Below are 69,608 nucleotides of genomic sequence, written 5' to 3'. Positions count from 1 at the left end.
GACTCGCAGGATACTATCGGAGATTCATTGATAATTTTTCCAAAATTGCAAAGCCAATGACGGAGTTATTGAAGAAGGATACCAAATTTAAATGAACAGAAGAATGTGAAGCAAGTTTTCAGGAGTTAAAGAAACGTTTGACCACAGCCCCAGTGCTGATTCTGCCGGATATACGTAAGGAGTTCCAAGTGTATTGTGATGCCTCTCGCCTAGGACTTGGAAGTGTGCTTATGCAGGACGGAAGAGTTGTTTCGTATGCCTTGCGACAACTGAAACCGCACGAGTTGAATTATGCCACACATGATTTGGAGTTGGCTGCCGTAGTGCATGCGTTGAAGACCTGGAGGCATTACCTTATTGGAAACCGTTGTGATGTGTATACGGATCATAAGAGTTTGAAGTACATTTTCACACAGGAGCTGAACCTTAGACAGAGGAGATGGTTGGAGATTATAAAGGATTATGACATGAAGCTTCACTATCATCCAGGCAAGGCCAGCCGACGCTTTGAGCCGGAAGAGTTATGCTAATACCCTAGTGAGCACGGGATTGCCGAAGGAGTTAGCAGAGGATCTCAGGGAACTTCGATTGGAGATTGTTCCTAGAGGTTTTGTTGCAACCATGGAGGTTCAGTCTACATTGTTAGGAAATATTCAAGAAGCTCATAAGGAGGACAAAGAGATTGCCGAGATAAAAGAGAGAATGAGCGAAGGAAAGGCCAAAGGTTTTCGTGAGGATGAGCATGACACATTATGGTTTGAGGACCGTGTTTATGTGCCCAATAACACAGAGATTAGGAAGTTAATACTTCAGGAGGCTCATGACTCACCATACTCGATACACCCCGGAAACACCAAGATGTATTTGGATTTGAAGGAACGTTTCTGGTGGACTGGTATGAAGAAGGATATTGCCGAGTATGTAGCCGTATGTGATGTATGTCAAAGAGTGAAGGCTGAGCATCAAAAGCCAGCAGGATTGTTACAGCCTATGCCGATACCCGAATGGAAGTGGGATAAACTTGGCATGGATTTTATCACCGGATTACCCAGAACCAAATCAGGATATGATTCTATATGGTAGTAGTTGATCGCTTGACCAAAGTAGCTCACTTTATCCCAGTGAAAACCACCTATACAAGTGCGAAGTTGGCCAAGATATATATGACCAGGATCGTATGTCTGCATGGAGTTCCGAGGACCATCATATCAGATAGAGGGACACAGTTTACTTCAAAGTTTTGGCATCAGTTGCACCAAACTTTGGGAACAAGGCTGGAATTCAGTACAACTTTTCACCCGCAGACAGATGGACAGACCGAGAGAGTCAACTAGATTCTAGAGGATATGTTGAGGGCCTGTGCGCTAGATTATGGATCTAGTTGGGATGACAATTTGCCCTACACGGAGTTCTCATACAACAACAGCTACCAAGCCAGTTTGAAGATGGCATCGTTCGAAGCCCTGTACGGACGAAGGTGCAGAACACCGTTGATGTGGGATGAAGTCGGAGACTGACAATTGTTTGGACCAGATTTGATCAAAGAGTCTGAAGAGAAGGTTAAGTTGATTCGAGATAGACTGAAGAAAGCTCAGTCTAGACAGAAGAGTTATGCAGATTCGAAACGCAAGGAATTAACCTATAAAATTGGAGGCAGAGCATATCTGCGAGTGTCACCCCTGCGAGAAGTGAAACCTTTTGGAGTTAAGGGAAAGTTAGCCCCAAGATTTGTAGGGCCGTATCAAATTTTGGAACATATGGGAGAAGTTGCCTACAAGTTGGAGTTACCTGAAGGACTGTCAGGAGTTCATGATGTATTTCATGTTTCACAGCTGAAGAAGTGTCATGCCGAGATGGCCGATATACCGTTAAGAGATACGGTACCCTTAGATGCGATTCAGTTGGACAGTGATTTGACCTATAAGGAGAAGCCAGTCAGGATTCTCGAATTTTCCAGCCGAGTCACCCGTAGCAAGGTTATCAAGTTTTGCAAAGTTCAGTGGAGCCACCATACCGAGGATGAAGCCACCTGGGAACAAGAGGGTGATCTTCGCAAAGACCACCCACACCTATTCTCTAGCCAACCCGAATCTCGAGGGCGAGATTCATCTTAAGGGGGTAGGTTTGTAACATCCCAAATTTTCAATTTGGAATGTTATACATAGATCATTCATGCATATCATATTTTATTGCACTTTGTTTCACGAATCCTCGAAATCCTAAGCAACTCAATGACCCTCGGAGAGAGTTGGGGATTTCCTTGTTTTCATATTTGAGTTTTATCAAATATTGAAACGAGGATTTTTTGTTTTAATTATTTTTCTCTCTGAAAATATTTCATATTAAAATACATGAGAGGAGATAATATGACTTCTCCAAAATAAATGAAATATTGGAGGAAAAGATTAAAATCAAATATTTGATTTTTATCCGGAGTTTATTGCTATTTTATTTGAATTAGAAAAATTGCATGTTTTTCAAAGTTGCATTTTAGGGCCAAGAAAATGTTCATCTTGTTCTAAATATTTTATTTAGGCGGCGAAAATTTGTTTTGGCATTTTTAGAATTTTATTTTATTTTCTAGGATTTTTTTTAGTTTCGGCGGAATTATTTAAAAAACGCGCAGTGGCTAACTGGGCCGAAGCCCAGCCGCCGGCCCACTCCTCGCGTCGCCGTCTCCTAGTGGGAGACCGCCACCGCGCCGCCCGAACCAGAGTCCGGCCAGGACTCCACTCCCCCGCGTCGTGCCCCCTCCCCAAGCCACGCCGCCCCCGCCTCCTTATAAGCCGCCACCCCTGCCCCTAGAGCCGCCATCCCGCCGCCCGCAACCGCGCCGCCGCCTGATGACCCACAAGTATAGGGGATCTATCGTAGTCCTTTCGATAAGTAAGAGTGTCGAACCCAACGAGGAGCAGAAGAAAATGATAAACGGTTTTCAGCAAGGTATTCTCTTCAAGTACTGAAATAAGTGGTAACAGATAGTTTTGTGATGAGATAATTTGTAACGAGCAACAAGTAAAAAAAGTAAATAAAGTGCAGCAAGGTGGCCCAATCCTTTTTGTAGGAAAGTACAATCCTGGACAAACTCTTATATAAGGAAAAGCGCTCCCAAGGACACATGGGAATATCGTCAAGCTAGTTTTCATCACGTTCATATGATTCGCGTTCGATACTTCGATAATTTGATATATGGGTGGACCGGTGCTTGGGTGCTGTTCTTACTTGAGCAAGCATCCCACTTATGATTAACCTCTATTGCAAGCATCCGCAACTACAACAAAAGTATTAAGGTAAACCTAACCATAGCATTAAACATATGGATCCAAATCAGCCCCTTATGAAGCAACACATAAACTAGGGTTTAAGCTTCTGTCACTCTAGCAACCCATCATCTACTTATTGCTTCCCAATGTCTTCCTCTAGGCCCAAATAATGGTGAAGTATTATGTAGTCGACGTTCACATAACACCACTAGAGGCTAGACAACATACATCTCATCAAAATATCGAATGAATACCAAATTCACATGACTACTAATAGCAAGACTTCTCCCTTGTCCTCAGGAACAAACGTAACTACTCACAAAGCATAAACATGTTCATAATCAAAGGGGTATTAATATGCATAAAGGATCTGAACATATGCTCTTCCACCAATTAAACCAACTAGCATCAACTACAAGGAGTAATTAACACTATTAGCAACCTACTAGCACCAATACCGGACTTGAAGACAAGAATCGGATACAGGAGATGAACTAGGGTTTTGAGATGAGATGGTGCTGATGAATATGTTGATGGAGATTTCCCTCTCCCGATGAGAGGAGCGTTGGTGATGACGATGGCGATGATTTCCCCCTCCGGGAGGGAAGTTTCCCCGGCAGAACAGCTTTGCCAGAGCTCTAGATTGGATCCGCCAAGGTTCCGCCTCGTGGCGGCGGAGTTTCGTCCCAAAAGGTTGCTTCTTATTTTTTTCTAGACGAAAGACTTCATATAGGAGAAGATGGTCATCGGAGAGCCACCAGGGGGCCCATGAGGTAGGGGGTGCTCCCTAGGGGGGCGCGTCCCCACCCTCGTGAGAAGGGTGTGGGCCCCCTGGTCTTCATCTTTGGCGAGGATTTTTCATTATTTATTATAAGGTGTTCCGTGGAGTTTCAGGACTTTTGGAGTTGTGCAGAATAGGTCTCTAATATTTGCTCCTTTTCCAGCCCAGAATTCCAGCTGTCGGCATTCTCCCTCCTTATGTAAACCTTGTAAAATAAGAGAGAATAGCCATAAGTATTGTGACATAATGTGAAATAACAGCCCATAATGCAATAAATATTGATATAAAAACATGATGCAAAATGGACGTATCAACTCCCCCAATCTTAGACCTCGCTTGTCCTCAAGTGAAAAGTTGAAATCAAAAAATATTTCCACATGTTTAGAGATGAAGGTGTCGATAAAAAATAAAATACGGACATGAGGGCGTCATGATCATTCTTAGAATAGCAACTTATATAATTCTTGTCATATGATCTCTAATGCTAGAGTAATAATTCAATCACAATATCAAGTATGAATCGTAAACTTCATTGAAAACTAACAAACTACAATCTCGGTCATTGAAGCAATTGCAATTTATCATAACATGGGAAAGAGGTAATGTATAAGAGCTTTTCAGCAAGTCCACATACTCAACTATCATATAATCTTTCATAATTGCTGACACTCACGCAATACTTATGGGTGTGGAGTTTTAATCGGACACAGAGAAAGATAGGGGCTTATAGTCTTGCCTCCCAACGTTTTACCTCAAGGGTAATGTCAACAGTAATAGTTCATGAAAACTCACATCCAATTAGCCATATATACCAGGATCTTTCCAACATACTGTGCTTGCCAAAGGATAAAGTGTAAAAAGGAAGGGTGAAAATCACCATGACTCTTGCATAAGGTAGAAGATAATGATAAAAGATAGGCCCTTCGCAGAGGGAAGCAGAGGTTGCCATGCGCTTTTATGGTTGGATGCACGAAATCTTAATGCGAAAGAACGTCACTTTATATTACCCCTTGTGATATGAACCTTTATTATGCAGTCGCTCGCTTTTATTACTTCCACATCACAAGATCGTATAAAGCTTATTTCTCCCACACCAATCAATCATACATATTTAGAGAGAAATTTTTATTGCTTTGCACCGATGACAACTTACTTGAAGGATCTTATTCAATCCATAGGTAGATATGGTGGACTCTCATGGCAAAACTGGTTTAAGGGTATTTGGAAGCACAAGTAGTATCTCTACTTGGTGCAATGAATTTGGCTAGCATGAGGGGGAAAGGCAAGCTCATCATGTTGGAAGATCCAAGACAATATAATTTATCTCAGATGTAAGAAAACATAACCCATTACATTGTCTTCCTTGTCCAATGTCAACTCTTTAGCATGTCATATTTTAATGAGTGCTCACAATCATAAAAGATGTCCAAGATAGTATATCTATATGTGAAGACCTCTCTTTATTTATTACTTCCTATTAATTGCAACGATGACCAAAACTATGCTTGTCAACTCTCAACAACTTTTATTCATCATACTTTTTCTATGTGAGCTCATTACTCTCCATGAGATCCATAGGATCTCTTTGTTTCTTTTTATTTCTTTCTCTTTTCTTTTATTCACTTAGGATCATGGAAAAACAATCAAGCCCTTGACTCAACACTAATCTTTATTATATAGCTCACGGACTCGATTACATAGAAGGATAATAAAGCAAAACTCACAACTAGATCATGCCACAAACTTTATTCTACTAGATCAAAATACTACTAGTAGGATCGAACTAAGGAAAACGGTAAAGATAGGAGTTGTGATTGTGATACGATACCAGGGCACCTCCCCCAAGCTTGGCGGTTGCCAAGGGGAGTGCCCATACCTATGTTATTATATCTCCTTGGTTGGTGAAGAAGGTGGAGGTGTTGTTGATGATGGATAGTCGCACATCGAGCGTAGGAGGTCTTCTAACTTGCGGATAATGCCCTTGAGTGCGATGATATGCTCCTTCAACAAAATATTTTCACGTGTGAGATACTTATTTTGTATACGAGCCAACTCAATCATCTTGAAAGCTTCAATTTCTGTAGGGGTAAGAAGATTATGATCCAGTTGAAGGGTGTCTTCTGTTGCTGGAACTTGGTCCTCCACGGCCTTCTTGATCCCTTCATCCTTATTGATCTCCATAGGTTCTTCTCTCTTCAGCTCGATCTTCATTAGCCAAGCATCATTGCCCTCATGGTTGGAGGAGGAGGGAGACGACATAGTGCCTGGCCTTGAAAACCCTGACAAAAAATAGCTCGAAACAAAGACAGGAGATTTTTGCGTGATACGGGAGTCAAAACCCCCAGGAGATTATATAATGAATTTTTACCGACCAAAATACGTATCGTGTAAGAAAACGGAATCCGGAAGGCACACGAGGAGCTCACGAGGTAGGGGGCGCGCCCAGGGGGGTAGGACGCGCCCTCCACCCTCGTGAGGCCCTCGTGTCCTTCCCGGACTGCTACTTAATTTTCTATTTTTCTAAATATTCCAAAATGGAGAAATATTGCCTTAAAAATTGTTTTGGAGTCGGTTTACATACCGTACCACATACATATTCCTTTTCGGAGTCTGAAACATTCTGGAAAGTGTCCCTTATGTATTCCTCCGGGGTTACGGTTTCAATAATATTGGTTTCAACATTTATGGGATTACCTGAGATATAATGTTTGATTCTTTGACCGTTTACCACCTTCGGATTTGTGCCTTCGAAGTTGTTGATTTTTATGGCACCGGAACGATAGACCTCCTCGATAACATAGGGGCCTTCCCATTTAGAGAGAAGTTTCCCTGCAAAAAATCTTAAACGAGAGTTGTATAGCAATACATAATCACCTACATTAAACTCACGCTTTTGTATCCTTTTGTCATACCATCTTTTAACCTTTTCTTTAAACAACTTTGCATTTTCATAAGCTTGGGTTCTCCATTCATCAAGTGAGCTCATATCAAATAACCTCTTTTCACCGGCAAGTTTGAAATCATAGTTGAGCTCTTTAATAGCCCAATATGCCTTATGTTCTAGTTCGAGAGGTAAGTGACATGCTTTTCCATATACCATTTTATACGGAGACATACCCATATGATTTTTATATGCAGTTCTATAGGCCCATAATGCATCATCAAGTTTCTTGGACCAATTCTTTCTAGACCTATTGACAGTCTTTTGCAAAATTAATTTGAGTTCTCTATTACTCAATTCTACTTGACCACTAGACTGTGGGTGATACGGAGATGCAATTATATGATTGACATCATATTTAGCAAGCATTTTATGGAAAGCACCATGAATAAAATGTGAACCACCATCAGTCATTAAATATGTAGTGACTCCAAAACTCGGAAAAATAACTTCTTTAAGCATTTTAATAGAAGTGTTATGATCAGCACTACTAGTTGGAATAGCTTCTACCCACTTAGTAACGTAATCAACAGCAACTAAAATATGTGTATATCCATTAGAGGCAGGAAAAGGTCCCATATAATCAAAGCCCCAAACATCAAACGGTTCAATAACAAGTGAATAATTCATGGGCATTTCTTGACGTCTACTAATATTACCAATTCTTTGACATTCATCACAAGAAAGGACAAACTTACGGGCATCCTTGAAGAGAGTAGGCCAATAAAAACCGGATTGCAATACCTTATGTGCAGTTCTATCTCCCGCGTGGTGTCCTCCATAAGTTTTGGAGTGGCACTTGCGTAGGATCTATTCCTGTTCATGCTCAGGTACACAACGTCTAATAACACCATCTACTCCTTCTTTATAAAGATGTGGGTCATCCCAAAAGTAATGTCTCAAATCATAGAAGAATTTTTTCTTTTGTTGGTATGTGAAGCTAGGTGGTATAAATTTAGCAACTATGTAATTAGCATAATCAGCATACCAAGGGGTACTACAAGAAGTACTTATGACATTTAATTGTTCATCAGGAAAGCTATCATCAATAGGTAGTGGGTCATCAAGAACATTCTCTAACCTAGATAAGTTGTCTGCAACGGGGTTCTCAGCTCCTTTTCTATCAACAATATGCAAATCAAATTCTTGTAGCAAGAGAACCCATCTAATAAGTCTAGGTTTAGCATCTTTCTTCTCCATAAGATATTTAATAGCAGCATGATCAGTGTGGATAGTTACTTTAGAATCAACAATATAAGGTCTGAACTTATCACAGGCAAATACAACTGCTAAAAGTTCTTTTTCAGTAGTAGCATAATTTCTTTGAGCATTGTCTAGAGTCTTACTACCATAATGGATAACATTTAATTTCTTATCAACTCTTTGCCCTAGAACAACACCTACAGTATAATCGCTGGCATCACACATAATTTCAAAGGGTAAATTCCAATCAGGTGGCTGAACAATAGGTGCAGAGACTAATGCTTTATTAAGTGTTTCAAATGCTTCTACACAATCATCATCAAAGACAAATGGTATATCTTTTTGTAATAAATTAGTCAGAGGCCGAGAAATTTTCGAGAAGTCCTTGATGAACCTCCTATAAAATCCGGCGTGACCAAGGAAACTTCTTATACCTTTGGTGTCCTTGGGACATGGCATCTTTTCAATAGCATCAACCTTGGCTTTATCAACTTCAATACCTCTTTCAGAAACTTTATGCCCCAAGACAATACCTTCATTAACCATAAAGTGGCACTTTTCCCAATTCAAGACAAGATTAGTTTCTTCACATCTCTGCAAAACTCGATCAAGATTGCTCAAGCAATCATCAAAAGAAGATCCATAGACGGAAAAGTCGTCCATGAAAACCTCACAAATCTTTTCACAAAAGTCAGAGAATATAGCCATCATGCATCTTTGAAAGGTAGCAGGTGCATTACATAAACCAAAAGGCATACGTCTATAAGCAAAAGTACCAAAAGGGCATGTAAAAGTAGTCTTTGATTGATCTTTAGCCGACACAGGTATTTGAGAGAAACCAGAATAACCATCTAGAAAGCAGTAATGTGTATGTTTGCATAATCTTTCTAGCATTTGATCAACAAAAGGTAAGGGGTAATGATCTTTCTTAGTAGCCTTATTTAATTTGCGGAAATCAATTACCATCCTATAACCTGTAATAATTCTTTGTGGAATCAATTCATCTTTATCATTAGGAACAACAGTAATACCTCCCTTCTTAGGGACACAATGAACAGGACTTACCCACTGACTATCAGCAACGGGATAAATTATACCTGCTTCTAGAAGCTTTAGTATTCCTTTTCTTACCACTTCTTTCATTTTAGGATTCAGACGTCGTTGAGGATCACGAACTGGTTTGGCATCTGCTTCCAAATTTATTTTATGTTGACATAGAGTGGGACTAATGCCTTTAAGATCATCAAGAGTATATCCAATAGCAGCATGGTGCTTCTTCAGAGTTTTCAATAATCTTTCTTCTTCATGCTCTGAAAGGTTAGCACTAATAATAACAGGATATATCTTCTTTTCATCAAGATAAGCATATTTGAGATTATCAGGCAACGGTTTAAGCTCAAACACGGGATCACCCTTAGGTGGAGGAGGATCCCCTAGGATTTCAACAGGCAAATTGTGTTTTAGCATATGTTCTTGTTTAAAGAATACTTCATCTATTTCCCTTATTTCATTCATAAACATATCATTCTCATGGTCTAGAAAATATTGTTCTAAAGGATCATTAGGAGGTACGGCAATAGAAGCAAGACCAATAATTTCATCCTTACTAGGCAATTCTTCTTCACGGTGTTGTTTACTAAATTTAGAGAAATTAAACTCATGAGTCATATCATCCAAGCCAATAGTAACAACATTCTTTTCGCAGTCTATCCTAGCATTAACTGTATTCAAGAAGGGTCTACCAAATATAATGGGACAAAGCTATCTTGTGGAGAACTAAGAACAATAAAATCAGCATGATATTTAGTTTTCCCGCACGGGACTTCAACATCTCTAATAATTCCCATTGCTGAAATAGTATCTCTATTAGCAAGTTTAATTGTGACATCAATATCTTCTAACTCAGCAGGTGCAATTTCATGCTTGATTTCTTTATACAAGTCGTAAGGTATAACACTAGCACTAGCACCCATATCACATAAGCCATGATAACAATGATCTCCTATTTTAACAGAAATAGCAGGCACGCCTACCACAGGTCTATGTTTATCTTTAGCACAAGGTTTAGCAATTCTGGCAGTTTCACCGCATAACTGAATAACATGCCCATCAATATTATCAGACAAGAGCTCCTTAACAATAGCAATATTGGGTTCAACTTTAACTTGTTCAGGAGGTGTATATGTTTTAATATTGCTTTTACGAACCATAGTTGAAGCTTTAGCATGATCCTTTATCCTAACAGGGAAAGGTGGTTTCTCAACATAACAAGTAGGAACAATAGGATCATTATAAGTGACAGTCTTTTCTTCAACTTTAATAGGTGCAGCTACTTTTACTTCTATGGGAGGATGATATTTAAACCACTTCTCCTTAGGGAGATCAACATAAGTAGCAAAAGATTCACAGAAAGAAGCTACTATCTCAAAATCAAGTCCATATTTAGTGCTAAACTTACGGAAAATATCGGTATCCATAAAAGATTTAACACAATCAAACTTAGGTGTCATACCTGACTCCTTACCATTGTCGAGGTCCCAATCTTCAGAGTTGCGTTTAATTGTATCCAATAAATCCCATTTGAATTCAATAGTCTTCATCATAAAAGAGCCAGCACAAGAAGTATCAAGCATGGTGCGATTATTATCAGAAAGCCGAGCATAATTTTTTTGAAGAATTGTTTCTCTTGGAAGCTCATGATTGGGGCATGAATATAACATTGATTTAAGCCTCCCCCAAGCTTGAGCGATGCTTTCTCCTTCGCGAGGCCAAAAATTATATATATAATTGCGATCACGATGAACAAGATGCATAGGGTAATACTTTTGATGAAATTCCAATTTCAATCTTCTATAGTTCCATGATCCCATATCATTACATAGCCTATACCATGTCAATGTGTCTCCCTTCAAAGATAAAGGGAAGACCTTCTTCTTAGCAACATCATCGGGAATACCTACAAGCTTAAATAATCCACAAACTTCATCCACATATATTAGGTGTTCATCAGGATGCTTTGTTCCATCTCCTGTAAAAGGATTAGCTACCAGTTTTTCTATTATACTCGAAGGATACTCATAAGGAATTTCATTTTCAATAGGTTCAGTAGGTTGAGGAGCAACTCTTTGCTCTACTGGTCGGGGTGAAGATACCCCGAACAAGCCCCTCAGAGGATTACTTTCCATAGTAACAAGTGACAGTAAATTTCAGCACACTATATAAATTTTTCCTTACCAAATTTCACCTACCAAAGGCGCTTCACTCCCCGGCAACGGCGCCAGAAAAGAGTCTTGATGACCCACAAGTATAGGGGATCTATCATAGTCCTTTCGATAAGTAAGAGTGTCGAACCCAACGAGGAGCAGAAGGAAATGATAAACGGTTTTCAGCAAGGTATTCTCTGCAAGTATTGAAATAAGTGGTAACAGATAGTTTTGTGATGAGATAATTTGTAACGAGCAACAAGTAACAAAAGTAAATAAAGTGCAGCAAGGTGGCCCAATCCTTTTTGTAGCAAAGTACAAGCCTGGACAAACTCTTATATAAGGAAAAGCGCTCCCGAGGACACATGGGAATATCGTCAAGCTGGTTTTCATCACGTTCATATGATTCGCGTTCGGTACTTTGATAATTTGATATGTGGGTGGACCGGTTCTTGGGTGTTGTTCTTACTTGAACAAGCATCCCACTTATGATTAACCTCTATTGCAAGCATCCGCAACTACAACAAAAGTATTAAGGTAAACCTAACCATAGCATTAAACATATGGATCCAAATCAGCCCCTTATGAAGCAACGCATAAACTAGGGTTTAAGCTTCTGTCACTCTAGCAACCCATCATCTACTTATTACTTCCCAATGCCTTCCTCTAGGCCCAAATAATGGTGAAGTGTTATGTAGTCGACGTTCACATAACACCACTAGAGGCTAGACAACATACATCTCATCAAAATATCGAACGAATACCAAATTCACATGACTACTAATAGCAAGACTTCTCCCTTGTCCTCAGGAACAAATGTAACTACTCACAAAGCATAAACATGTTCATAATCAGAGGGGTATTAATATGCATAAAGGATCTAAACATATGATCTTCCACCAATTAAACCAACTAGCATCAACTACAAGGAGTAATTAACACTACTAGCAACCTACTAGCACCAATCCCGGACTTGAAGACAAGAATCAGATACAAGAGATGAACTAGGGTTTTGAGATGAGATGGTGCTAATGAAGATGTGGATGGAGATTGCCCTCTCCCGATGATAGGAGCGTTGGTGATGACGATGGCGATGATTTCCCCCTCCGGGAGGGAAGTTTCCCCGGCAGAACAGCTCTGTCGGAGCTCTAGATTGGATCCGCCAAGGTTCCGCCTCGTGGCAGCGGAGTTTCGTCCCGAAAGGTTGCTTCTTATTTTTTTCTAGACGAAAGACTTCATATAGGAGAAGATGGTCGTTGGAGAGCCACCAGGGGGCCCATGAGGTAGGGGGCGCGCCCTAGGGGGGGCGCCCCCCACCCTCGTGAGAAGGGTGTGGGCCCCCTGGTCTTCATCTTTGGCGAGGATTTTTCATTATTTATTATAAGGTGTTCCGTGGAGTTTCAGGACTTTTGGAGTTGTGCAGAATAGGTCTCTAATATTTGCTCCTTTTCTAGCCCAGAATTCCAGCTCTCGGCATTCTCCCTCCTCATGTAAACCTTGTAAAATAAGAGAGAATAGCCATAAGTATTGTGACATAATGTGAATTAACAGCCCATAATGCAATAAATATTGATATAAATGCATGATGCAAAATGGACGTATCACCGCCGCTCGCTTGCCACGCCGACCGTTTGCCGCGCCGCCGCCGCCCCGCCACCCGTTTGCCGCACCGCCGCCGCCCCTTACCGGAGCTGCCGCCGCCGCCCTTTGCCCGCACCACCGCCGCCCCGCACTGCCCCGCCCTCGCCAGAGCCGACCCCGCCGCGCCAGACTTCGCCGGAGGTAGAACCGTTCGGTTTTTTTAGAAACCCTAGTTTTTTTATATATGGGTTCACCGGTTTTTCGCGGTTTAGTTGCTTTGGGGACGTTCGTCCGTACGTTCGTTTTAACGAATGGAGTTTACTCATTAGTAACAGACAACGAACGCTCGTTCGTTAGCTTGTTCGTCAGTTTTCTTTTTCTCAGATTTTCCGTGATTATTTTCAGTCGTGATTTCTGATCCGATTTTCGTTTTAGTTTATCTTTTCGCTCGTTTGTCGGAATCAGGCGATTCAAGCGCCTAGATCTTCGTCTCGAAACCCTCTTTCCGTTTAACCAACTTGAACAATCTTTTGCTACTGTAAAATTTGACCCTAGTCCAGATTAGTAAACGGATCTTGTTTCTTTCACAGTTTGAGTTTCGTTGCTCCGTTTGATTTGATTCTTTTTGCAAACCAGAGTTCTTAAGTTGAGCTTTCTGGTTAGATCTTCTTGTTTGAGTTTTACCCGTGTTTCTTTGCTTGATTGCTTATGTATGCTATTGTTTGTTTGCGATAGAACACCCGGAGTGCGAAGCGTGCTACTACGGATCCCTAGGTTTTGCGGATCATCACCAAGGCAAGTAACACTTTGATCATACCCCTTTATCACCCAGTTTTTATGCATTAGTACCAATCCTCAAACATTGCATGGTTAGGATGTGATTAATGTTGGGGATCGTTGCAGAAATTAAAAAAATTCTACGCATCACCAAGATCAATCTATGGAGTAACTAGCAACGAGAGGGGAGTGCATCTTCATACCCTTGAAGATCGCGAATCGGAAGCGTTGCAAGAACGCGGTTGGAGGAGTCGTACACGTAGTGATTCAGATCGCGGCTGAATCCGATCTGATCATTGAACAACGGTGCCTCCGCGTTCAACACACGTGCAGCCTGGTGACGTCTCCCGCGCCTTGATCCAGCAAGGAGGAGGGAGAGGTTGAGGAAGAAGGCTCCAACAGCAGCATGACGGCATCGTGGTGATGGAGTGGCAGTTCTCCGGCAGGGCTTCGCCAAGCTCACGCGGAGGAGGAGAGGTGTTGGGGAGGGGAGGGGGTGCGCCTTGCATGTGGTGTTGTAGCCCTCCCCTCGCCCCTCTATTTATAGGGAGAAGGGGGAAGGGGGCCGGCCCCTCTAGATGAGATCTAGAGGGGGGGCGGCAGCCAAAGGGGAGGGGGCTTGCCCCCCAAGCAAGGGGGTGCCCCCCTTTAGGGTTCCCCCCAAACCCTAGGCGCATGGGCCCTAGGGGGGATGGCGCCCAGCCCACTAGGGGCTGGTTCCCTTCCACCTACAGCCCATAAGGCCCTCTGGGGCAGGTGGACCCTCCCGGTGGACCCCCGGAACCCCTCCGGTGGTCCCGGTACAATACCGGTATACCCCCGAATATTTCCGGTGACCGTATGATGACTTCCCATATATAAATCTTCACCTCCAGACTATTCCAGAACTCCTCGTGACATCCAGGATCTCATCCAGGACTCCGAACAATATTCGGTAATCACATACAAATCTTCCTAATAACCCTAGCGTCATTGAACCTTAAGTGTGTAGACCCTATGGGTTCGGGAACCATGCAGACATGACCGAGACAACTCTCCGGCCAATAACCAACAGCGGGATCTGGATAACCATGTTGGCTCCCACATGTTCCACGATGATCTCATCGTATGAACCACGATGTCGAGGATTCAAGCAATCCCGTATACAATTCCCTTTGTCAATCGGTACGTTACTTGCCCGAGATTCGATCGTCGGTATCCCAATACCTCGTTCAATCTCGTTACCGGCAAGTCACTTTACTCGTTGCGTAACACATCATCCCATGACCAACTCTTAGTCACATTGAGCTCATTACGATGATGTCTTACCGAGTGGGCCCAAAGATACCTCTCCATCATACGGAGTGACAAATCCCAGTCTCGATTCGTGCCAACCCAACAGACACTTTCAGAGATACCCATAGTGCACCTTTATAGTCACCCAGTTACGTTGTGACGTTTGGCACACCCAAAGTATTCCTACAGTATCCGGGAGTTGCACAATCTCATGGTCTAAGGAAAAGATACTTGACATTAGAAAAGCTTTAGCAAACGAACTACATGATCTTGCGCTATGCTTAGGATTGGGTCTTGTCCATCTCATCATTCTCCTAGTGATCTGATCCCGTTATCAATGACATCCAATGTCCATGGTCAGGAAACCGTAACCATCTGTTGATCAACGAGCTAGTCAACTAGAGGCTCACTAGGGACATGTTGTGGTCTATGTATTCACACATGTATTACGATTTCCGGATAACACAATTATAGCATGAACAATAGACAATTATCATGAACAAGGAAATATAATAATAACCATTTTATTATTGCCTCTAGGGCATATTTCCAACAGTCTCCCACTTGCACTAGAGTCAATAATCTAGTTACATTGTGATGAATCAAACACCCATAGAGTTCTGCTGTTGATCATGTTTTGCTCGAGGAAGTGGTTTAGTCAACGGATCTGCGACATTCGGGTCCATATGCACTTTACAAATATATATGTCTCCATTTTGAACATTTTCACGAATGGAGTTGAAGCGACGCTTGATATGCCTGGTCTTCCTGTGAATCCTGGGCTCCTTGGCAAGGGAAATAGCTCCAGTGTTGTCACAGAAGAGAGTCATCGGGCCCGACGCTTTGGGAATAACTCCTAGGTCGGTAATGAACTCCTTCATCCAGACTGCTTCTTGTGCTGCCTCCGAGGCTGCCATGTACTCCGCTTCACATGTAGATCTCGCCACGACGCTTTGCTTGCAAATACACCAGCTGACTGCCCCACCATTCAAAATATACACGTATCCGGTTTGTGACTTAGAGTCATCCAGATCTGTGTCAAAGCTAGCATCGACGTAACCCTTTACGACGAGCTCTTCGTCACCTCCATAAACAAGAAACATATCCTTAGTCCTTTTCGGGTACTTCAGGATATTCTTGACCACTGTCCAGTGTTCCATGTCGGGATTACTTTGGTACCTTCCTACCAAACTCACGGCAAGGTTTACATCAGGTCTGGTACACAGCATAGCATACATAATAGACCCTATGGCCGAGGCATAGGGGACGACACTCATCTTTTCTCTATCTTTTGCCGTGGTCGGGCATTGAGCCGTGCTCAATCTCATACCTTGCAATACAGGCAAGAACCCCTTCTTGGACTGATCCATATTGAACTTCTTCAATATCTTGTCAAGGTACGTACTTTGTGAAAGACCAATGAGGCGTCTCGATCTATCTCTATAGATCTTGATGCCTAATATATAAGCAGCTTCTCCAAGGTCCTTCATTGAAAAACACTTGTTCAAGTAGGCCTTTATGCTTTCCAAGAATTCTATATCATTTCCCATCAATAGTATGTCATCCACATATAATATGAGAAATGCTACAGAGCTCCCCCTCACTTTCTTGTAAACACAGGCTTCTCCATAAGTCTGCGTAAACCCAAATGCTTTGATCATCTCATCAAATCGAATGTTCCAACTCCGAGAGGCTTGCACCAGCCCATAGATTGAGCGTTGGAGCTTGCACACCTTGTCAGCATTCTTAGGATCGACAAAACCTTCCGGCTGCATCATATACAATTCTTCCTTAAGGAAACCATTAAGGAATGCCGTTTTGACGTCCATTTGCCATATCTCATAATCATAGAATGCGGCAATTGCTAACATGATTCAGAAGGACTTCAGCTTCGCTACGGGTGAGAAAGTCTCATCGTAGTCAACCCCTTGAACTTGTCGATAACCCTTAGCGACAAGACGGGCCTTATAGATGGTCACATTACCATCCGCGTCTGTCTTCTTCTTAAAGATCCATTTATTTTCTGTGGCTCGCCGATCATCGGGCAAGTTAGTCAAAGTCCATACTTCATTTTCATACATGGATCCTATCTCAGATTTCATGGCTTCCAGCCATTTGTCGGAATCTGGGCCCGCCATCGCTTCTTCATAGTTCGAAGGTTCACCATTGTCTAACAACATGATTTCTAGGACAGGGTTGCCGTACCACTCTGGTGCGGAACGTGTCCTTGTGGACCTACGAAGTTCAGTAGCAACTTGTTCTGAAGTTTCATGATCATCATCATTAACTTCCTCTCTAGTCGGTGCAGGAACCTCAGGAACATTTTCTTGAGTTGTGCCACTCTCCGGTTCAAGAGGCAATACTTCATCAAGTTCTACTTTCCTCCCACTTGCTTCTTTCGAGAGAAACTCTTTATCTAGAAAGGATCCATTCTTGGCAACAAAGATCTTGCCTTCGGATCTGAGGTAGAATGTATACCCAATAGTTTCTTTAGGGTATCCTATGAAGACGCATTTTTCCGATTTGGGTTCGGGCTTTTCAGGTTGAAGTTTCTTGACATAAGCATCGCATCCCCAAACTTTCAGAAATGAAAGCTTAGGTTTCTTACCAAACCACAATTCATACGGTGTCGTCTCAACGGATTTCGACGGAGCCCTATTTAAAGTGAATGCAGCAGTCTCTATAGCATAACCCCAAAATGATAGCGTAGATCGGTAATAGACATCATAGATCGTACCATATCCAATAGAGTGCGATTACGACGTTCGGACACACCATTACGCTGAGGTGTTCCAGGTGGCGTGAGTTGTGAAACAATTCCACATTTTCTTAAGTGTGTGCCAAATTCGTGACTCAAATATCCCCCCCATGATCTGATCGTAAGAACTTGATTTTCCTGTCACGTTGATTCTCAACCTCACTTTGAAATTCCTTGAACTTTTCAAAGGTCTCAGACTTGTGTTTCATTAAGTAGACATACCCATATCTACTCAAGTCATCAGTGAGGGTGAGAACATAACGATAGCCACCGCGAGCCTCAACACTCATTGGACCGCACACATCAGTATGTATGATTTCCAATAAGTTGGTTGCTCGCTCCATTTTTCCGGAGAACGGAGTCTTGGTCATTTTGCCCATGAGGCATGGTTCGCATGTGTCAAATGATTCATAATCAAGAGACTCCAAAAGTCCATCTGCATGGAGTTTCTTCATGTGTTTGACACCAATGTGACCAAGGCAGTAGTGCCACAAGTATGTGGGACTATCATTATCAACCTTACATCTTTTGGCATTCACACTATGAATATGTGTAACATCACGTTCGATATTAAATAAGAATAAACCATTGACCAGCGGGGCATGACCATAAAACATGTCTCTCATATAAATAGAACAACCATTATTCTCAGATTTAAATGAGTAGCCATCTCGCATTAAACGAGATCCAGATACAATGTTCATGTTCAAAGCTGGTACTAAATAACAATTATTGAGGTTTAAAACTAATCTCGCAGGTAAATGTAGAGGTAGCGTGCCGACGGCGATCACATCAACCTTGGAACCATTCCCGACGCGCATCGTCACCTCGTCCTTCGCCAGTCTCCGTTTATTCCGTAGTTCTTGTTTTGAGTTACAAATATGAGCAACTGCACCGGTATCAAATACCAGGAGCTACTATGAGGGCTGGTTAGGTACACATCAATAACATGTATATCACATATACCTTTGGCATTGCCGGCCTTCTTATTCGCTAAGTACTTGGGGCAGTTCCGCTTCCAGTGACCGTTTCCCTTGCAATAAAAGCACTCAGTCTCAGGCTTGGGTCCATTCTTTGGCTTCTTCCCGGCAGCTTGCTTACCGGGCGCGGCAACTCCCTTGCCGTCCTTCTTGAAGTTCTTTTTACCCTTGCCTTTCTTGAACTTAGTGGTTTTATTCACCATCAACACTTGATGTTCCTTTTTGATTTCCACCTCCGATGATTTCAGCATTGAATATACCTCAGGAATGGTCTTTTCCATCCCCTGCATATTGAAGTTCATCACAAAGCTCTTGTAGCTAGGTGGGAGCGACTGAAGGATTCTGTCAACGACCGCATCATCCGGGAGATTAACTCCCAGATGAGACAAGCGGTTGTGCAACCCAGACATTATGAGTATGTGCTCGCTGACGAAACTATTCTCCTCCATCTTACAACTGTAGAACTTGTCGGAGACTTCATATCTCTCGACCCGGGCATGAGCTTGGAAAACCATTTTCAGCTCTCGGAACATCTCATATGCTCCGTGTTGCTCAAAACGCTTTTGGAGCCCCAGTTCTAAGCTGTAAAGCATGCCGCACTGAACCAGGGAGTAATCATCACTACGCGTCTGCCAAGCGTTCATAACGTCTTGTTCTGCTGGGAAAACGGGTGCTTCACCTAGCGGTGCATCAAGGACATATGCTTTCCTGGCAGCTATGAGGATAATCCTCAGGTTACGGACCCAGTCCGTGTAGTTGTTGTCATCGTCTTTCAGCTTGGTTTTCTCTAGGAACACGTTGAAGTTGAGGGCAACATTAGCGTGGGTCATTTTATCTACAAGACATATTGCAAAGAATTTTAGACTATGTTCATGATAATTAAGTTCATCTAATCAAATTATTTAATGAACTCCCACTCAGATAGTCATCCCTCTAGTCATCTAAGTGATACATGACCCGATTTAACTAGGCCGTGTCCGATCATCACGTGAGACGGACTAGTCATCATCGGTGAACATCTTCATGTTGATCGTATCTTCTATACGACTCATGTTCGACCTTTCGGTCTTCCGTGTTCCGAGGCCATGTCTGTACATGCTAGGCTCGTCAAGTCAACCTAAGTGTATTGCGTGTGTAAATCTAGCTTACACCCGTTGTATGCGAACATTAGAACCTATCACACCTGATCATCACGTGGTGCTTCGGAACAACGGACCTTAGCAACGGTGCATAGTTAGGGGGAACACTTTCTTGAAATTATTGCGAGGGATCATCTTATTTATGCTACCGTCGTTCTAAGCAAATAAGATGTAAAACATGATAAACATCACATGCAATCAAATAGTGACATGATATGGCCAATATCATTTTGCTCCTTTTGATCTCCATCTTCGGGGCGCCATGATCATCATTATCACCGGCATGACACCATGACCTCCATCATCATGATCTCCATCATCGTGTCTTCATGAAGTTGTCTCGCCAACTATTACTTCTACTACTATGGCTAACGGTTAGCAATAAAGTAAAGTAATTACATGGCGTTTATGTTGACACGCGGGTCATAAATAAATTAAGACAACTCCTATGGCTCCTGTCGGTTGTCATACTCATCGACATGCAAGTCGTGATTCCTATTACAAGAACATGATCAATCTCATACATCACATATATCATTCATCACAACATTTTGGCCATATCACATCACACGGCATATGCTGCAACAACAATTAGAGGGCTGCAAAAACAAGTTAGACGTCCTCTAATTGTTGTTGCAAGTTCTTACGTGGCTGCTATAGGTTTCTAGCAAGAACGTTTCTTACCAACGCCAAAACCACAACGTGATATGCCAATTTCTATTTACCCTTCATAAGGACCCTTTTCATCGAATCTGATCCGACTAAAGTGGGAGAGACAGACACCCGCTAGCCACCTTATGCAACTAGTGCATGTCAGTCGATGGAACCAGTCGCACGTAAGCGTACGTGTAAGGTCGGTCCGGGCCGCTTCATCCCACGATGCCGTCGAATCAAGATAAGAGTAGTAACGGCAAGTAAATTGACAAAATCTACGCCCACAACAACTTGTGTTCTACTCGTGCATAGAAACTACGCATAGACCTAGCTCATGATGCCACTGTTGGGGATCGTTGCAGAAATTAAAAAAATTCTACGCATCACCAAGATCAATCTATGGAGTAACTAGCAACGAGAGGGGAGTGCATCTTCATACCCTTGAAGATCGCGAGTCGGAAGCGTTGCAAGAACGCGGTTGGAGGAGTCGTACACGTAGCGATTCAGATCGTGGCCGAATCCGATCTGAGCACCGAACAACGGTGCCTCCACGTTCAACACACGTGCAACCTGGTGACGTCTCCCACGCCTTGATCCAGCAAGGAGGAGGGAGAGGCTGAGGAAGAAGGCTCCAATAGCAGCACGACGGCGTGGTGGTGATGGAGTGGCAGTTCTCCGGCAGGGCTTCGCCAAGCTCACCGGAAGGAGGAGATGTGTTGGGGAGGGGAGCGGCTGCGCCTTGGATGTGGTGTTGCAGCCCTCCCCTCGCCCCTATATTTATAGGGAGAAGGGGTAAGGGGGCCGGCCCCTCTAGATGAGATCTAGAGGGGGGCGGCGGCCAAGGGGGAGGGGGCTTGCCCCCCAAGCAAGGGGGGCACCCCCCCCCCTTTAGGGTTCCCCCCAAACCCTAGGCGCATGAGCCCTAGGGGGGATGGCGCCCAGCCCACTAGGGGCTGGTTCCCTTCCACCTACAGCCCATAAGGCCCTCCGGGGCAGGTGGACCCTCCCGGTGGACCCCGGAACCCCTCCGGTGGTCCCGGTACAATACCGGTATACCTCTGAATATTTCCGGTGACCGTATGATGACTTCCCATATATAAATCTTCACCTCCGGACTATTCCGGAACTCCTCGTGACGTCCAGGACTCCGAACAACATTCGGTAGTCACATACAAATCTTCCTAATAACCCTAGCGTCATCGAACCTTAAGTGTGTAGACCCTACGGGTTCGGGAACCATGCAGACATGACCGAGACAACTCTCCGGCCAATAACCAACAGCGGGATCTGGATGCCCATGTTGGCTCCCACATGTTCCATGATGATCTCATCGGATGAACCACGATGTCGAGGATTCAAGCAATCCCGTATACAATTCCCTTTGTCAATCGGTACGTTACTTGCCCGAGATTCGATCGTCGGTATCCCAATACCTCGTTCAATCTCGTTACCGGCAAGTAACTTTACTCGTTGCATAACACATCATCCTGTGACCAACCCTTAGTCGCATTGAGCTCATTATGATGATGTCTTACCGAGTGGGCCCAGAGATACCTCTCCGTCATACGGAGTGACAAATCCCAGTCTCGATTCATGCCAACCCAATAGACACTTTCAGAGATACCCATAGTGCACCTTTATAGTCACCCAGTTACGTTGTGACGTTTGGCACACCCAAAGTATTCCTACAGTATCCGGGAGTTGCACAATCTCATGGTCTAAGGAAAAGATACTTGACATTAGAAAAGCTTTAGCAAACGAACTACACGATCTTGCGCTATGCTTAGGATTGGGTCTTGTCCATCACATCATTCTCCTAATGATCTGATCCCGTTATCAATGACATCCAATGCCCATGGTCAGGAAACCGTAACCATCTGTTGATCAACGAGCTAGTCAACTAGAGGCTCACTAGGGACATGTTGTGGTCTATGTATTCACACATGTATTACGATTTCCGGATAACACAATTATAGCATGAACAATAGAAAATTATCATGAACAAGGAAATAAGATAATAACCATTTTATTATTGCCTCTAGGGCATATTTCCAACAATTAATATGTGGGTTGGGAAGTAGTTGATGAGGTAGAACCTATTGCCCTGTTATATTCAAACCCGTGGGAGTTACTTCTACGTATTGCTTATATTGCTATGCTATGCTCGTAGACGTGGTTGGGTGAGTGAAATCCATGACAGATGTGAGATTGTTAATTAATGGTTCAACTTAAGGTGGCAACTTGAATGCACATCTGGGTGGATTGTTTGTTGGGCACCTGGAGAATCCAGTGTTGTCCTAGGATATCCCGGAGTACCCGTGTGATAATCCTATGGTCCGCCACCTAGGCTCAAAGGGAACTGAGATATTTTCATGCTAGAAACTTCCGTGTGCAGCCACAAGCTATTATGGGCTCTAGCATAGTGGAGTAAGTTGCGTGAAGCTCCCGAAGAGGTGGATCAGCAGGTAGTGGGATGTAGGTTTGGTATGGTCTGCCCAGAGTAAGGAGTTAATGCTTCTGAAAAACTGTGTCTCGGTCATCCGTTTCTCAAACACCATGTAGTGCGAGAAATCCAACGGATGAGATCGAGTCTTGTGGGGAAAAGTGCGCAAACCTCTGCAGAGTGTATAAACTAATCATGGTTAGCCGTGTCCCCGGTTATGGACATCTTGAGTATCTAGTACTTGGAGTATCATAAGTATCTCATCACTCTAAACTAATATTGTTGGGTTGTTAATTACTTTAATTGGGATTGAGTTGGAGGAACCTTCTCAATGATGTTTCAACTACCATGATAGTTAAATAAAATCTATTCCTTTGTTGTAGGGAAAAAATGGCTTTTCGCAAAAACTATAACCATAGAGCTTTCCACCAGCTAAAATGCATGTAGTGATAGCATTATTCTGTTCTTGCTCTACTGTGTTATCTTGCCAGCATATTCCATGTGCTGAGCTGTTTTCGGGTTGCAACGTATTATGTTGCAGACTTTTCAGACGAGGAGTAAGGTTCGTTAGGTCATTGCCGTGCAGCTCAGCTATGCCGTTGGAGTTGATGGACTCACTTTATCTTCCAAGCCTTTCGCTGTTCTCGTATTAGATGGCCTTAAGCCATATTTATTGTAATAAGTTCTCTTTTGAGACATTCGATGTAATAAGTGTGTGATTGCTACTCTGTTATAAATCCTCGAGTATTGTGTGTGTCAGCATTACTGATCCAGGGATGACACTAAAGCACAGAGACTTGACCGTTTGAGGTCGGGTCGCTACAGGTAGGGCGCCCCCCCCACCCTCGTGGTGGCCTCGGAACTCTTCTGGCCCATCTCCGGTACTCCGTGGGCTTCTTCTGGTCCAAAAATGATCTCCATGAAATTTCAGGTCAATTGGACTCCATTTGGTTTTCCTTTTCTGCGATACTCAAAAACAACGAAAAAAACAGAAACTGGCACTAGGCTCTAGGTTAATAGGTTAGTCCCAAAAATCATATAAAATAGCATATAAATGCATATAAAACATCCAAGGTTGATAATATAATAGCATGGAACAATCAAAAATTATAGATACGTTGGAGACGTATCAGCCGCCGCCTCCAAAAATCTAGGGTTCTCTGCCTCCCGCCGGCGCCGGCGCCGGCACCGGTGTGTCCCGTCTCCGGTGGCCTTAGGGCCATGGAGACGGAGTGGATCTTGGCCCTTGCCGGTGATGAGGAGTAGAAGAGACTTTCGGGGTCAAAGTTGTTCCGAAACAGATACGAGTATATATTGATTAATAAGCTTGCCGCCTACGACTCCTCATCACCAAGCTTCTGTGAGCACAAGCTGGACGAGATTGTGACTAACTTGGACGCTACCCTGCTCGCTCACGCACAAACCAAAGTGCTCATGGTACGGTATTTAATGAATTATTTCACTATAAATAATTCATGACTAGAACAGTAATTAGCATGCATAGCTCTAGCATACTAGATGATCTAAACAACAACAAAGCACATGCAACAACTATCATAATTAGAGATGAGATCTATTATGGTGCATGTACTGATCGTTCATAGATGAAGTAGCCGTGACTGTTGCAGAGGCGACGGTGTTGTTTGCGATGACATTGGTGACAACCCGTCGGAGCAGGTGTTCATGACGGCACCATGCGCCAACACATGATCTTGATGGAATATGACCCATGTTGATTAATTTGAGTAGTCACACCGAGCGCTTCCAAAACAACCTTATTCATCCTTTCCCGTTGCAGGATCACAAGGGCAAGAGATTTCGGAGACCTTCTCTCCCGTTCGCCGGTGCACGCCGGTGTTCGGCATGGAGTAGACTATGGTGGAGGTGCAAGTAGAGAGACGAGGCAAGACCCTACTCGATTTCGATGTATCTTTGGCCGAAGCCCGTAAGCAGTATATATAGGAAGATCAGAGGCGGTATCGTGTCATGATCGCGATCTTCAACTGACTTGATTTCTAAGTCAAACTTACCAGACAAGGAAACAAGCAACTTTGTGTGTCAAGACATCCAAAAATTGAATGGCAAAAGGAAGTTGCGTCCCCTACAAGGTTTCGGACCGGATTTAGGTGGACCATTACGCGCATGTCGCACACCCGTGCCACCCAGGCCTAAGCCCAGCCAGGTCAGTCAAGCGAGCGTGTGTGGTCTTCTTTCTCTCCTCGGCACATCACTTGTGTAGTGGAGAGTGTTGGGAAATGCAGTAGAAAACAAAAAAAATCATACCTACGATCACCGAGGAACAATATGAAGATGCATAACGGGTTGTGATCAACGATCGTTACTGACTCCGGAATGCAGCGAAAGTAGACAAGTCGGTGTAGATCGTACTTGAAGTCCCTCGAACGTTGATGATGATCCCGCGAACCGCCCTCGAACGATCCCTCGAACTGAAGACCGAAAGCGCGACCTCTCTACTTGGTTGCAAGCATACATTCTTCATGATGCGGCAACGCTTCACCGTCCAGAGCTAATCATCGCCGGAGAATTAGAGGGAGGAGATTAGAACCACACAAAGCTTCTAATTATGAGGATTAGAGGTGGCTAGGGCTAGCTCTAATTAGTCTAGGACAAGTAGAATTAGAACTAAATCAACTAGAGGAGGCTCCCAAAACTTGGCTTTCAATAAGGTGAAAAACCTCTAGTATATATAGGTTGAGAGGGGAGGAGAGGGCAGCCACCAAGGAAGGAAAGCCTCCCTTGGTGCCCAGGCCAAGGGGGTGGGAATCCTGCTCCTTAGGGAAGGGTGACACTTTCCCACTTGGGCCTTTTTGGTCCAAGTTGCCTTCCATCTCTTGGCCTTTTAAGGCCCGTTGATATTTAAATTATATATATAATACTTTAAACATTTTCAGAGTATTATATATATATATATATATAAATTTTAACATCCCCGAAAATATTTTCCACCTATATATATTAATTACTGAATGTTTTGTAAAATATGTGACTAATTTCCAAAATACAACCAGTTTTTGAATTTTTGAATTTATTTTGAAACTCTTAACTTTTTTGAGTATCAGAACATTTTCTGAGAAGAAGCGAACAACTCTTGAATTTCTGAACATGTTTTGAAATTTCTGAACCAAACTTGAAAACATAAACATATTTTAAATTTTAAATAAATTTTGAAACATGCAAAAAAAATTGGAAAATTTTGAGCATTTTTGAAAAAATTAAAAAGACAGAAAAGTGGAAATGGGTTGGCCAAGTTAGGGGCACCCGTGTGCCAAGCCCCGACTATGTGCCGCTATGGCTGGTACATAGGATTTCTTCAATCCCTTCCCAAGTGCCTAGCAATCGAGCAACGATCAAACTCAACTAATCATGTGCTTCCAAATCATGAACCATTTTCACCACAGAATTTCTTTGAAACTAGGTCCCATATTAGTATGTTTCCATAAACTTTTTTATCACGAAAAAAGGGGAATAAAAAGCAAAACAAATATAACAGGAAAAAATGTTCAAACTCTGCAAAAGAAAATCAGAACCCGGAAGGACAACAGTGCTTCTCATTTTTTTAAGCACAGAAGCATAGGTTGTGCTTTTTCATTTTTGGGGAAGCAAAGTTGTGCTTCTCGTTAAAGCAACAAGTGTGATTTTTCCTTAAACTTTACAAAAGTTGAAATAAATTGTGGATCTAAAAAATGTTCATGAATATGGTTTTTTATAATCAATTTGAAAAACAATCATGGATTTAGAAAAGTCCATCATTTATGGAAAAAGTTCGTGGATTTTAGAAAAAAGTTTTTGAATTTGAAAAAAATGTTCACTGAATTATTGAAAAACTTCAGAAAATTAGGAAAAAGAAGTTCATGACTCAGAGAAAAGTTCATGAATTTGAAAAATAAAAAACTAATGCAGATTAAAAAGGAGGTAAAAATTGGAAAAAAGGAAAAAGAAAAAAAAACCAAAACCAGCATAAAACCTAAACTAAACAGGAAACAAAAAACAACCATTAAAAAATGCGAGAAGACCAATACTACTGCTACAGTGCTAAAATGGGTCGGCCCGTTTCGGTCGGGGTCAGGCGGGGTGCGCCGCGTACCAAATACACTCTATTTGGTGCTGATGGCGGCAAATAATATTCGAGAGAGGACGGAACAGCTTCATCTCCAATAATGCTAAACATACAAAGAGTTACATGCAATTACACGCCGACTAGGATTCTTTCTTTCTAACTAACCTCCCCCCTGATTTTCATGGGGGTGGGCCCCTCCTCCCCCTTAACCTTCAATCACAATCTACCTGTTTGTAAAACTCATGTAAACTTATGTATGTGTAGCATTACTCGCTTCATCTACGACGTTGTGTGATTCTAAAGAAAACTACAACCTCCTATCAAATAAAAAAAAACTTCAACCACGACAACCGGCTAGAAAATTATTCAGCTACGTTCGAATGGAAATCAGTCAAAAAAATACTCCCTCCGTCTGAAAATACTTGTTATCAAAATGAATAAAAAGAGATGTATTTAGAACTAAAATATATCTAGATACATCCTTTTTATTCATTTTAAGGATAAGTATTTCCGAACGGAGGAAGTACTCAGCAAGGATAACTGTGGAAGATACCCTGTTAATAAAAGAAATCCATTTCAGTTGGTTATTTATACTGTTTGATTCTTATAGGTACTTCTTTTCCGTTGCAACGTGCTGGTATTTTTTTTCAATATCCAAAACATTTTATATTTGTGAACGAAGTGAGTAACATTCAGGGAGGGTTAACCAAATTCAAAAAGTAGGGTGCCGATTTCAGAGACTGAGAGTTCACTTGGCACGAACCAGCGATCACAAATTCATGAAACAAACCATGCACGCGTACGTCGTGAGCACGAGTTTCTACACGCATCTCCTGCCCGTGTGACCCAGAAAATAACAAGCAATGCCCAAAGCCAGGCGTGCATGCATGCTGCAGCCGCCCAGTTCTTCTGGAGCACGTCATGGCTCTCCCCCATGCATGGCTCCTCCTCCACCATTAGGGTCAGGTTGTTGCTTACTTGTGGAATAATCCTACACCTTCTTCCTCCTCCATCTCTGATGTGTAACCTATGTATAAATTGCCCCGAGACGAAGAGCTCCAGCGCACACGGTTTTAAGGATCTTGTTCATTGCATTCTCTCTCACACGGGCGGTCGACGATGCCGGCGCCCCTGCACCTCGTCTTCGTGCCCTTCCTCGCGCGCAGCCACTTCGCCCCGCTGGCGGCCGCCGCGGCGGCCGCTTGCGGCGATGGCACCACCGGCGCCACCATCCTCACCACGCCGCACTTCGCGGCCCTCGCGCCTCCCTCCGTGCCGGTCCGCGCCGCGCCGTTCAGCTTTCCCGGAGGGCACGAGGACTTCTCCCTGCTCCCGGACGAATCCTCCGCGCCGGCCTTCTTCTTCGCCGCGGAGGCCGCCCTGGCGCCGGCGCTCGCGGCGGCCGTACGCGCCCACGCAGGCGCCGTGGCCGTTGTCTCGGACGCCGTGCTCCACTGGGCGCCCCGCGTCGCCCGCGAGTGCGGCGTCCCGCACGTCACGTTCCACACCATCGGCGCCTTCGCCGCGGCCTCCATGGTCGCCGTCCACCTCCACCGCCGCGACGTCTTGGAGGACCCCGTCGCTGTCCCCGGCGGCTTCCCGGTCCCCGTGGAGCTCCGCAGGGTCCATGTCAACGAGGAGGCTCTGGCGCATCTCCCGTTGTTCCGCGCGGCCGAGGCCGGGAGCTGCGCCGTCGCCTTCAACAGCTTCTCGGCGCTCGAGGCTGATTTTGCCGAGTACTACCGGAACGTGGATGGCTCTCCCAAGAAAGTGTTCCTGGTTGGTCCCAGGCGGGCCACCCCCGGCGTCGCCAGCAGCGACGTCGCCGTCACCGGCGGCGCAGAGCGCGACCCCATCCTGCGGTGGCTCGACGGCCAGGAGGCCGGGTCCGTGGTGTACGCCTGCTTCGGCAGCACGTGCGGTCTGAGCGCGGAGCAGCTCAGGGAGCTGGGCGCCGGACTGCGCGCGTCCGGCACGCCGTTCCTCTGGGTGATCCCGGCGGCGACGGAGGGCACGGAGCAGCACGACGAGCGCGCGTCCGGCCACGGCATGGTGGTGGCCGGGCGATGGGCGCCGCAGGCGGAGATCCTGGCGCACCGCGCGGTGGGCGGCTTCCTGAGCCACTGCGGCTGGAACTCGGTGCTGGACGCCGTGTGCGCCGGGGTGCCCCTCGCGACGTGGCCGCTCCGCGCCGAGCAGTTCCTGAACGAGGCGCTCCTCGTGGACGTGCTCCGCGTGGGCGTGCGGGTGCGGGAGGTGGGCAGCAAGGCGGACGTGGAGGCGGTGGTGCCGGCCGCCGCGGTGGCCAGCGCGGTGGGGAAGCTGATGGACGGCGGTGCGGACGAAGCCGCGGCTAGGATGGCGAGGGTGCGGGAGCTCGGCGTCGCGGGTCGCGCCGCGGTGGCGGAAGGAGGGTCGTCGTGCAGTGACTGGGCACGGCTTGTAGATGAGCTCAAGGCGTTACACGGCCACAGCAACGATGCATAAGCTGCGGCGAAAATAAGCCTAGGAGAAGCTACGATGGAAATAAGCTCATAAAAATAACTCATCCATTTTTTTGTCATTTTAGCTTATTTTCTGATATGGAGTTATTTGATAGTGTTTTATCACACATATGAACATCATATTGATTGTTATGATATCTTAGTTACGAACACCATTGTCTTGCATACGAGTATCACAAAGTGTTAAATACCATTACGATACCCATGTTTATACCACAATGACCAACAGTGCAATCTTTATTTTTCTCACATTCCACACACCAATAACACAAATGCTCACGTGTACAATATTTATATGTATGTATGTCATAAAAAAATACATTGTCCAAAAAAAGTCACTATCTAATTAATGAAAAATGCTTAGCAATAGGATAAATGGATCAATCAATTTGATGTGCAGAAAGTCAAATCCCGATGTCAATTTGATCGTAAGACAAAAAAGGCTTATAGGAAATAGCTCGAACATAGAGGACTCATGTGGGCTTGACGAAGATGCGGTGAAGATCCTTCCGCCAGTGGCCTCACATGACAGAGTCAGAGCGGCCCTACAAGCCTAGGACGTCATAACATAGAGGTGAGCTTCTCCTTTATGAGACGAGCAACTGCTCGGGCTCACGTCTAGCAATGGGACAAGTTGCTGCTCCAGCTCAGGCTCAAGCTACCTTCGTCGTCGTCTTGTCTATGTTCACACTTCACACGCAAGCAGATTGAAGGGGAATGGCGAGGTCGCCAAAGGACGTGTGTTGGCTGCTCGAGCTACCTTCATCCATGTCGACTGCGGTGGATGGATGGGGAGCTACCTTCGTCCACTTCGACCTTTCGCACACAATTGGGGATCGAGCAGTAACCTGGGCCGGTAGATTAACGTGTTCATCGTTTCCGGTTTTGGGAACCTTCTAGAGTTTGCCTGAATCGGTTTTCCTATTTTTTTTCTTCTTTCTTCTTTCTTCTTTCGTTTCTTTTCCTTTTCTGTTTCGTTTTTTCTTTTTTTTGTTTCTTTTTTATTTTCAATTTTAATTTATTTTTAAGAAGTTTATGTTTCAAAGATTGTCCGGAAACTTAAAAATAATCGTATTTTTAACGTTCATTGTTTGAAAAAATGTTTATGTGTTCGGAAATTGTTCATAAATTCAAAAGGCACATTTTAAAAAAATTCTTCGAGAATTTCAAAAAATGTTTCCGTTTTTAAAAAGTTGTTAGGAATGTTTTTTTTATTTTTTCAGAACTTTTAAAATAATTACAGGGACTTAAAAAATGTTCAAAAATTTCAAAAAATATTCTAGTTTTCAAATTTTTGGCCATGTATTAAAAGATTGTTCACGTTTCAAATTTATTTGAGATTTTCAAAACTGTTCTCCATTTCTAAATTAGTTCTAAAAATTTAAAATATGTTTGTGATTTTAAAATTCGTTCCTGTTTTGAAATTTTGTTCAGAAATTCAGAAAATATTCTTGTTTACGAAAACAATTTCAGAAATTTCAAATTTTGTTCGCCAGTTAAGAAGATTGTTCGGGTTTGTCAAAATTTGTTCGTAAGTTCAAAAAGTAATTCAAATTTTGGAATATTATTTGGGATTCTTTCAAATATTGTTAAGTCTGCTACTGCTATTACTCCCTCCGTTCCAAAATAGATGACCTAACTTTATATTAAAATTAATACAAAGTTGAGTCATCTATTTTGGTACAGAGGAAGTACTTTTTAACTATCACGTTGCATTTCTGTCATGAGTCCTCTTCAATCGTAATGGCTAGCAGCGAGCACAATTGAGCAGGTTGTTGTGGGTTTGATTCCAGCAAGCGCGAACAACCTTTTTTGCAATTTTTCAGCATCCCATTCGCGGTGCACTGGGCCGGCCCAGTCGGACGCATCATGTGTGATGGGGCATGTATTTGTCGGGAGAAACTAGTTAACGAGCGTTTCTCTGAGAGCCTCGCAACGATCAACGTCACTTGGCGCGCTCTCAGTTATTCGCTACGTATCGCGCTCTAGGCGTTTCTTTCGAAATTTATTTTTTTTCGCACGCGTTTTCGGTTTTTTAAACGGTTTTTCCCAGGTTTTTTTGACGTTTTGGTTTTCCACCGGTCTTTCTTAGCTTTTTAATAAAAAAATTTGAAAAAAAATTATTTCTCATGAAAAAACATGTTTTTTTCCTTTCATGAGAGTTATGGTTTTGCTTCCGCGAGAGGCACGGTTTTACTTTCCCGAGAGTCACGGCCGTGCCTCTCGAAAACAGAAAAAAAATTGTTTTCTGTTTTTTTCTTTTCCGAGAGTCAGGGTTTGGCTTTCGCGAGAGGCACGGGTGTGCTTATGCGAGAGTCACGGCCGTGCCTCTCGGAAACGAAAAAAAAAACGTGTTTTCTGTTTCTTTTTCTTTCGTGAGAGGCACGGTTTTGCTTCCGCGGGAAGCATGGTTGTGATTTCGCGAGAAGCATGGTTGTGATTTCGCGAGAGTCACGATTTTGCTTCCGCAAGAGTCACGGTTGTGCTTTCGCGAGAGTCACGTCCGTGCCTTCTCGAAAACGAAAAAAAACATATTTTCTCTTTTTTTTCCACGAGAGTCACGGTTTTGCTTCCGCAAGAGGCACGGGCGTGTCTATTTCAGAAAGGGAAAAACCCCGTGCTCCTGGTTCAGTTTATTCGTCCGTTTTTTCTTGAAAAAAATTCGTCAAAATTTATCAGCATGGAATCTAATTTTGAAGATCTCGACGCGAGGAATCCAACGGTGAAAGCGATTCGAGATTTGGACGCACGATTTAAGATATAAAACATTTTGAATAAACGGATTTACAAAAAAAGAAAGAAAACTCACAGGTTGCGACAAGTGACGCGCTGCATATGCACCACTTGTTGCAACTAGGAAAATTGGAGTGGTTTTTACAACAAGTACTCATTAATTAATGATTTCGGTATTTGCCATAAAATTTGACACTTATGAGTCGAACGCACTCTGTGCGATGGGGCATGTATTTGTCGCAGAATGCGGCGCATAGGACAGGAGCTCCCTCGACTGGATCCATGGTGAAGGCTGGTCACTTCGTATGCGGGTCGCCGGGTCGGTCTTGCTGACTCTCTTGGCGTACAAAGCCAGTGAACGTATCCACGCCGACTCGCCGCGTAAATCCCAATCAGCACGGATTAACAAGAGTTAATGTCATTCCAGATGCAGTTAGCATGAAAGTTTGCGCGGCTGGTCCAAAAGAAGTTCTGCGAAACGAGGTTCCTTGAAGACCCTGATCGCCATGTGGCAACAGTTCGGGATCGAGGGAAATCTTCATATACTCCCACAAGGTGGAGTAGTATTCAGTTTATTACGCCCACTACACTATAAATTTGTAAGATGAAAATCATTAAAAAAGTCTGTTTAGGACACATCTAGATGTGACATAGTTAATCTAATGTCCATTATGTTTGTGATCTATTTCTTTTTGTCTCAGTTTTTTTTTGGTTCCTCGTTGTTGTGTATTTGTGTGAGCTTAAATGTGACATCTTTAGAAAACATTTAGATGTGAATTAGAGAAACTGTTAAAAAATATTATCTATATAAAGTAATATAAGACGTTTTAGAACTTGTGTCGTAGATTACTCTACAGAGTTAGTACTATAACTCACATCGGCAAAGATTTAAATAGCAACTTTTATAGTACATGGCTCGTGCCTTGCAATGGAGTATAATTAAAGATGTCTTTAAAATAAAATATGCTTTTAAAATAGAACACTAAGGTTTTTCTTCTCACTAAGAAAGCCGACAAGGATTTTATGCTTGTTGATGGCGTCACCGTCAATATGCCTCATCTCCTCTGGTATTAGGGTCATGGAGGTGTAGTGGATCATGAACCTTGCCGATGTCATACTTAGGAAGGAGAGGCGGCGGCGTGTCCCTGAAGATGAAATAAGATTCTTCCCACCAAGCTCTCATACCTTGAGCATATTTCTTATCATTTTTATTGGACTAACTAATTAATTCAGTGCTTAGTTCTAGTTTTTTTTTGTGTTTCTGAATATCATGGAAAACATGTATTTTAACCCCCTGAAAAAATCCAGAAAAATATACTAGGATTGTTTTCCACCAAGAGACATCCAGTGTAAATGGGTTTGGGCCAGAAGGACCCCAAGGTGCCTAGGTGCCCTATATAGGCGCTCACAACCCAAGGGTGCCTAAGCACTGGGAAAACCTTTTGGAGACATCCTTTGGCCGCAAACTTGCCCCTAAAGTTTTTCCACCATCCTATTTTGCAAAAAAAAAATTAGGATTACGGATCTCCGAGCAAAGATAAAATGATGACAAGAGGTAGATTGCAGTAACCAAAAACAGACTCCCCCTTGGGAGTGAGATTCAGTCTCGAAGAGGCTCTCGACCTTCATAGCCATGGTCAAGAAATATAAGAGCATAAACCCTTCACCCACCTAGGGGGTGGCCAAAGAAGAAGGAGGGGGTTCTCTCCATGGTGTAAGGATAGTCGTGTAAGTGACATACACATTTGAGAGAGTAGGAAACCTACCTTTAGTTCCTAAGGGGTATTGACTCTCTATACTTCCACTTCCATTTTGAACAATGCTACGTTGAATATTCTCGTTTGCCCTTTTTTGTTTTGTCATCTGAATAAGACTTAAGAAGTAAGAAAGAATATGACCGAAGAAGACAATGACTACAACTGATAACTAAAATTAAAATAAATGAATAAGATTGAAAACGAAAATAATAAGCACCTAATATGTCAACAAGCTAATAGGCAAACAAAACTAAGAAGGGTATCGAGAGGGTCAATGAACATGACTAACTAGATTTAACTAAATAATGAAAAACGGAAGACTAGGGCTAGTTCTACTGAAGAATAATAACTGGAAGGTATTCATCCTTAGGGGTACTGAAGACTACGAATTAATGCCTTGGAATAAGAACTAAAAAACTAGTGAACAAGCAACTAACTGACATAAATTAAGAAAATTACACCTAACTTTGAAACTATTGACGACCATATAGTAAAAATTCCTCGTTTCAGGTTTAGGGGAGCAGAGGGAGTAGCATCCAAGGAGATTTAAGAAGTCCAATTTCCACCAAACATAGCAACAACCTACTAAAACCTACTAAGGAGGTGGTTAGCACAATTTCAACATGATTTCACACAAAAGTTTTAGCACGATTAAATGTGGGTTTTAGCATAATTTCAAATTGGAAAATGGTGTACAACACCGTTGTGTGTGACCTCCAAGCAACTAAGCAAGGCAGAGCGATGCAAAAACCGAGGGGGGTGGTGGGTAAAGAGGGAGATGGGGAAAAGCTTAGTGTACCTTCCACTCGTTTGGTGAAGACGGCTGCTTCCGGCCTCCCCTGCGAGAGCTTCCTGTTGACGAACCTGATGGCACGCATCCACCGACCTCCTCCACGACAACCAGCCTCCCTCTTTCGAGAGCTGCTTACAGGTAGTTGGCCATGCTCCATGACCTCTCGCTAGCCCTCGCTGACGGGGGCACACCTTCGTCCATCGCATCCGCCTCCCTCCCTCCATTCCTCCGCTACGCAACGCCATGGGCCACGTACCATCCCAAAAAGAATCACGTCCTACAAATCAAGTGGGCGACCCCACCAATCCAGTCAGCAACCGACGCCCGCGCAGTTAAGAAGGTGGAATGAGGGCGCAAGCGATGCTAAGATTCGTGGACAATCGGACGGCAAAAAGAAAACAGCCCGGAGGCCAAATGAAAACCAGATGGCCGGAAATTACCGAAACTGCTCCCCATACTCCTCCTCTGTGGAAGATCGCTCCAAAAAAAAAAGATGAGCCGCCAAATATCCGCGTCATGCTGCGTCGGACGCAATACCGTGCGCCGCGCCTCATCCTCGAGCGAGGCGAGCGCGCGCGTGGCCCTCGACGACGTGACCCGAGCCCCCATAGTCAAAGCCAATAATTCCATTCCCAATTCCCTACTCGCCATCGCCATTGGCGGGCTGGAGCAACCCTTGTCAAACTTCTCCACCCCACATCGCAAATTAAATTCCCTCTCGCCTGTCGCCCGCTAGCTCTGCCTCATCCTCCCATACGCCGTCTCGCCCGGCGCAAAGTTTATAATCCCGGCGCGAGATCGAGATCGAGAGAGGCGCCGAGGGTGCATCGTGCATGGTTTAATTTGTGGCGCGACTGCGGGAGCCGGAGAGCGAGCGTGTTAAATATGGGCATCCTGGATCACTCGGAGGAGGAGGAGGAGGAGGAGGAGGAGGGGAGCCACTGCGGCGGAGGCGCGAGGTTTGGGGCGCGGCGGCAGAAGCCGAGGTCCAAGAGCCACCACCAGCTGCTGCTCATGGACAGCGTCGGCGGGGGCAAGGCCGGCGCGGACGGGGAGTGCGCGTCGGAGGAGGAGGAGATCGTGCCGCTGCCGGAGTACGAGCGGCTGTCCCAATCCGCGCGCCTCCCGGACGACGACCGGGCTGGCGCCGAGGACCCGCCTCCCCCGGCCGAGCGGGGCGCGTCCCTGACGCCCCCGCCGCGGCAGCAGCAGAAGCCGGCGGCGTGGAGGCTGCTCCAGTACGTGCGGTCGATGCACAGGTCGTCGGCGGGGGTCGTGGTCGCCGGCGCGTACTGCGGCGGCTCGTCGGACGGCGACTCCAAGAGCTCCGACGGCGAGAAGGAGGGGGTCGACGGCGATGGAGATGAGGAGGGGAGGAAGGAGAAGGAGCAGCGGAAGAAGAAGCGCTCCTCGTGGCTGCCGGACCCCGACCGCCGGTGGCCGGTGCAGGGGTTCTACTAGGGTGCAGGTCTTCGCCGTGTGTCGTGGACTTGTCGTCGCGTTTAATTCTCTTCGTTGATTCGACTACTACGTGCTGTGTCTGACGTGTCACCTACTCTGTGTCTTCGCTGATCTTGTTCGGGTTTGTTTCCTTTCCCTTTCCTCGTGGTTTCGATGTCGTTGACGATGAGCAGCAAAATGATGGCTACTCCTCTATCTACATTGGAGTTGTGACCCTTGAGTTTTCCGGTCGATCGAAGCTGGGTGTGCGTGCGTGTGTTCATATTTCCTTGCCAAGGTTGAGAAGAAGATGCAAAGATCGTGCGAAAGATTTCGCACGCCAAAATCCGCGGTCAATAGCTCTTGGAGACAAACTCCGAATTCAAGCCGATCTTGTTTCGCGATAATCTTAAAGTGTGAGTGTGATTTAGTAGCAACAATGCACAGTGAAAACACACCATACAATTGAGGCAATGAGTTGACACACGTGATGCAAATTGAAAGCACGTCATCAACCACATTGTTGTCAATTACACCATGTTCTTTTGTGAGCAGTTACTATAACACGTTCCGCCAAATTTCATCAAGCCTTCCCCGCAAAAAAAAATCATCAAGCCTAGAAGAGACTATCAAAGGGAAATGCCCTATGCCTCTGGAGTTTTCGGTGAAACCTCATACGCCGCATGTCGATGATCCCCCAAGCATACCATGGCCATGCCCACCTTCGGGGCGGGCTGCACTTTCGGTCGATAGCTCCTTCGACTCAAATGATGGTAATGCTGGGACAAGGACGATTTTAAGAGATGACAAGGATACGATGATCTTCGCTGCTTACAGAGGGCTGTTTCATTGCAATGAGTCGCTTGCCCGGCCGTCCTCTTCTCCGGTGTGACAATGCTCCGCGACGAGGAGCCGCCACCACCACAGCCATCAAGGTAGTGTAGGAGGCGCCCGCGTGTCTTCGAGAACGCCGGCGGCACCTCCTCTTTCACGGTCTTGCCGTGCCAGTCTTGTCGTGATCCAAACAACCATATATATACAAAGTCTTGCAGTCCAAGTATTTCCCGGATACTTCTTTCCGGAGAGCTCAATCCAATGTCTCTAAACATGCATTTTAGGCATCCATTCTAAAAGTCAGACCTATCTTCTTTGTACCAACTCACACAAAAGGCAGCGTTTCTCGCTCTCCATGGGATAACTCTTGGGACTCTATTTATCATCACCTTGTTATCTAAGGATAGTAATTTTGTTTACCCTGCTCTGGTAAAAGACTTTGGGTCCCTAATTAAAAAAACAATGGAATGTTGAACTTATTGACTCTCTCTTTTATGTTGATACAACTTATAAAGCAGGTTCCAATTATTCACTCAGATGACAGTGATCTCTTGCGCTGGAAACCAATACCCACAGGGAAATTCTCTTCCAAGAGTGCATGCAAGCTTTGGAAGGCAAAGGATATGGTACCAAGGATTCAAACATTTACACGGAGATTACTTAGGATAGCGCTTCCAATGGGTAAAAGAGCAGGCAACTACTCAAAACATATATAAGTAAATTATGCGCAAGATGTGATACTGAAGAGGATGATTTGCACATATTTTTCAATTGCCCCTTTGCTAGAGCTGATTGGTTTGCAAATCCTTGGCATATGAGAACTGATCTTTTAATGCAAAACTCTGATTCTCTAGCCTCTGTTGTTTTAAACATTCAGAGCTCTACTTTAAGCAACAAACTTTTTCAAAGGAAAGACACTTCTCCTGTGTGTGCGATGGCGGAAACGTCTTACCCGATGAGGGCGACATGTACGTGTTTATATAGCAGGGGCGCTCCTCCCTGTACAGCGCATACAAGTTGTTGGAGATTACATCTTGGAGAGAAAGAAAGATCTCTTAGATAGAGATAAACCTTAACAACCTAGTCTATCTAACTAGGACTCCTAAGAACCGAAGCAAACAAGATGGTGCGGCAGATATGATGTGTGTTTGACACCCCCCTTAATCACAACTTCATTAAGTTGAGATTATGTCTGAAGTTCTCAAAGCTTCTCACAGGTAAAGCCTTGGTAAAACCATCTGCAAGCTGATCTTTGGAATATATGAAGCGAATATCAAGTTGCTTTTGAGCAACTCTCTCTCGAACAAAATGAAAATCTATTTCAATATGCTTTGTTCTTGCATGAAAAACTGGATTAGCAGACAAATAAGTTGCACCAAGATTGTCACACCACAGACATGGAGCTGGTGTGTTCTTTATACCCAGTTCTTTCAGCATGGATTGAACCCATATAATTTCAGTTGTAGCATTTGCAAGTGCTTTATATTCTGCCTCTGTGCTAGACCTGGAAACAGTGGCTTGTTTTCGAGCACACCATGAAATCAGATTTGGTCCAAAAAAGATTGCAAAGCCACCAGTGGAGCGCCTGTCATCCAAGCACCCTGCCCAGTCTGAGTCAGAAAGGGCACTAACCAGATTAGAGGATGATCTGCTGAAATCTAAGCCAATACTCAAAGTTCCTTTGACATATCTCACTATGCGTTTTGTGTTGGAAATATGCCCTAGAGGCAATAATAAAATGGTTATTATTATATTTCCTTGTTCATGATAATTGTCTATTGTTCATGCTGTAATTGTGTTATCCGGAAATCGTAATACATGTGTGAATACATAGACCACAACATGTCCCTAGTGAGCCTCTAGTTGACTAGCTCGTTGATCAATAGATGGTTACGGTTTCCTGACCATGGACATTGGATGTCATTGATAACGGGATCACATCATTAGGAGAATGATGTGATGGACAAGACCCAATCTTAAGCATAGCACAAGATCGTGTAGTTCGTCTGCTAGAGCTTTTCTAAGTGTCAGGTATCATTTCCTTAGACCATGAGATTGTGCAACTCCCGGATACCGTAGGAGTGCTTTGGGTGTACCAAACGTCACAACGCAACTGGGTGGCTATAAAGGTACACTACAGATATCTCAGAAAGTGTCTGTTGGGTTGGCATGAATCGAAACTGGGATTTGTCACTCCGTATGACGGAGAGGTATCTCTGGGCCCACTCGGTAATGCATCATCATAATGAGCTCAGTGTGACTAAGTAGTTGGTCACAGAATCATGCATTACGAAATGAGTAAAGTGACTTGCCGGTAACGAGATTGAACGAGGTATTGGGATACCGACGATCGAATCTCGGGCAAGTAACGTACCGATTGACAAAGGGAATTGTATACGGGATTGCTTGAATCCTCGACATCGTGGTTCATCCGATAAGATCATCGTGGAACATGTGGGAGTCAACATGGGTATCCATATCCCGCTGTTGGTTATTGGCCGGAGAGTTGTCTCGGTCATGTCTGCATGGTTCCTGAACCCGTAGGGTCTACACACTTAAGGTTCGATGACGCTAGGGTTATTAGGAAGACTTGTATGTGATTACCGAATGTTGTTCGGGGTCCCGGATGAGATCCCGGACGTCACGAGGAGTTCCGGAATGGTCTGGAGGTGAAGATTTATATGTAGGAAGTTGTCATACGGTCACCGGAAAGGTTCGGGGGCATATTGGTATTGTACCGGGGCCACCGGAGGGGTTCCGGGGGTCCATCGGGAGGGGCCACCTCTCTCGGAGGGCCTAATGGGCCGAAGAGGAGAGGGAACCAGCCCTACATGGGCTGGGCGCATCCCCCCATGGGCCCATGCGCCTAGGGTTGGGGGGGAAACCCTAAGGGGGGCGCCCCCTTGCTTGGGGGACAAGCCCCCTCCCCTTGGCCGCCGCCCCCTCTAGATCTCATCTAGAGGGGTCCGACCCCCTTCCTCCTTCCCCTATAAATAGAGGGGCAAGGGGAGGGCTGCACACCACATCCAAGGCGCAGCCCCTCCCCTCCCCAACACCTCTCCTCCTCCGCAAGAGCTTGGCGAAGCCCTGCCGGAGTACTGCTGCTCCACCACCACCACGCTGTCGTGTTGCTGTTGGAGCCCTCTTCCTCAACCTCTCCCTCCTCCTTGTTGGATCAAGGCGCGCGAGACGTCCTCGCTCCGTACATGTGTTGAACGCGGAGGTGCCGTTCGTTCGGCGCTAGGATCATCGGTGATTTGGATCACGACGAGTACGACTCCATCATCCCCGTTCTCTTGAACGCTTCCGCTCGCGATCTACAAGGGTATGTAGATGCACTCCTCTTCCCCTCGTTGCTAGATGACTCCATAGACTGATCTTGGTGACACGTAGAAAATTTTAAATTTCTGCTACGATCCCCAACAGTGGCATCATGAGCCAGGTCTATGCGTAGTTTTTATGCACGAGTAGAACACAAGTTGTTGTGGGTGTCGATTTTGTCAATTTACTTGCCGTTACTAGTCTTATCTTGATTCGGCGGCATCGTGGGATGAAGCGGCCCGGACCGACCTTACACGTATGCTTACGTGAGACTGGTTCCACCGACTGACATGCACTAGTTGCATAAGGTGGCTAGCGGGTGTCTGTCTCTCCCACTTTAGTCGGATCGGATTCGATGAAAAGGGTCCTTATGAAGGGTAAATAGAAATTGGCATATCACGTTGTGGTTTCGGCGTAGGTAAGAAACATTCTTGCTAGAAACCTATAGCAGCCACGTAAAAACTTGCAACAACAATTAGAGGACGTCTAACTTGTTTTTGCAGCATATGCCGTGTGATGTGATATGGCCAAAAGGATGTGATGAATGATATATGTGATGTATGAGATTGATCATGTTTTTGTAATAGGAATCATGACTTGCATGTCGATGAGTATGACAACCAGCAGGAGCCATAGGAGTTGTCTTAATTTATTTATGACCTGCGTGTCAACTTATACGTCATGTAATTACTTCACTTTATCGCTAATCATTAGCCATAGTAGTAGAAGTAATAGTTGACGAGACAACTTCATGAAGACACGATGATGTAGATCATGATGATGGAGATCATGGTGTCATGCCGGTGACGACGATGATCATGGCGCCCCCCGAAGATGGAGATCAAAAGGAGCAAAATGATATTGGCCATATCATGTCACTATTTGATTGCATGAGATGTTTATCATATTTTACATCTTATTTGCTTAGAACGGCGGTAGCATAAATAAGATGATCCCTCGCAATAATTTCAAGAAAGTGTTCTCCCTAACTGTGCACCATTGCTAAGGTCCGTTGTTCTGAAGCACCACATGATGATCGGGTGTGATAGGTTCTAACGTTCGCATACAACGGGTGTAAGCCAGATTTACAGACGCAGAACACTTAGGTTGACTTGACGAGCCTAGCATGTACAGACATGGCCTCAGAACACGGAAGACCGAAAGATCGAACATGAGTCATATAGAAGATACGATCAACATGAAGATGTTCACCGATGATGACTAGTCCGTCTCACGTGATGATCGGACATGGCCTAGTTGAATCGGATCATGTATCACTTAGATGACTAGAGGGATGTCTATCTGAGTGGGATTTCATTAAATAATTTGATTAGATGAACTTAATTATCATGAACTTTGTCTAAAATCTTTACAATATGTCTTATAGATCAAATGGCCCACGCTAATGTTGTCCTCAACTTCAACGCGTTCCTAGAGAAAACCAAGCTGAAAGACGATGGTAGCAACTATACGGACTGGGTCCGGAACTTGAGGATCATCCTCATAGCTGCCAAGAAAGCATATGTCCTTGAAGCACCGCTAGGTGAAGCACCACCGCCAGCAAACCAAGACGTTATGAACGCTTGGCGGTCCCGTGCTGATGATTACTCCCTGGTTCAGTGCGGCATGCTTTACAGCTTAGAACCGGGGCTCCAGAAGCGTTTTGAGCAACACGGAGCATATGAGATGTTCCAAGAGCTGAAAATGGTTTTCCAAACTCATGCCCGGGTCGAGAGATATGAAGTCTCCGACAAATTCCACAGTTGTAAGATGGAGGAGAATAGTTCCGTCATCGAGCACATACTCAAAATGTCTGGGTTGCACAACCGCTTGTCTCAGCTGGGAGTTAATCTCCCGGATGATGCGGACGTTGACAGAATCCTTCAGTCACTCCCACCTAGCTACAAGAGCTTTGTGATGAACTTCAATATGCAGGGAATGGAAAAGACTATTCCTGAGGTATATTCAATGCTGAAATCAGCGGAGGTGGAAATCAAAAAGGAACATCAAGTATTGATGGTGAATAAAACCACTAAGTTCAAGAAGGGCAAGGGTAAAAAGAACTTCAAGAAGGACGGCAAGGGGGTTGCCGCGCCCGGTAAGCACGCTGCCGGGAAGAAGCCAAAGAATAGACCCAAGCCCGAGACTGAGTGTTTTTATTGCAAGGGAAGTGGTCACTGGAAGCGGAACTGCCCCAAGTACTTAGCGGACAAGAAGGCCGGCAACACCAAAGGTATATGTGATATACATGTTATTGATGTGTACCTTACCAGTACTCGTAGTAGCTCCTGGGTATTTGATACCGGTGCGGTTGCTCATATTTGTAACTCAAAACAGGAGCTGCGGAATAAGCGAAGACTGGCGAAGGACGAGGTGACGATGCGCGTCGGGAATGGTTCTAAGGTCGATGTGATCGCCGTCGGCACGTTACCTCTACATTTACCTACGGGATTAGTTTTAAACCTCAATAATTATTATTTAGTGCCAGCTTTGAGCATGAACATTGTATCAGGATCTCGTTTAATATGAGATGGCTACTCATTTAAATCCGAGAATAATGGTTGTTCTATTTATATGAGAGATATGTTTTATGGTCATGCCCCGTTGGTCAATGGTTTATTCTTATTTAATCTCGAACGTGATGTTACACATATTCATAGTGTGAATACCAAAAGATGTAAGGTTGATAATGATAGTCCCACATACTTGTGGCACTGCCGCCTTGGTCACATTGGTGTCAAACGCATGAAGAAACTCCATGCAGATAGACTTTTGGAGTCTCTTGATTATGAATCATTTGACATGTGCGAATCGTGCCTCATGGGCAAAATGACCAAGACTCCGTTCTCCGGAACAATGGAGCGAGCAACCAACTTATTGGAAATCATACATACTGATGTGTGCAGTCCAATGAGTGTTGAGGCTCGCGGTGGCTATCGTTATGTTCTCACCCTCACTAATGACTTGAGTAGATATGGGTATGTCTACTTAATGAAACACAAGTCTGAGACCTTTGAAAAGTTCAAGGAATTTCAGAGTGAGGTTGAGAATCAACGTGACAGGAAAATCAAGTTCTTACGATCAGATCGTGAGGGAGAATATTTGAGTCACGAATTTGGCACGCACTTAAGGAAATGTGGAATAGTTTCACAACTCACGCCGCCTGGAACACCTCAGCGTAATGGTGTGTTCGAACGTCGTAATCGCACTCTATTAGATATGGTGCGATCTATGATGTCTCTTACCGATCTACCGCTGTCATTTTGGGGCTATGCTTTAGAGACTGCCGCATTCACTTTAAATAGGGCTCCCTCGAAATCCATTGGGACGACACCCTATGAATTATGGTTTGGGAAAAAACCTAAGCTGTCGTTTCTAAAAGTTTGGGGATGCGATGCTTATGTGAAGAAACTTCAACCTGAAAAGCTCGAACCCAAATCGGAAAAATGCGTCTTCATAGGATACCATAAAGAAACTATTGGGTATACCTTCTACCTCAGAGCCGAAGGCAAGATCTTTGTTGCCAAGAATGGATCCTTTCTAGAGAAAGAGTTTCTCTCGAAAGAAGTAAGTAGGAGGAAAGTAGAACTTGATGAAGTATTGCCTCTTGAACCGGAGAGTGGCGCAGCTTAGGAAAATGTTCCTGAGGTGCCTGCACTGACTAGAGAGGAAGTTAATGATGATGATTATGAAACTTCAGATCAAGTTGCTACTGAACTTCGTAGGTCCACAAGGACACGTTCCGCACCAGAGTGGTACGACAACCCTATCCTGGAAATCATGTTGTTGGACAATTGTGAACCTTCGAACTATGAAGAAGGGATGGCGAGCCCAGATTCCGACAGATGGCTGGAAGCCATGAAAACCGAGATAGGATCCATGTATGAAAACGAAGTATGGACTTTGACTGACTTGCCCGATGATCGGCGAGCCATAGAAAATAAATGGATCTTTAAGAAGAAGACAGACGCAGATGGTAATGTGACCATCTATAAGGCTCGGCTTGTCGCTAAGGGTTATGGACAAGTTCAAGGGGTTGACTACGATGAGACTTTCTCACCCGTAGCGAAGCTGAAGTCCGTCCGAATCATGTTAGCAATTGTCGCATTCTATGATTATGAGATATGGCAAATGGACGTCAAAACGGCATTCCTTAATGGTTTCCTTAAGGAAGAATTGTATATGATGCAGTCGGAAGGTTTTGTCGATCCTAAGAATGCTAACAAGGTGTGCAAGCTCCAACGCTCAATCTATGGGCTGGTGCAAGCATCTCGGAGTTGGAACATTCGATTTGATGAGATGATCAAAGCGTTTGGGTTTACACAGACTTATGGAGAAGCCTGTGTTTACAAGAAAGTGAGTGGGAGCTCTGTAGCGTTTCTCATATGATATGTGGATGACATACTATTGATGGGAAATGATATAGAATTCTTGGAAAGCATAATGGCCTACTTAAACAAGTGTTTTTCAATGAAGGATCTTGGAGAAGCTGCTTATATATTAGGCATCAAGATCTATAGAGATAGATCGAGACGCCTCAGTGGTCTTTCACAGAGTACGTACCTTGACAAGATATTGAAGAAGTTCAATATGGATCAGTCCAAGAAGGGGTTCTTGCCTGTGTTGCAAGGTACAAGATTGAGTACGGCTCAATGCCCGACCACAACAGAAGATAGAGAAAAGATGAGTGTCGTCCCCTATGCCTCGGCCATAGGGTCTATTATGTATGCCATGCTGTGTACCAGACCTGGTGTAAACCTTGCCGTAAGTTTAGTAGGAAGGTACCAAAGTAATCTCGGCATGGAACACTGGACAACGGTCAAGAATATCCTGAAGTACCTGAAAAGGACTCAGGATATGTTTCTCGTTTATGGAGGTGACGTCGTAAAGGTTTATGTCGATGCTAGCTTTGACACAGATCTAGATGACTCCAAGTCACAAACTGGATACGTGTATATTTTGAATGGTGGGGCAGTCAGCTGGTGCAGTTGCAAGCAAAGCGTCGTGGCGGGATCTACATGTGAAGCGGAGTACATGGCAGCCTCGGAGGCAGCACAAGAAGCAATCTGGGTAAAGGAGTTCATTACCGACCTAGGAGTTATTCCCAATGCGTCGAGCCCGATGACTCTCTTCTGTGACAACACTGGAGCTATTGCCCTTGCCAAGGAGCCCAGGTTTCACAGGAAGACCAGGCATATCAAGCGTCGCTTCAACTCCATTCGTGAAAATGTTCAAAATGGAGACATAGATATTTGTAAAGTGCATACGGACCTAAATGTCGCAGATCCGTTGACTAAACCTCTTCCTCGAGCAAAACATGATCAACACCAGAACTCTATGGGTGTTCGATTCATCATAATGTAACTAGATTATTGACTCTAGTGCAAGTGGGAGACTGTTGGAAAGATGCCCTAGAGGCAATAATAAAATGGTTATTATTATATTTTCTTGTTCATGATAATTGTCTATTGTTCATGCTGTAATTGTGTTATCCGGAAATCGTAATACATGTGTGAATACATAGACCACAACATGTCCCTAGTGAGCCTCTAGTTGACTAGCTCGTCGATCAATAAATGGTTACGGTTTCCTGACCATGGACATTGGATGTCATTGATAACGGGATCACATCATTAGGAGAATGATGTGATGGACAAGACCCAATCCTAAGCATAGCACAAGATCATGTAGTTCGTCTGCTAGAGCTTTTCTAAGTGTCAAGTATCATTTCCTTAGACCATGAGATTGTGCAACTCCCGGATACTGTAGGAGTGTTTTGGGTGTACCAAACGTCACAACGTAACTGAATGGCTATAAAGGTACACTACAGGTATCTCAGAAAGTGTCTGTTGGGTTGGCATGAATCGAGACTGGGATTTGTCACTCCGTATGACGGAGAGGTATCTCTGGGCCCACTCGGTAATGCATCATCATAATGAGCTCAGTGTGACTAAGTAGTTGGTCACAGGATCATGCATTACAGAACGAGTAAAGTGACTTGCCGGTAACGAGATTGAACGAGGTATTGGGATACCGATGATCGAATCTCGGGCAAGTAACGTACCGATTGACAAAGGGAATTGTATACAGGATTGCTTGAATCTTCGACATCGTGGTTCATCAGATGAGATCATCGTGGAACATGTGGGAGTCAACATGGGTATCCAGATCCCTCTGTTGGTTATTGGCCGGAGAGTTGTCTCGGTCATGTCTGCATGGTTCGGGGGCATATCGGTATTGTACCGGGGCCATCGGAGGGGTTCCGGGGGTCCACCGGGAGGGGCCACCTCTCTCAGAGGGCCTAATGGGCCGAAGAGGAAAGGGAACCAGCCCTACATGGGCTGGGCGCATCCCCCCCATGGGCCCATGTGCCTAGGGTTGGGGGGAAACCCTAAGGGGGGCGCCCCCTTGCTTGGGGGGCAAGCCCCCTCCCCTTGGCCGCCCCCCTCTAGATCTCATCTAGAGGGGTCCGACCCCCTTCCTCCTTCCCCTATAAATAGAGGGGCAAGGGGAGGGCTGCACACCACATCCAAGGCGCAGCCCCTCCCCTCCCCAACACCTCTCCTCCTCCGCAAGAGCTTGGTGAAGCCCTGCCGGAGTACTGCTGCTTCACCACCACCACGCCGTCGTGCTGTTGTTGGAGCCCTCTTCCTCAACCTCTCCCTCCTCCTTGCTGGATCAGGGCGCGCGAAACGTCCTCGCTCCGTACGTGTGTTGAACGCGGAGGTGCCGTCCGTTCGGCGCTAGGATCATCGGTGATTTGGATCACAACGAGTACGACTCCATCATCCTCGTTCTCTTGAACGCTTCCGCTCGCGATCTACAAGGGTATGTAGATGCACTCCTCTTCCCCTCGTTGCTAGATGACTCCATAGATTGATCTTGGTGATGCGTAGAAAATTTTAAATTTCTGCTACGATCCCCAACATTTTGCAGCAGTAAAGTGAACATTGGTAGGTGCATGAAGAAACTGGCATACTTTGTTGACAGCAAAAGATATATCAGGCCTAGTCAGGGTAAGATATTGAAGGGCTCCTACCAAGCTTCTATACTTTGTGCTATCTTCTTGACTCAAAAGATTACCTTTTGTGAGAGACAGTTTTTATGAACTGGATAATGGAGTAGGTGTAGGCTTGCAACCTTGTAGACCAGCCTTTTTTACAAGATCAGTTGCATACTTTTCCTGAGAGAGATGAAGTCCATCTGTGTGCTTCTTCACCTCAATTCCAAGAAAGTAATGCAAGTCACCAAGATCTTTCAAAGCAAAATCTGCACTCAAATCTTTTAACAGTCCTGTGATTGCTTCATTTGATGAGCTTGTCACAATGATATCATCAACATATATTAAGACAAATATGCATGTGTTGGACTTGTTGTAGATGAACAAAGAAGTGTCAGATTTTGATGGAATAAAACCAAGTGCTTGCATTTTGTGACAGAGTCGAGAGTACCATGCTCTCGGTGCTTGCTTTAACCCATACAGTGCCTTGTCAAGTTTACACACATAGGAGGGAGTTTTCTTGCTTTCAAACCCAGGATGTTGCTTCATGTACACTTCCTCTTCCAGAACACCGTGAAGAAACGCGTTTTGAACGTCTAACTGTCTGAGACTCCAGCCCCTAGAAACAGCAATAGACAAAACTAGACGAATGGTTGCAGCTTTAACAACTGGACTAAAAGTATCCTCATAGTCAATACCTTATCGTTGTTTAAACCCCTTTGCAACTAGCCTAGCTTTGTAACGGTCAATAGTTCCATCAGATTTCCTCTTGATCCTGAAAACCCACTTGCAATCAATTAAATTTTTACCTTGCTGTGGAGGAACTAAGTGCCATGTGTTATTCTTCCTTAGAGCCATGTATTCTTCATTCATTGCTTTCTGCCATTTTTCATTACCAAGTGCTTCTTCTAGAGTAAGAGGTTCACCTGTAGAACAAACCATGCCATATTTTGTTACTCGTTTGTAGTCAACAGGTTGTATTACTCCATTTTGTAATCTTGTACGGCGCGGAGAACCAGCCAAATTTTCGGACGCAGAGGATCCCGCAGCATGAGCAGGAGTTGCTGCAGGAACCAATCCCAAGGAAGATCCACGCGCTGCAGCGGCAGATTCTGCCTCACTTGGATTTTCTGTGGCAGACTCCAGCTGCCGTGTACGTGCAGACTCCGCAGAAGATCCCGCCAGAGGAGTGGACTCATCATGGCCACATGATGGCGAATCGGCCTCGGGTCGGACGCTGGTCGGGTGCGTGGGCGCGCGCGCATCGACACTAGATCCCACGCCAGCTTCAGGCCCCACGTTGGTCGGGCGAGTCGAGGGCCGCCGCTTGTAACACACAGGCTGGCTGGAGAAGCGTGCGCCGCCCGCACCAACTGAGCGATGACGTGTGGCAGATGGCGATTGGCACGTAGGCGGTGTCGTGCTGCGGCCCGCAGGTGGCGACGAGGCGCGCGTCTGGACCGAGGCGGGTGCGCATGCAGGCTGCACCCCTGGCGCATCTGCCGCCACCGATACCGAGGAGGATCTTCTGCCCTGTAGGGGAACAAGTCCCGAGGAGGATTTGTCCCCAGATTCCGGGCACATGAAATATGGCTCCGGCTGAGGGGGTTTTTCACCATTTTCTTCTCTGTTTTCTTCGTTGTTTTCACCTGTAACATCACAAGACTCATGCGTGTCATCAGTAAGAGGGTTAGTCAACAGTTGATCATTATCACAATCGTTCCCCCCTTGATCAACACCGGAGAGATGAGGAGGCAAAAGAAGAATCTCTTGACGAAGCAAAGCATCGGCATTAGGATGAAGATCAGCAAAAGGAAACTTGGTTTCATCGAAGACAACATCACGTGAGATGTAGACACGTCCAGTTGCAACGTCAAGGCACTTGACACCTTTATGTTGATTGCTATACCCTAGAAAAACACATTGTTTTGAGCGAAACATGAGCTTGCGTTTGTTGTAGGGACGAAGATTGGGCCAACAGGCACACCCGAAGACACGAAGAGATTTGTAGTCGGGTTTAATGTGAAGGAGGCGTTCTAGTGGAGTTTCATTGTTAATGACTCGACTAGGGAGCATGTTTATGACAGGAACAGCTGTGAGGAAAGCCTCATCCCAGAACTTGAGAGGCATTGATGCACCGGCTAGGAGGGCTAATCCAACATCAACTATATGTCGGTGCTTACGTTCGGCAGAGCCGTTTTGCTGATGAGCGTGGGGGCATGACACATGATGTGATATGCCAAGGGTTTGGAAAAATGAGTTTAATTTCTCGTATTCCCCTCCCCAATCAGACTGAACTGCAATGATCTTACTATCAAATTTTCGTTCAACGAGAGCTTGAAAGTTTTGAAAAACTTGGAAGACATCTGATCTTCTTTTGAGAAGATAGATCCAGGAGAATTTACTGTAGTCATCTATGAAGCTCACATAATAAGTATGTCTAACAACAGAACTGGGGGCAGGACCCCAAACATCAGAAAAGATTAATTGCAAGGGTTTGGTAGAAACACTAGTAGATATAGGATAAGGCAATTGACGACTTTTCGCTCGTTGACAAGAATCACAAATAGTTTCAAGATCACGCTCACCAACATACGGGAGCTTATTTTTCCTAAGCAATTTTTCAACTAAAGAGAAAGCAGCATGTCCTAGTCGATCGTGCCACCGTGTTGATGAAAGTTTGGCAACACCATAGGCTTGTTTATTGGATCTTCTATGCTCCGGGATCAAAGGGTAGAGTCCTCGAACGCATCTACCTCGATAGAGAATTTTCTTCGTTGCCTGATCCTTGATCAAGAAAAAATAAGGATGAAACTCAAGGAAGACATGATTATCAGTGGCAATTCTATGAACAGAGAGAAGATTCTTATCGGCACTAGGAACTAGCAAGATTTTCTTTAGATGAATTTTACGACGAGGGGTACTAAAAAGTGAATGACCAACGTGACTGATCCTCATACCTTCGCCGTTGGCAGTGTAGATTTGGTCTTTGCCACGGTATTTCTCCTTCATGGTGACCTTCTCGAGCTCGTTGGTGATGTGATTTGTCGCTCCGCTGTCGACGTACCAGTTCGTGTCGACGCCGTAGGAGCCGTCCGCAGCCGCCGCAACCTTGTCCTCGTCTTGAGAGGAGTCATCTTCTTCATCATAGCGATACCAACAGTCTTTGGCCGTGTGCCCAAGCTTGCCACAGATCTGGCAGCGTGGTGCATCTGGGCGAGACCTGCTGGAGCTGCCGCCACGATAAGACTTGGAGTTGGTGGAGCGCCCGGTGTGAGAGTTGCTGGAGCCGCCGCCACCGTTGTTGTTGCTTCCTGACCGCCCCTTGTTGCGGGGAGATCCACGCGAGCGAGGGCCGCTGCCACTGCCACGAGATGCGGCATTTGCAGAAGACTTGAAGCCGCCGGAGGAGCCGTGGAACTGGGCCATGCGCTGGTCAAAGTTACTCAGCATGTCGTAGAGCTCGTCGATGGTGACGGGCGTGACGCGGGCGTCGAGGGCGGAGACGAGCGGCTGGTAGTCGGCGTCGAGGCCGTGGAGAATGTACGAGATGAGTTCGTCATCCTGGATAGGCTTGCCCGCGGCAGCAAGTTCATCAGCAAGGCCGCGGAGGGAGGCGAAGTAGGAGGCGACCGACTGGTTGCCCTTCTGCGCGTTGATGAGCGCAGTCCTCATGTTGTTGACGCGGCTGAGTGACTGGGACGAGAACATGCCCGCCAGCGCCACCCAGATTTCGCGCGCCGTGGTGATCGCGGTGACCGCGACCAGTACCTCCTTGGAGAGGGTGCTCAGCAAATAGCCAAGCACCTGTTGATCCTCCCGGACCCAGAGTGGGTGGAGAAGGTTGGGCTCAGAAGTCTCCTTACCGTCCTTATCTTTCGTGACGTGGAGTCTGGCCGGCTCCGGCGCAGTGCCGTCGACGTAGCCGAAGACACCGGCGCCCCGCAGGTGAGGTGTGACCTGCATGCGCCATAGCACGTAGTTCGTGCGATTAAGCTTTTCGGTGACCTAGCCATTGAGGCTAGGGGTGGCACCGAAGGATGAAGACATGGCTATGCACTAGATGCAATCGGGAGACTAGGATTGGAAGAGAAGGGCTCTGATTACCATGTGCGATGGCGGAAACGTCTTACCCGATGAGGGCGACGTGTACGTGTTTATATAGGAGGGGCGCACCTCCCTGTACAGCAGATACAAGTTGTTGAAGATTATATCTTGAAGAGAAAGAAAGATCTCTTAGATAGAGATAAACCTTAACAACCTAGTCTATCTAACTAGGACTCCTAACAACCGAAGCAAATAAGATGGTGCGGCAGATACGATGCGTGTTTGACACTGTGCAGATCCATTTTGCAGCACAGGCAATACTATTCAAAAGCTTGTCTTTAGAAAGCGACCCCACTCTTCAGGAAACGTCACAAAAACAAGGCTCACAATGCAGACTCGCAGGGACAAGGCAACTTCATGCAGGAAACTACAGTTGATGCTAGCAGCATTCAGGCTCCAAACAAGATCTTCACGGACCCTGCCTGCCATGAAATGGGGAATGAAAACTCAACAGGGAATACACAATATAAGTCTTGGATCACACTTGCAGATGCAGCAAAATGAAGGCAGGATGGAAGCTACAATTTCGGCAATTGCAGTCCAGACTACCTCACCACTTCAAGCAGAAGCACAAGGTGTCAAGTTTGCTGCAGCTATTTTGGACAAACTGAACATACAAGAAGCATCACTCTTCACCGACAACAGTATATTAGCGAAAACAGCAGCGGCAAGGTCTCCCCTGACTCAGCCGGGGCACTGGCAAAATCAGGAACAACATCTCAGATTTTTGTGAGCCCATCAGCCAGAAGCATATCCAGGTTTTCCATATCCCTAGAACTAGTAACAATGAAGCTCATAATGCAGCAAAATTAGCTAGGGAACAGGGTAATGCAAACCCACACAGTTCTAGGTTCATATGTACCAATGTTGTTCACTCTGATAGGCATTCCCCCCTGATCCAGGCTTTAACAGATGCTATCACTCATGTAAAATATTTTGAAGAGAAATGAATGGCACCTTGAGCGCCTTTGCTTGTTCGAAATAAAGAGGAAAAGGCGCCTAGTAAGTCTAGATATAGATATCTATGGATAAATATCTACTATGGTACGGTAGAGTCCCAGACACATAAATAGATGGAAGAGTCCCAGACACATGAATAAGATGGATTCCACTCGACAGAGCACAGCAAGCAAGACAAGTTAAGCGCAGATCTCACCTGCTCGATGGCCTCGTCCATGTTTGTCTGTTTGACATCGAGAGTGGGGATGAAACCAGTGGCAGTTAGTATCTCAGAAGGTGATGAATAGCTTAGCTTAGTGCATAATCAAGGATTTTATATACAAAAGACAGGCACCAGGCTAAACAAACTTCAGATTATTCAAGGACAAGGAGGCCTACAGATAATTACAGGTTCGATTGTACAATGACGCACAGAGCACGCTGCTTGAAAACGTTAACGTCAGCTCCATCACTCAGTCTTCCCCACCTTGTGGACCTTGTGGATCCCTGGAAGCTCGCCTGAACCATGTCTTGAAGGCGGTAACCAAATGCTGGCAGTCATCCACGTTGCGAGTTGAGAACCCGAGGCATTGTTGCAGCAGCTCCTGAGCATCCGGGACAGACAAAGTGGAGATGATCTTAAGAAATGTCTCCTCCAGCTCTTGGCAGTTTGACGATTTGTATCCACTGTGCATAGGTTGGGCGATGTCCCTGCAGACATTCAGGACAGGAAGCCAACTTTTGACAAGCTTCATCCTCACCTGAGAAATAGAGGTGACACATGAGAGCCCAAACCCAGTGGTATACAACAACAATGCTACAAGCATAAACTTGATGTAGTGCAGTCTAAGAGTTTTTATAAGAAATCTGGCAACAGAGAGCTAGAAGATGTCCAGAATATATAAATTGCCAGTTCTGTTTTGTTGTAGATCAAGATAATTGGCAGGGTCACAAGAAGTGCTACATTCCGATACATCAAACTATTCAGAGACTGATCATTTTCTCAAATTTTATGCTGAACTAAAAACTGCAGTGGCTGTGCACACTGGATGCCAAGCAGGTGGTGGAATGAAAGATGGCACAGCAAGCAATTAGTTAGCGTCCAAATGGGTGTGACAAAATACAACTAAGGCCACGCTTGGATGCGGTGTAATCAAATACAGACGTATTTAGTTTACACATGCATCTTACCGGCGACTAGCAGATTTCCAGTTGGAAACAAAACGATGGGCGGAGATCTGTGTCTTTTCTACAGCGGTATTTGAGACGAAATGGTAATCCAAACAAGGCCTAATTGCAGGCTCAGGCAGGACACTTTAAACATAAACAAGTTCATATAGCAGATATAGATGCAAAAAGCTGCATGAGCAGATAATACCAAGGATCGATTTTACAGTGAATTATATCATGAACATTGTGCACAGAGCCAACCAAGAGCCCACTTGTAAGATTCGAACGACTAATGGCACTAGATAGCATGTGGAAAGGGTTAGATTGAAAGTCCCCATAAGTCTTGATGTTTTCAGGAGCAAAACCCACTAGCTTATGAATTTACGATACACAACATGGGGGAGTCTCTACATTCAATTGATACGAATAAAATGGTGCTTGTGACTTTAGGACATCTGCTAGGATGACCTACTAAAAAAAGCCCATACCACCTATTTCTATTCGGATGGCCCTGCTAGCCCTTGACCATAAATACTTGAGATGGATCTGGCAGGCTTAAAGAAAGAAACTCCACTGGGCCTGGCTGAAAATGCACAAGTGTGCATGACTAACAATATTCCATTGTAAAGCTAAACAGGAAAGAGGAACCACTCATCCTAACCATTTGCTCTCAAAAATTACCACTTCACTTACTAAAGAAAATCTTAGACCATCTCCATTCACCAATAGCTCGAACCAGTTCGAAGGGCGTGTTTTCACCATACTGTGCATTATCTTATTGGACCCAACGGATATTTGCAGAAGTAACTTTCTATTCACCTAAAGGCATGAATTACCCAAATCTTGATTCATCCTCATAAAAGCTTTCCATCTGAATAGATTCTGCTACCTATCTATCCTCTACAAGACCCTCCACCTATTTTTCTAATTAGATACCTTTCATTCAACTCTTAACCAGTTCCAGTTCCCACCACAAACATATTTCTATATCAACCAATCAACTCCTTTATTAGAAGAATTCCACCAGAATTTTGCCTAGAACACATGCAAGCTTCCAGGTCATCATAGGGTCTCCGTTACTATAAGAACTTGGAAATGCATTCTATTAGTGCAAGAAGTGAATGGAACTCTATTACTGGAAGCACCAGCACATTAATACTTCAAAAAGTTCTATCATGTTCTAGGTGAGTCTTCAACATAAGTACAGATGGTCAATCCTACAGAAAATGTGACCTAAAAGTACACCAGAATCAACCAGGAAACCACCATGATTACGGGAATGGGAACCTACAGCCTTATGTCATATCCAGATGCAAGTCATGGCTCAAGTATAAAGAATGGAGTACACTTATTGATATTTTGTGCTAAGATTTAACAAAATGTCAATATCACTAATTCACTAACTTATATCTGTGAAAGCATTCCATCAATAAATTATAGCAAAAGCTGAGGCAGAGTTAGGTATTCAAATATAGCATGAGATCATTTCCACAGGTAAGCTACTGCACATGTACACTCACACAAAGACATAGTACTTAGATACGATAATATCTAACCACGAACACTGTAGCAAATCATCTAGCATGACAATACCAGAGTATCTGATGTCACATATGGATAACTCACTGACTGATTTGCAACAGAATCAAGTGATCATATTGGAAGTTAGGCACTTAGCATCGTAGCATATTTCAAGAAGTACTAACATCTACTCCCTCCGTTTCTAAATATTTGTCTTTCTAGAGATTTCAAATGGTCACCACATACGGATGTATATAGACATATTTTAGAGTGTAGATTCACTCATTTTGCTCCGTATGTAGTCACCATTTGAAACCTCTAAAAAGACAAATATTTAGGAACGGAGGGAGTATGATAGACTTAAGATGGAGATGTGTCATCTTGCAGACTAACCTGCCGAGGAACCAGTGTCTCCCCAATCATAACTGAATGAGCGAGCCTGAGGGTGCATCTGGTCACAAGCATCGGGAGCCCAGGAGCCATGTTCCTCCACATGTCAGCATCATTGAGCAACTTCTGCAAGTCAGCAGCAAGCGCAACCTGCTCGCTCCAAAGCTTCACCGCGTTATCAGCCACCCTCATGTCCACCATCCTCTCAATGAGCCAGAGCAGATGCTTCACATTCAGGACCGCCGAGTGCAGGTTCAACTTCTGTATCGCCTCTCGCTCGTCGCTGTCGACGGCAATCCTGAAGTCGGGGCTGGCGTACTTCCCCAGGAGCTCCTTCACGGTGTCGAGCCGGGAGAGGAACGCCTCGTCGAGCACCTTGTGCACGCAGTCGCGGGAGGGGTAGTCCTTGAGGAGCATCGCCACGAACGCCTTGGTGGCGGCGGGGACGGGGTGGCCGTGGATGGCGGAATGGATCAGGCCGTGCAGCATGGCCTCCGAGGGCGACCTGGCGGCCGCGGCGGCGGCGGCGGGGGGGAGGGAGACCCTGGCGAGGAGGTCGGCGGCCTCGTCGCCGGGGAGGAGCGGCGCGAGGTCCAGCACGCGGGCCTCCTCCTCCTCGGACCAGGGCACGGCCTCGAGGAAGCGGATGCAGGCCTCGACGCAGGCGTCGAAGAGGAGCTGCAGCGCGACGGGGAGGATGTCGAGGGCGTCGGCGGGGGAGCGGATGGCGCCCGCGAAGTCGAGCGTGTGGAGGAGGCGGACGACCTCGACGTGGGCGTGGAAGGGGCGGGCGCAGGAGGGCGCGGCGGGGACGGCGAGGGAGAGGCGGCCGGCGGGGGAGGAGGACGGGTCGGGGCACCAGCGGTCGGAGAGGAGCGCCGCGAAGTAGCGGGAGCGGAGGAGGGACGCCGAGGAGACGTGGAGGTCGAGGAAGGCGGCGGGGTCGGGCTTGACGTCGGCGTCGTCGGCGGAGGAGGGGTCGAGGTGGAGGCGGAGGAGGAGGTCGGCGCCGGGGAACGAGAGCGGCGGGGAGGAGGCGGAGGCGGCGACGGGGCGCGGGGGCGACGCCGGCGACGAGAGGGAGGAGAGGCGGGAGCTGCTCGCCGAGCGCTGGCGCTTGCGGAGCGACATTGCCGTCGGGTGTCGGGGAATTGGGGATTTTTTTTCTTCTTTTCTTCCGGTTGGTTGCGCTCCGGGGACGGGGACGGCGAGGAGGGGAGGGGAGGGTCCGCGGTGGAGTGCGTCGGTTAATCGGCTGCTCTGTTTTTTTTTTTTTTTGAGGGTGGCTGCTCTGTTTTTGGAGGGGACACGACAAAGGGAAGCAGGGGAATGGATTAGGATGAGGAGGATCCATCTGGATGATGACACCCCATTAATATCTCCTGCAAAATGTTGTCCACCAATATCTCTTTTTCTTTTGCAAATTAAAATAAATTAAATTACCCCATTTATGGGGTGGTAAAATGAAAACACCCCATTGACTATCCTTGAAAAAAAAGGCACCACATTGATAACTCTTGAAAGTAAAATTTTAAAAACCATCAATATGGGCTCGTTCGGTCCGCAAGATTTTTCTAAGAATTTCCATGGATTTTCAACCCTCGAGATCTTGTTTCCATGTATGTATGATATCTGTTTCATAGGAATGGAGATACTGGATTCCTTGCAATTGTGTCCATATTGACCTAATTTCTAAGTATTCTTAGCATTAGGTGAGGAGACTTCATGAAAAAAAATCTTGAAGGTTTGAGAGGAGAGGGCACCCGAACCTTACTTTTCATATTCCTTTAATTTGGAAATCTCGCAGCTCTTCATGGATCCGATAAATTTTGAGTGCTCTCAATGACACAAAGTGTAATATATTTGTGCGGTTTGCATTTAAGACATGTAAAAGACGAGACATTTCGTTGTGACCGTGCAGTGATATTCTTATTTCCACATTGTCATTGCCAAAGAAAAGTATTGGCATGTTGACATCGTATGAAAGGTGGTTTGGTAGAAAAATTTATATGATTTTCAATTTGGAGGGGACACGACAAAGGGAAGCAGGGGAATGGATTTGGATGAGGAGGATCCGTCTGGATGATGACACCCCATTAATATCTCCTCCAAAATGTTGTCCAGCAATATCTCTTTTTCTTTTGCAAATTAAATTAAATTACCCAATCAATCAATGGAGGGTAAAATGAAAAAAAACATTGAGTATCCTTGGGAGAAAACACCACACTGAAACTCTTGGATTTTTTTTAAAAAAAACCAACAATATGGGATCATTCGGTCCGCCGTGTGGGTAAATTGTCATAGTTTCCTTTCTATCCGTTAGATATAGATCGAATGGCCTATATTGCTGGAAGATTTCTTTAAGAATTTTCATAGAACTGCAGCCCTCAAGACTTTGTGTTCCATGTATGATGTTTGTTTCGTAAGAATGGAGATACTGGATTACTTACAATTGTATCCCTAATGACCTAATTTCTAAGTATTCTTAGCATTAGGTGAGGAGACTTCATGAAAAAATCTTGAAGATTTGAGAGGAGAGGGCACCCGAACCTTACTTTTGCTATTCCTTTAATTTGGAAATCTCGCAGCTCTTCATGGATCCGATAAATTTTGAGTGTTCTCAATGACACAAAGTGTAGTATCTTTTGTGCGGTTTGCTTTTAGGACATGTAAAAGACGAGACATTTCGTTGTGACCGTGCAGTGATATTCTTATTTCCACATTGTCTTTGCCAAAGAAAAGTATTGGCATGTTGACATCGTATGAAAGGTGGTTTGGTAGAAAAATTCATATGATTTTCAATTTCGTAGCACAGGGAAATAAATATAAAATCTAGGATTTCGTAAACTTCTCTGTGAAATCTATTACATTATTAAAGCAACGAAGGCACAATCTTAAATTATCATTTTTTAAATATAATTCCAACATGAAGATTGATAGACATAAAGACAGTGATAAACATTAAGTCTCAAGAGGATTTCCAAAGGGAAATTGTTCCACATGATGTCCAATGACTATTATTTTCGTCGGGATTCAGATTTTCAAAAAAAAAAAAGATCTAAACCAGGCCTAAATGGCTGCTATTAACATGTTGGTAATGGTAAACTGTATTTGACGCTCGCTGTGTCAAATGGTAGGCAAGACGTGCTTCACCCATTTTTATGGGTCAACCTCAACCCATCTTTGCGATTCACCTATGTTTCTCGGCATGTACAACAGTTGGTTTTCTCTCAAAAAATATTTTTTTTCTTGCATTTTCATTTGTTTACTTTTGGCTCTTTGTTTTTCTTCATATTTTAATGTTATGTAATTTTTATACTTTTTTCCAAACACACAATGAATATATTTTTTACATACATGATGATTATTCCTTAACATACAATGAAAAATTTATGAAATACATGATGAACATTTTTCAGATATGTTTAAAGAGAATAGTATAATTTTCAATTCTTCAGCTGGTTAACAAAATTTGTAAGATTTTTTTAAAAAAATGCAATAAAAATTTCTAATAATAAAGAATGAAATTATTGGACAATACTATGAGCGGCCATATAGGAGAAGCGTGAACGACTATAACGTACCCAGGGCGGCGCGGGAGCTATTTATCACTTATTGTGAGATGTTAGGGCGCTACTATACCTCGCCTCTTTATTAGGGGTGTACCTTTTCTTTTTTGAGAATCTTTTGAGGGGTGTACTATACCTCACTTGACGCGAGGTGGAAGACAGCCTCGCTAGAGGGAGCCGGTGCTGGGCCGGCCCAACAGGGACGTGGGTCGTTGCATTGCCATTACGTCGATGTCAAACTAATTTTATTTTTTATTATTCCATTTTACGTATATTTTAAACTAATCAAATTATAAAACTTAAACTTAGATATAAATTTAAATATTTTAATTCTTAAAAAAATATAAGACAACCCAATTTTATAAACTGTTTATGGCTTTGAGAAAAAATGTTCATGACATCTCGCTTAGGCGAGCCATTATGGCTCAGCCCAGTTCGGGTTCCAGCGGAATTAGTTTTCTGTCGCTGTTTTCTATATTGTTTCCGTGTTGGTTTTTATCGCAGTTTTCTCTATTTTTGTGTTTCCTTTTACGATGATCTTCTGTTTTCTTAATTTTCCTGTTTATTATTTTATATTAATTTTCTTCGGTTTTATTTTTGGTTTTATTTGTTTTTCCTTTTATTTTCACTGGCTCTCTCCTTTATATTTATATTTATTTTTTTCTTTCCCTTTTTTCAACAAATGTCTACTTCTTTCACTGCACATTGTACACTATTTTTATAAATGTGTAATATTTTTCTGATACATATTGAATATTTTTAAATACACGATTACATTTTTTAAAATACATATTTTCATCATTGTTCCGAATACATGCTAAAAAAATAAAATACACTTTGCAGTCTTTTTAAGTGGTACAAAACTATGTTTTTAAACTAGTTGAACTTTTTTTAAAATATCATGAACATATTATTTAATTGTGTGGACATTTTTGTAAATGTCATGTACATTTTTCGGACTGATGCAACACTTTTTTCTTGAATTACATGAACTTTTTTAACTTTTTTATTTTTTGTGTGAATATTTTTTCGAAACACATCAACATATTTTAAAATTTCAGCATTTTGCGAATTAACCTGTGGTTGGATGTTTTGCAGGACAGTGATATCCTCATCCACAAGTCCTAAACTTGGCATTGGTGTTGGATTTATTTCAGGCATTTCGACGATGTGCGTTAAGTGAGAGAAGACATTTCTGTTGACTACGAAGACTTCTGTGTCGACTTCATCAATCTCAAGATGATGTGCCGACTCAGTCTCTCAGAGGTGCTCATAGGGTATGGTGTGCATGCGTGCATGTGTTCATAGGGTGAGTGTATGCTCGTGTATGTGAGCGATTTTGATTATACTGGGTAAAAAAGGCCAGCATTTTTTCAATGGGAAAAGCCATTTTTTAATTACACAAAAAGTACATTGTAGAAACATTTTTCGTTGTCACAAACATTCATTTTGAATAATTAAACATTTTTAAAGTGTCATATACAATTTTTTTAATGCTATCAAACTTTTTTAAAATACTTAAACATTTGTCATGAATACATAACATTATGTGACATTGTATAAACATATTTAGAACACCCTATAAAGCTTTTAAATTTTAAGAATTTTTTTCTGTTTTAAAAATATAAGTAGAAGTAAAATATGCGCTGGTCCTCCGGCGCTGGACTACGCCCCCCACACCCCATTGAGGGCGTCCTTGCGGCAGGCAGGGGGTTGGTTGTAGCCACAAGAGCTTGATGCAGCCCATGAAATGAGTTAGCCCCCCAGTCCGCCCTCTCTTTCCCTCTCCATACCGATCACTGAACCACGAGTGCCATTTGAAATCCCTCAAAAGAAAATAAAAAACGAGTGCCATTTCAGGCCTTGTTCTGCGTCGATTCTTTTCTTTGTTCTTTTATCTGCGTAAACATATATATACCCCGATAGCATAAAGTAAGTTTTTTAAAGGATATGAAGTAAGTTTTGCCGAACGTATGATTTCGAGACAAAAGATCTCTACTTCTAATGTCTCAGTTGGTAGGTCGCGTTCCGGGTTTTATTTTCGTCCCATCATTTTCGTCTGGTTTATTTTCGTCGGTTTATTCGTCCCCTTCACTCCTCCAGCCACCCACGCACGTAGCCGGAAAAAACACTCCGCAAAAAAAACACTCCTATCGATCTAGGTCACAGCCCCATCGGTTCAACTCCTACGAGACCGCCGCCGCCGGCGGCGGCATCACCCATCTCGATCCAACTCCTTCCTCGGTTTGTATTTAAGACATGTAAACTGTTGTGGCCATTCAGTGATGTTCTTATTTTCACATTGCCTTTGTGAAAGAAAAATATTGGCATGTTGACACCGTATGAAAAGTAGTTTGGTATGAAAAATCATATGATTTTCAATTTCATAGCACAGGGAGACAAATATAAAATCTAGGATCTGATAAACTTCTCTATGAAATCTATTATATTATTAAAGCAACGAAGGTGCAATCTAAATTTATCATTTTTTATGTATAACTCCCAGATGAAGATTAATAGACATAAAGGCAATAATAAATATTAAGTCTCAAGAGGATTTTCACAGGGAAGTTGTTCCACACGATGTCCAATGACTATTATTTTAGTCAGGATTTAGATTTTCAACAACAAAAAATGTTACAAACAACACTTAGGAAACAAAAAAAGTCAGTCAAGAGGTTTCTAAAACCAAAGAGAAATATGAAAACCACATAGAAACACACTTAAAAAGAAGTAAAAAACCAAAAGAAACCGGTGAAAAGGCAAAAGAAATGATGAAAACCAAAGGAAATCATTAAAAACAAAGAAACCCGAAGCAGAAAAAAGGAAGAAGAAACCAGTGAAACCCGAGAAAAGTAAAGAAAAACTTAGGAAGAAAGAAAGAAATAAAGGAGAACCAAGAAAAACCAGTGTTACGAGGAAGAAAACAAGAAAAATCAAAGATAACCGGTGAAAAAACGAAAAAACCGAAAAAAAAACCCTGAAGAACACCGGACCTATAGTGGGCAAATCATACTCTAACGGGCCAGGCTGCTCGCGCTGCGCAGTCAGGCTGGTCAAGAAGCCACGCAACTAGTGGGCTAGATGCAGCCCAAGAATGGGTCACCACGAGTTTTGCTCAAAAAACAAAATTGCACCACGAGTGACATTTCAGATCCCTCAATCAAAAGAAAAAAGGAAAAAAAAACGAGTGCCATTGCAGGACCTGTTTCTCAGTTTCTGCATCTATACTTTTCTGTGTTTTTTTTATCTGCCCAAACATAGACCCACATAACATAAAGCATGTTTTGCTGAACGTATGATTTCGAGACAAAAGGTAAAGATATAAGACGGCCGAGCGGCGGCAGCTGATGGAGTGAAATGAGCGAGCTTTATCGACCGACCCAGAAACAATGGCCGCTTTCGTCTTTCGGCCGAGAAATCATTGGAGGACTCGCCAAAGTATGCTGCAGGCCGTCCAATCCACGTCACACGTGGTCGACGAGTTTTTAATGGATAGATATATTCCTCCCACATACGGCTGCGTCCTGCAGCCTGCAGGCCACATGACATATCGTCTGCAAGTTGCATCATCATCATCATCCATGATTGATTGATCCATTCATTTGGAGTATCTATCCGCCCAGCTAGTATCTACGCAGTCGCGCAGGTGATTCTCTCTTCCATGCCGCATAGATTGTGCGTGTAGGCAAGTATCCAGTGGTTCAGATGATCAAAAAGAAATTTTATCCAATGGTTCAGATTCATGAGGGTGAAAAGTTTTACGCACTAGTCGAGTTTATGATTTTTGAACTTCTATGCTTCTCTTCATCACCGATATGCCGATTTGGTGCGCTAGTCTAGGAGGTCTTAGCATAACGATTTTCTGGTTGTCTGACTTCGATGAGGAAGGGGTGACGACGGTTGTGCACATTCGAGTCGCTCTAATGTTTGTAATCGTTGCTAGATGGTCTACGGGCTTAGATGTAATTTACGTTATTTCATGTGTTCTTTATACCGTCATGACAATTGATAAATATAGATCGAAAGTTTTTGTTTGTGATTCCTATGGTATCTCTGTGGCTCTGTAAAATCAAATTCGTCCGCTCCGGCATTGTAACAAAATGTTGAGGAATTCACAAAGTTACATTGTGTGCAAAAAAAAGTTACATGAAAAGTTACATTGTGTGCAAGATCGATGCATGCACAAGGCACAACTGCCACTAGGTTTACGCCTATCCTAGGTAGAGGTAGGGCGTGCTCACTCGGGGTCATGGGACTGTGCACACTGACAGGCCCGCTGCCGCGATATTGTATTTCCGGTGGCCTACGCACGTACAGTAGGCGGAGGCGGAGTGGGGTAGGATGTCGCCGTCCTGCGCACACCCATGTGACGCCTAAGATACGCTGCCTGTCGCCCCGCCATTGGAGGGATCCCAATCGGATTCCCGCCCTGTCTTCTTCTTCCCCGCGCAAATCGCACTTTCCGCCTCTCTTCCTTTAAATTGCACTTTAGTGCTGGAGGATCCTCTTTTTGGCATCTACGTACAGAGTCAGTGCAGTGCAGCGCTGCCTCGGTTGATTAATCAAGGCAAGGCTTCATTAGCGACCGGTAATCAGCGAGTTAATCCGGCCTGCACTGACCTAATGCATTGACTTGGCCGTAGCAGTCAGGCAGATATTACCACGAAATCCATGGCGGCCGGCTTTGTTTCTGAAAGTCACGGAGGAAATTTCATGGGCGCTGCCGGTCAGCTTTTACTGCGAGGATGCGTGCGTATGCTGCTCGCAACTTGCTGAAACTGCACTGCTGCTGGCCCGGCGACCGGTGGAAAGGAGTCCGCCGACGGGGTGCTCATCAACCAGCCACTACCCAGAGAGAGGGCAACTTGTGCGAAACGAGCCGTCCCTGCTAATATTCTGACGAATGATTAAGACAGTGAGTCGATTAATAATGCTCCTATGTTTGTGCTGGGATGACTTATGTGACAGGGAACCCATGATACAAGATTCCTGGGGTCTCCATGTCAGCCGGGTAACGTCACCCGGATTGGAACTTTGCCCTACTTAGAGCACACGGTACGGGCTTAGGGCGTCTCTAAGAGCAACTTTAGCAGATGCCGAATATTTTCGTCCCACAAAATCGTTTTATCGGTTTGTCCTAAAATGATTTTACGGAAGTTATGCACCGCCGAAGAATAGATCTCGCAAAAGCGTACTACATATTTAAAAACTTAGATAAACATAGTTCCCGCTAATACGGAACACGCCACACCGGAGTTCATACATTAAAGAGAGAAGTGCATATTTTAACCCTAATCTAATTTACAACCCCGAACTCCAATACCGTCTAAATTACAACCCCCAACTCTCAAAACCGGCTAGGATTCAACCCTCCTCTCTCTGTTGACCTGTTTTGACCTGGTTGACTGGTTTTGATCAGTCAACAGGTCCAATCAGCATGCCACATCAGTCAAAAATGCAAAATTTTCAAGGAAACAATCTGTAAAATCGAAGAAAATCCAGGAAAAGAAATAAGAAATCCAATTTCCGAAAAACAGGGAAAATAAAAAAAGAATTTCCAAAAAAAATTCCAGAAAAAACCCAAAACCTCAAATTCCTCAAAAAAGTATTTCCAGAAAAAACCCCAAAAAAATCATTTTTTCTATTTTCCCTAGCTTTTTCGTGATTTTTTTCCGAAATTTTGCTTTTTCATATTTTTTTCCTAATCTTGTAGATTTTTATTTACTTTTTCTTGAAATTTTGAAAAAAGAATCTGACGTGGCATGCTGATTGGACCCGTTGACTAGTCAAAACTGGTCACCCCAGGTCAAAACCGGTCCACAGGGAGGGAAGGGTTGAATCCTGACCGGTTTTGAGACTTGGGGGTTGTAATTTAGACGGTATTGAAGTTCGGGGTTGTAAATTAGACTAGGGCAAGAGTTCGGGGTTGAAATATGCACTTCTTTCTACATTAAAAACTAAAACATAGATAAACATAGTTGGGGGGGGGGGGGGTTCGCCGCAAGCCGTTCGGCGGGGCCATCTTCACCGGCCGCCACCTCGTCATGCGCAGTGGCGAGCTCAACCTCCGCCTCACGGCACCGCTTGGTGGTTGGTCAAAGCGTGTCGCCGAGCTTGAAGAAGCGAGCCCACATGCCCGAACCCGCCGCGTTTGCACGACTGCTTCGAGCCTCACGGCTCGACGACGGGCCAGCTAGAGCTACCGGCCTCCGCGTCGTGCCGGGAGCGTTTGTGCGGCGGCGATCCACCTCGGCCACCATGCCTGCCACGATGTCCGACCATGGATCTTCGAGAAATGGACGGGATGGAGAGGAATCTCTCCCCGGAGAGGGCATCAGAGACGACGGAGGAGGCAGAGGATATGGAAGAAGTGGACCCTAAAATGTGGTTCGTCCCATAGATATAGCGGCGAAGGGGGCAATATGCGGGCGCTTGTAAAATTTTATGGCCGGAGCATTTTATCGGATCTGTTCAGACCCGAAAAAGAGCTAAATGTGTAAAATGGTAGGAATTATAAGGGCCAGCGAGGTTTTAGTGTATCTGCTAGAGTTGCTCTAAGTCCGGACGCGTCCATGGTGCGGCGCTCCTCCAAGAGAGGTACAAATATTGTGCTTGCTTCACTCCCCCCATCTTACGATGGTTTTATCATGACTTACAACATGAATGGGATGGAGAAAAGTACAAACGAGTTGTTCGCTATGCCCAAAACTGCGGAAACTGGAATGCAGAAGAACAAAGAAGTGTTGATGGTCAATAAGACCGCCAGTTTCAAGAAGAAAGGAAACTCTAAGAAGAAATCTTCAGGCGCCGCTGTAACACCCTCGATGCGACTATAGCTCCTACGTGTCGAGGCACGACTTAGAGACATAATCGCATTGAAGGCATATGTCGCAAGTTAGGCAATCTTCACAAACATCCCATGTAATATAATAATAAAAGGGGAGATAACATAGTTGGCTTACACTCACCACGTCAATCAAGTACATAAATAACATTACATCATCCAAACACTCATGGACCGACTACGGCGCCAAAATAAAAGAGAACCCAACATGCGACACGGTCCCGTTCACCCCCAACTGGGCACCACTACTGATCATCGGGAAAGGAAACATAGTAACGTTGAGAGTCTTCGTCGAACTCCCACTTGAGCTCAAACGCGTCTCCTGGAGCGGAATCATCAGGCCCTGCATCTGGTGTAATAGTAATCTATGAGCCACAGGGACTCAGCAATCTCGCACCCTCGCGATCAAGACTATTTAAGCTTATAGGTATAGCAAGGTAAATATAAGTGGAGCTGCAGCAAGCGACTAGCAAATATGGTGGCTAACTTATACGCAAAAGAGAGCGAGAAGAGGAGGCAAAGCGCGAGCGAGAAACTAGAGAGCAACATGCGCAAACATTACTCCAACACCGTGTCCACTTCCCGGACTCCGCCGAGAAGAGGCCATCACGGTAACACACTCAGTTGATTCATTTTAATTAAGTTAAGGTTCAAGTTATCTACAACCGGACATTAACAAATTCCCATCTGCCCATAACCGCGGGCACGGCTTTCGAAAGTTCAATCCCTGCAGGGGAGTCCCAACTTAGTCCATGACAAGCTCTCACGGTCAACGAAGGAATAGACCTCCTCCCAAGACGTTCTGATCAGACTCGGTATCTCGGTAACTCAAGACACTTCGACAGGTTAAAACAAGACCAGCAACACCGCCCGAATGTGTCGACAAATCCCGATAGGAGCTGCACATATCTCTTTCTCAGGGCACACTCAGATTGTCTAAACTTCCGGTAGGCCAGCCAGAGTTGCCCCTGGTAGCCACCGGCGGCTGACAGTTTGGACCAACACTCAGAGGAGCACTGGCCCGGGGGGGTTAAAATAATGATGACCCTTGAGTCTGCAGAACCCAAGGGAAAGAAAAGGCTAGGTGGCGAATGGTAAAACCAAGGTTGGGCATTGCTGAAAAAGCTTTAATCAAGGCGAAATATCAAGGGGTTCCCATTATAACCCAACCGCGTAAGGAACGCAAAATCCGGGAACATAACACCGATATGACGGAAACTAGGGCGGCAAGAGTGGAATAAAACACTAGGCGAGAGGCCGAGCCTTCCACCCTTTACCAAGTATATAGATGCATTAAGATAACATGGCAATATAATGATATCCCAACAAGTAAATAAATATTCCAATAAGGAACGGCCTCCGATCTTCACCTGCAACTAGTAACGCTATAAGAGGGGCTGAGCAAAGCGGTAACATAGCCAATCAACGGTTTGCTAGGACAATGGAGGGTTAGAGGTTTGACATGGCAATTTGGGAGGCTTGCAAGCAAGTGGTAGGCATCGTAGCATTGGCATAGCAAAAGAGCGAGCAAACTAGCATAGCAAAGATAATAGTGATTTCGAGGGTATGATCATCTTGCCTGCACAGTTGTCAGAGTTGACTGGATCCTCAAAAGCAAACTCAACGGGCTCCTCGTTAGCAAACTCATCTCTCGGCTCTACCCAAACAAGACAAACAAGCAACAAGGATACAATCAACCACATGCAAAAACCCAAACAAGACGATGCGATGATGATATGCTATGCGGGATGCGATGCGGGATGCAAAATGCAAGACATGACAGGAAATGCATGAACCTGGCCTCAACTTGGAAAACCAAGTGTGCCACTGGAAAGATGAGATGAAATCGCTTGAAAACGATATAAAGAACGCCGGAATCGGAGTTACGGTTTGAAAATGGCAAGAGATTCAAAAATGACACCGGTCTGCGATTTACAGCAAGTAGGCATCTAAATGCAACGAAATGAACATGCTACAGCAACCAAACATGACAACAAAATACATGGTAGGGATGCACACAAGATGCTTAACAAAAGTCTAGCACTTAGCTATGGCCAATTCATCCATTAACAGGTTCAAACAAGCATGGCAAAAATGCATATGGCAAACATATCTCAGACTTAGTGAAATTAACACTTGTCTGGAATTTCAGATCAGGTAGCCCTCTTCGGAGCAACAAAACTACATGCTACAGGATCTAAACATGGCAAAGTAAAGCATGGCATGGAGCTACTCAAAGAGCTTAACAAAAGTCCCTTAGTGACCTTGAGCCAAAATGGATCAGAAAATACAATTGCAAGCATGTGAACATAGCAAAAATATAATCAGTTTCAGACTTAGTGAAAAACTGACACATGCTGAAATATAACTCAAGTAGGCATGTTCACGAGCTCGATGCACTCACTACGGTGCAAGTCATGGCAAGACAAGCACACACCCATCAATAAGGCACAAAATGCAAGCTAGACATGGCAAGAACAATAGCATAGCATGCACGGATCAACTACAACAACATCGGCAAAATTGCAAACAAGTTGACAATCTGCCCAGATTCACAAAGTAGCAAAAGTAGAGCTCGATTGACTCAAGTTAGGGTGCTCCATAATTGCAAACAAAGACATGGATGGATATAGCACTACAATATAAACAAAACTCCCTTACTGATTATCCTCAAAAGAGGCACAGATCACTAGGAAACAACAAGAACATAAGGCATCATGAAATAAACAGATCAAGGACTTAGTGGAATTACCAAGTCCCTGAAAACAGAATTAGCAAGTGCACCACTTTGCAAGCTTGCACTAGTCACCACACACATCCTAAAAATACATGGGTTGCACCTTTGGAAAGATGACAAAACCCTTAACAAAACATATGTAGAGCACACGGGCATATCATGCACACAATAATCATGGCAAAAATGACAAAAGTGCTAAACGGAGTAGCAGATCTGACAATTAACTCAAGTAGCCCTCTTCTAACAGCATTTCGGGCATCAAGATGAGATCAAATGAAAATTATGCAATGGAATAAAATGATGTACTCTCTGAGACGAACATTTTCATATGCTATATGCATGAATCGGAGCTACGGATGTAAAGTTACAGCCTGACGAACATGGCAACATGGATCTGCAATTTCGGGACTTAGACAAAAAAAAACGACCTAGGGTTTACTGTTCACCCCGATCCAGATCTGGATCGCATGGAGCACGAGGTTCGTCGGCCGGAGGAGAAACTCGCCGGAGGAGGGGGGCTCGCCGGCCGGACCCGAGGGAGAGGAGGAGGCGGCGAACTCCGGGGTCGGCGGTGGCGGGCGCGGCGACCGGATGCGGCGGCGCCGGCGATGGCGCGCGGGGCGGCCGGGCCGGGTCGAGGCGGCGCCGGCGCGGCGGAGCGGCGGCCGCCGGCGAGGAGCTCCGGGCGGGCGGCGGCTGGAGTTCCGGCGGGCGGCCGGCAGCGGGGATGAAGGCCCCGGGCGGCGGCGCGGGTCAACGGGCCTCGGGGGCCCCTCCTGGGCCTCCCGGGCGGGCGGCGGCTGGCGAAGTGGGGCGGGCGGCGCGGCGAATGGCAACGCGCCACGTGGCGGCGGTGGGGCGGACGCTGTC

The 69,608-nt window shown here is 44.7% G+C and overlaps 3 protein-coding genes across 3 annotated transcripts; 2 read left to right on the top strand and 1 right to left on the bottom strand.

The window, feature by feature from the left end:
* Window positions 1–27,917: 27,917 nt before the first annotated feature.
* On the top strand, window positions 27,918–29,723 carry LOC125553473 (UDP-glycosyltransferase 73C6-like). The gene has a single exon (XM_048717251.2). The coding sequence runs from the start codon at window positions 28,196–28,198 to the stop codon at window positions 29,561–29,563; it is 1,368 nt and encodes a 455-aa protein (XP_048573208.2). The 5' UTR covers window positions 27,918–28,195; the 3' UTR covers window positions 29,564–29,723.
* Window positions 29,724–35,386: 5,663 nt separating this feature from the next.
* LOC125550467 (uncharacterized) lies at window positions 35,387–36,544 on the top strand. Its single transcript, XM_048713466.2, has one exon. It carries the CDS (start codon window positions 35,749–35,751, stop codon window positions 36,322–36,324), a length of 576 nt encoding a protein of 191 aa, XP_048569423.2. The 5' UTR covers window positions 35,387–35,748; the 3' UTR covers window positions 36,325–36,544.
* Window positions 36,545–52,790: 16,246 nt separating this feature from the next.
* On the bottom strand, window positions 52,791–56,864 carry LOC125550469 (BTB/POZ domain-containing protein At3g05675). Its single transcript, XM_048713468.2, has 2 exons — window positions 55,589–56,864; window positions 52,791–53,265 (listed from the first exon to the last, which is right to left on the bottom strand). Exons 1-2 carry the CDS (start codon window positions 56,714–56,716, stop codon window positions 52,978–52,980), a joined length of 1,416 nt encoding a protein of 471 aa, XP_048569425.2. The 5' UTR covers window positions 56,717–56,864; the 3' UTR covers window positions 52,791–52,977.
* Window positions 56,865–69,608: the final 12,744 nt, after the last annotated feature.

The sequence above is a fragment of the Triticum urartu genome, chromosome 4A, assembly GCF_056163025.1.
Source record: "Triticum urartu cultivar PI428250 chromosome 4A, HENAU_Tu73, whole genome shotgun sequence".
NCBI classification, from domain to species: Eukaryota; Viridiplantae; Streptophyta; class Magnoliopsida; order Poales; family Poaceae; genus Triticum; species Triticum urartu.
This window is presented reverse-complemented; position numbering and strand designations above follow the sequence as displayed.

Coding starts and splice junctions, on each gene's coding strand:
- LOC125553473 (XM_048717251.2), top strand. CDS start 28,196: ATGCCGGCGCCCCTGCACCTCGTCTTCGTGCCCTTCCTCGCGCGCAGC.
- LOC125550469 (XM_048713468.2), bottom strand. CDS start 56,716: ATGTCGCTCCGCAAGCGCCAGCGCTCGGCGAGCAGCTCCCGCCTCTCC. Junction 53,266..55,588: donor AGACACTGGTTCCTCGGCAG/GTTAGTCTGCAA, acceptor TCTATTTCTCAG/GTGAGGATGAAGCTTGTCAA.
- LOC125550467 (XM_048713466.2), top strand. CDS start 35,749: ATGGGCATCCTGGATCACTCGGAGGAGGAGGAGGAGGAGGAGGAGGAG.